At 33.6% G+C, this 69,859-nt stretch overlaps 9 protein-coding genes and 1 pseudogene across 14 annotated transcripts in view; 7 read left to right on the top strand and 3 right to left on the bottom strand.

Moving 5' to 3' along the window:
• Positions 1–5,929, top strand: part of LOC140962050 (WD repeat-containing protein DWA2-like) — a 5,979-nt gene extending 50 nt beyond the window's left edge. The window contains exons 1-13 of the mRNA XM_073420898.1: positions 1–105; positions 187–270; positions 360–492; positions 1,080–1,191; positions 1,970–2,069; positions 3,561–3,688; positions 4,102–4,171; positions 4,716–4,804; positions 5,071–5,116; positions 5,346–5,419; positions 5,504–5,577; positions 5,647–5,705; positions 5,884–5,929. The exon at positions 1–105 is cut by the window's left edge and continues 50 nt beyond it. Of these exons, the coding sequence (XP_073276999.1) occupies positions 61–105; positions 187–270; positions 360–492; positions 1,080–1,191; positions 1,970–2,069; positions 3,561–3,688; positions 4,102–4,171; positions 4,716–4,804; positions 5,071–5,116; positions 5,346–5,419; positions 5,504–5,577; positions 5,647–5,705; positions 5,884–5,925 (1,056 nt within the window). The 5' untranslated portion in view covers positions 1–60 and the 3' untranslated portion in view covers positions 5,926–5,929. The remainder of the gene's footprint in view (positions 106–186; positions 271–359; positions 493–1,079; positions 1,192–1,969; positions 2,070–3,560; positions 3,689–4,101; positions 4,172–4,715; positions 4,805–5,070; positions 5,117–5,345; positions 5,420–5,503; positions 5,578–5,646; positions 5,706–5,883) is intronic.
• A 2,707-nt stretch (positions 5,930–8,636) lies between these two features.
• Positions 8,637–13,701, top strand: LOC140961677 (protein EARLY STARVATION 1, chloroplastic-like). The gene is made up of 11 exons (XM_073420336.1): positions 8,637–9,269; positions 9,983–10,074; positions 10,232–10,425; positions 11,345–11,384; positions 11,531–11,612; positions 11,729–11,806; positions 11,900–12,025; positions 12,264–12,385; positions 12,844–12,883; positions 13,124–13,198; positions 13,302–13,701. Exons 1-11 carry the CDS (start codon positions 8,992–8,994, stop codon positions 13,459–13,461), a joined length of 1,287 nt encoding a protein of 428 aa, XP_073276437.1. The 5' UTR covers positions 8,637–8,991; the 3' UTR covers positions 13,462–13,701.
• An 11,945-nt stretch (positions 13,702–25,646) lies between these two features.
• Positions 25,647–27,111, top strand: LOC140961585 (uncharacterized). The gene is made up of 2 exons (XM_073420219.1): positions 25,647–26,116; positions 26,419–27,111. Exons 1-2 carry the CDS (start codon positions 25,775–25,777, stop codon positions 26,833–26,835), a joined length of 759 nt encoding a protein of 252 aa, XP_073276320.1. The 5' UTR covers positions 25,647–25,774; the 3' UTR covers positions 26,836–27,111.
• A 2,470-nt stretch (positions 27,112–29,581) lies between these two features.
• LOC140961546 (neutral ceramidase 2-like) lies at positions 29,582–32,996 on the top strand. The gene is made up of 9 exons (XM_073420131.1): positions 29,582–30,097; positions 30,284–30,492; positions 30,577–30,882; positions 30,971–31,220; positions 31,305–31,563; positions 31,643–31,768; positions 31,889–31,952; positions 32,039–32,208; positions 32,312–32,996. The coding sequence occupies exons 1-9, from the start codon at positions 29,775–29,777 to the stop codon at positions 32,861–32,863; spliced, it is 2,259 nt and encodes a 752-aa protein (XP_073276232.1). The 5' UTR covers positions 29,582–29,774; the 3' UTR covers positions 32,864–32,996.
• Positions 32,997–34,251: 1,255 nt separating this feature from the next.
• LOC140961544 (uncharacterized) lies at positions 34,252–35,573 on the top strand. The gene has a single exon (XM_073420130.1). It carries the CDS (start codon positions 34,519–34,521, stop codon positions 35,374–35,376), a length of 858 nt encoding a protein of 285 aa, XP_073276231.1. The 5' UTR covers positions 34,252–34,518; the 3' UTR covers positions 35,377–35,573.
• Positions 35,574–40,028: 4,455 nt separating this feature from the next.
• Positions 40,029–44,245, top strand: LOC140961543 (L-ascorbate oxidase homolog; annotated as a pseudogene).
• A 1,138-nt stretch (positions 44,246–45,383) lies between these two features.
• On the top strand, positions 45,384–49,012 carry LOC140961963 (enoyl-CoA hydratase 2, peroxisomal-like). Of its 2 annotated transcripts, XM_073420766.1 has the most exons (11): positions 45,385–45,581; positions 45,683–45,705; positions 45,791–45,896; positions 46,359–46,429; positions 46,540–46,612; positions 46,719–46,758; positions 47,053–47,125; positions 47,227–47,377; positions 47,791–47,861; positions 48,387–48,560; positions 48,663–49,012. In XM_073420766.1, the coding sequence occupies exons 1-11, from the start codon at positions 45,525–45,527 to the stop codon at positions 48,748–48,750; spliced, it is 927 nt and encodes a 308-aa protein (XP_073276867.1). In that variant the 5' UTR covers positions 45,385–45,524; the 3' UTR covers positions 48,751–49,012. The 2 variants fall into 2 exon arrangements, with proteins under 2 accessions (XP_073276868.1, XP_073276867.1); XM_073420767.1 differs by lacking the exons at positions 46,359–46,429; positions 46,540–46,612 and having other exon boundaries at positions 45,384–45,581.
• Positions 49,013–49,856: 844 nt separating this feature from the next.
• On the bottom strand, positions 49,857–51,212 carry LOC140961760 (uncharacterized). Its single transcript, XM_073420444.1, has 3 exons — positions 50,774–51,212; positions 50,399–50,675; positions 49,857–50,230 (listed from the first exon to the last, which is right to left on the bottom strand). Exons 1-3 carry the CDS (start codon positions 50,919–50,921, stop codon positions 49,999–50,001), a joined length of 657 nt encoding a protein of 218 aa, XP_073276545.1. The 5' UTR covers positions 50,922–51,212; the 3' UTR covers positions 49,857–49,998.
• An 8,655-nt stretch (positions 51,213–59,867) lies between these two features.
• On the bottom strand, positions 59,868–63,620 carry LOC140961266 (mechanosensitive ion channel protein 8-like). Its single transcript, XM_073419678.1, has 5 exons — positions 61,749–63,620; positions 61,309–61,432; positions 60,931–61,224; positions 60,650–60,852; positions 59,868–60,262 (listed from the first exon to the last, which is right to left on the bottom strand). Exons 1-5 carry the CDS (start codon positions 63,419–63,421, stop codon positions 59,974–59,976), a joined length of 2,583 nt encoding a protein of 860 aa, XP_073275779.1. The 5' UTR covers positions 63,422–63,620; the 3' UTR covers positions 59,868–59,973.
• Positions 63,621–66,255: 2,635 nt separating this feature from the next.
• Positions 66,256–69,859, bottom strand: part of LOC140961267 (serine/threonine-protein kinase STY46-like) — a 5,157-nt gene continuing 1,553 nt past the window's right edge. For 2 of the 5 annotated variants that reach the window (XM_073419683.1, XM_073419679.1), the window contains exons 4-16: positions 69,775–69,859; positions 69,567–69,621; positions 68,991–69,101; positions 68,694–68,744; positions 68,444–68,622; positions 68,257–68,364; positions 67,735–67,808; positions 67,472–67,647; positions 67,270–67,365; positions 66,930–67,010; positions 66,801–66,854; positions 66,576–66,710; positions 66,256–66,485 (exon numbers count right to left, since the gene is read on the bottom strand). The exon at positions 69,775–69,859 is cut by the window's right edge and continues 32 nt beyond it. In XM_073419683.1, the coding sequence (XP_073275784.1) occupies positions 66,417–66,485; positions 66,576–66,710; positions 66,801–66,854; positions 66,930–67,010; positions 67,270–67,365; positions 67,472–67,647; positions 67,735–67,808; positions 68,257–68,364; positions 68,444–68,622; positions 68,694–68,744; positions 68,991–69,101; positions 69,567–69,621; positions 69,775–69,859 (1,274 nt within the window). In that variant the 3' untranslated portion in view covers positions 66,256–66,416. The remainder of the gene's footprint in view (positions 66,486–66,575; positions 66,711–66,800; positions 66,855–66,929; positions 67,011–67,269; positions 67,366–67,471; positions 67,648–67,734; positions 67,809–68,256; positions 68,365–68,443; positions 68,623–68,693; positions 68,745–68,990; positions 69,102–69,566; positions 69,622–69,774) is intronic. The other 3 variants (XM_073419681.1, XM_073419680.1, XM_073419682.1) reach the window with 3 other exon arrangements.

Below are 69,859 nucleotides of genomic sequence, written 5' to 3'. Positions count from 1 at the left end.
TCAACACATCGCTCAAGTGTATTTTGGCAATTTTTTCCTGAATCGTGGAGTTGCTGTACAATGCAAGGAGGATCAACCGGCGTTGGATATGGACTCAAATATCAGGTCAATTCTAGATCTCCTGAATCTACTAAACATAACTTGGTGAAAAGATTTGAAACCTGGATGGAATTTTAATTTCTTTAGGCGAGGTGCATTTCCGATGTGAAAGCAGATGTAGATCACACCAGTTTCTTAACAGGAACTCTTAGCCTTAAAGAAGAAAACGAAGTATGTGTTGATCTTTACTCGAGCTCAGTTAGCGCCGTTTTAGTTTGGATTTCGGTAGATGTTGATCAAAATAATCTGTGAATTTGCAGGTACATTTGATAAGGCTTTCCTCTGGTGGCACAGAATTGATCTGCGAGGGTTTGTTCTCGCATCCGAATGAAATATGGGATCTGGCATCCTGTCCTTTCGATCAACGCATATTTTCTACTGTTTTCTCTTCTGGTAGTTGTTTACACTCACTTTCAGATTATTACAGAGCTTCATTAACCTAGCTTATGCAATTATTATATTTTTTCTGTAAAATCTTGTTATGAATGAAAATTAAGCAAGTTTTTGGGATTCCCGTCGTTTAAATTTATTTGAGCTTGAATCGTTAATGTAGCCTAGTCTTAACTGCATTTAAGCTCTTAATTTGAAACACTTACTGGACTCGAGAAGCTAAGAAATGGTAGAATGTTGATATAATTAGCAGGCTACTTGAGTTTGATTAGTTTTTGCCTCTCATCTTGAAATTGGTTTCAGTTAGTAACAAAAATAGGATATTTCCCAATCCCTAATGTTGTGCTGTTCACTTCCACCTGATTCATTTGCTCTTGTTTATGTGTTATCATTATTTTTTTGTTGTGTGAACTTTTATTTCATAGGCAGGAGAAAGTCATATTGACTAAATCTATCACATTGTTCACGAACAGTTTCTTAAACATAGATTCTTTAACAGCTGAATTCACTTTAAAAAAAAGTACAAGACTGTTTCATATGGTTTAATCTTGATCACTGTCTTAGCTGATGTTTGCTTTGTGTTTTTTAAGGGGAAACATATGAGGCAGTGGTCTGGCAAATTCCTGAGTTATACGGCCAGCTGAGTTCCCCTCAATTGGAACGCATTGCTTCTCTGGATTCTCATACTTGCAAGATTAGAAGGTGATCTTTCTTTGTGGATCAGCAATAGAATTGAGCTGGTCCAGGATTTGTAACAGTTATTAGCCTTTTGCCTAATTTCTCATTTCTTCTCCTCATATAATGTGAATATGACACTCTAGTGATTGAAAGTTTGTGTTGAGTACTTGAAATGCCTGCATATAATGAAGCTACTTATCTAAAGAAAGCTAAAATATTTTATTTCCCAGGAATTGATGATATATTTACTTTTCGGATTTTAGAAGCTTCCCGATGGTAATACCCGCTTTTCAATTCTTCAGGTGGTGTAAAATATCACTTTGGGAAAAAAAACTTTAGGTTCGTGGTAGCTGACTTTGTTGAGCTAATGAAAGTAGATATGGGTTTTACACTCTATCGGTCCACAAATGGCATCATCAATTGATACAATTTTAGATTAAGTTTCATGGTTTGGTAGAACATCCTGGTTGGCAATCTGTTTCTACATGGCCTATTAATTTCGAATCACAGATACTGCAATTGACGACTATGTCCCATGATTGAATGGAAGGACCATAAAGGAGAATGTTTTCCTTTTTGAACTTTGAGTACACTTATAGATTGTGAAATCACTAGATTTTGGCTTCTATGAAAGTGAGTTCCTTAGGACTTACTGCATTATTAACCTGAGCTTTTCCTCTTTGATGCTCTTTGGACTCACGCTGTAATTTGGACAAGACGGATCCTTTATTTTGCTGGAATTCCTCTGCTCTAGCAATTCAATTCTACTTTATATACTGAAAGATATTGCTACTATTTGCAGTGTACTTTGGTGGCCCACTGGAAAGCATGACAAGTTGGTTAGTATTGATGAGGAGAATCTCTTCTTGTGGAGCTTAGATATTTCGAAGAAGACTGCTCAGGTATGCATAACTCATCCTTACAATTGAGAGAGATGCTTTAGAATTGATTATTATAGACAACATAATATGGAATTAGCTCTGTTTTTAGTCAATTGTGCTTTTACTTCACTGCCCCTACTTTTGAAAATGGTTGACTTTATGTATGGTCCTTCTAGGTTGTTGGAAAATCTTATTTTAGACTATCCCACTTATATTTGGGCCCCTTCTCACATCTTCCCTAATGAAAGTTGAAGCTGCTAAGGGAAAAATAGCCTCGTTGAAAGAATTAGTAATGACAAGGGTTGACATACTGCCTGAAGTGATTTCAATGTTTCTCGAGCAACATGATCTAAATTCTATGCAGAAAGTCCCGCATTTTGAAAATGCATTGGTGCTATAGGCAAAGATATCAATATAATTATGGTTCTAGTCCCAATTGTATGGCCATTTTATTATTTATGAAGACCTATGCAAATTCAATTTGGTTGGTGATTCCTTAGTTTTGTTTTGTGAACAAAAGAAAGCAAAGAAATATTTAATTTATTTGAATCATCTCTCCATGTAGCCGACACCGCAACTAGCGAGAATGTGCTATGATGATGATGATTTGAATAATCTCCTCTCAGTATGTCATGTTTTGTGCTTATTGGTCCACATGAAGATGGTTTAATTTCTTTTTTGTAATTGTCAAAAATGGTTATTTGTTTTTCCTATTTGTAGTCGTGCTTTGTGTCATCTGTACAATTGATGCCTTCAGGTTATATGCTTCTGGATAAATAATGGCTGTGAATGCTTAGGTGAAATGTGTTTAAAACTTGTTTATGAATATTATCCTTAGGACTTGATTTTATGAGATAGCTTTGGTCTGAGTTTGTTTGTTTAGTCTACTGTTTTGCAATGCTCTCTCTTTAAGAGTCATTATCTTTTCATGATGAAATGTGAGTTGGAATGGATTTTTTGAGTTTTCTTAATCAACTGTTTTCATGGCTCTCACTCTTTCAGAGTCATTATCTCTTCATAATAAAATGTGATTTATACACTTATTTTAATGTATGGAATATCTATGTGAGATTCAAATGTGAATTTATTGTTGCCAATAATTTTTATTGAATTTTTCATTCTCAATTTTGAAAATTATAATGTTCATTCAATCTTTATATTGACCTACCTTGGTTTCGCTTATCACTATTTTTCTCACAAAAAAGTTAATTTATTCTTTATATGTTCATCTCATTTTCTGTTTACCTTGGTTTAAGTTCAATTATTGCTACACTTCTTGCAATCGAATAGATTGCAATGCTAGTTTTATTTGATAACTTGTTCTCCATTTTGATTTGTTCAGAAAATTTAGTCACGAGTTACCATAAGTTCTTTATCAACATCGATTTGTTTCCATGTTGCATCATGATGTGTTTCAACATGCATTTGATCGCAGAAATAGGGATCTTGAACCACTTAATGACCCCTTTATGTTCTGGATAATTCTTATCCATTGTCTATTGTGTAATCTAGGTACAATCACAAGCATCTGTGGGCATGCTTCATTATCTATCTGGTGGTGCCTGGGATCCTCATGACTTCAATTCTGTTTCATTGACAAGTGAATCATCGGTACAACTGTGGGATTTGAGGACGATGAAGTATGTTAACTTTGATTCAACTTTTTTGCATATTTCTAAGAAACAAATTAATGGGAACCTATTTTAGCTTAATATTCAAGTTATGCAGTGTGTGGATTGTTTGATTATTAATTTGGTTTCATGATTCTTTTATGCGTATAGTTACAGTTTGGTTTTATTCAGTGCTGTAATGCATAGTACAACCCTCTTTTTTCTTGCCTTGTTGCGGTTTTGTCATTTGCAATGAGAATGCTACTTTGGTACTTGCTGCTGATTCGAGTTTACCATGAATGATAGAAGTAAAATTTCAGTCCTGCCGCTACCACTTACTAATATTTGATATAGTAAATTTGTTACTGTTTAATTAGTTGACAACTTATTTTGAAAACAAACATTTTGATTGTGACCATTATTTATGATTCTCGTGCATGCAGGAAGACGGATTCCATTGAGCATTCTCATATCCGTAATGTAGACTACAACATGAAAAAGAGGTACATGCTTGTAAGTACCATGAAAACTTCACGAGTGCATTTCCAACCCATAGGTTGTCCAAGTCTCAAGTAGGTCCTTCGGCATAGTATACCGATGTCTAATATGTTCACGAGATTACATTAAACTGCCACTGCTCATCTTTTTCCTTGAATCTCATTTGACCATTTCAGCTGCGAGAATTTTCTAATAAATTTTACTCGATCTTTACTTCAGATGATCTTGTTTTTCACGGTAAAAAGGGAATAGTCAACTTTTAGACTCATCTAATCTTGAACCTACATTGCAATATTTAAACTCTTCGCTATTTGACAAATCAGTCTTGTGTGGCATGCGCACGTTTTTCTGTTTCGAATCACACACTTCCCATCATAGTTTTTTTGATTCTGTCTTTTGAGCCATGCCTAGAAATTATCGTTTGGTTGTAGAAATATCAGGGTTTGGTGATGAATGAAGCAGTCCCATTCTAGACTACTTTTAAGTGTTGCAATATGGCAAGTGGAAGAACATACACGTTGTCCATCTCTTACCCCATAAGACCCTTTTAATTTCACAGGTGACTGCAGAAGATGAGTCTGGCATACATATTTGGGACCTCAGGAAGCTGAAATTCCCAGTTTCAGAGCTCCCTGGACATTCGCACTGGTAAATTTTTTGCAGCATCAAATGTTGGTTTAGCTTATATTTTTAACATTTATGTGAGTTTCAAACATAGATTTCCTTTGGATACCTTTACTTCTGTTTATTCTAGTTATTTTTAGTTGTTTGTTCTTTAAAAATGATATATTTTCTTTCTTTTGCATTTGTTTGCTAATTTTATACCAGTACCTTTGTCACTTGAATAAGATTGTTTAATCATTTGCTATTTTCTCATAATTGATTTTAATGGTGATATTTGAATTTTTTCACAGGACCTGGACAGTAAAATGTAATCCTGAGTATGAAGGCCTAATTCTGGTACCTTCTTGCTCCTTATTTGTCTACAAATCCTTCACACCCACTCTCTTTATGCACGCAGGATGTTATACAGTCGTTGCCCCTGTGAAGATGCTTTTGACGGAGTTTTTATCGCCATATCATATGATTAAGCAAATCAATTTTTCCATATGAAATTGTGTTCCAGATCAGATGTGAGTTTCTTTTTTTATATACTGATGTTTTACTGATGATGCAAAGGCTTTTGTAGAGTGCTGGAACTGACTCAGCTGTCAATTTGTGGTTTGCCTCTCCTCCAAGCAGTGATGAGCTGACATCAGATAGGTCTGTGATCCATTTAATTACCAGAACTTTGTTCCATAACAGCGCTTCTTCGTGTTGCTCATAGGTAATGTCATTTTCTGGCAGCTTGGTGGGGCCGCCAAAGCGGAGTACAGATCCATTGCTCAATTCATACAGTGATTATGAAGACAGTGTCTATGGTAACTTGGCAAACTTGATTTGCTTTCGCCTTTAGTTCTGAATCTAATGAACAGCTCATTTTAATTCAGGTCTTGCTTGGAGTTCTCGAGCACCCTGGATATTTGCGTCTCTGTCTTATGATGGGAGGGTAAGATTGCTAATTTCCTAGATTACCTATCCAAATTTAAGATTTAAGTTATAAGCTCAAAGTTTTTTTTCCCCTTATTTGACGCATCGCTATATCTATTTTTTTGCTATGATTATACAATTTTCACAGAGTTTCTTCTTTGAGTGTTGGTTACTGTAATTTTGTTCTCTCTTTGCAGGTGGTCGTGGAATCCGTTAAACCTCATCTTCCTAAAATATGAAGTGGACGATATAGTGGGTGCGACATACGTAATCGAGTGGTTCATTTTCATTTTGTATCGAATATCGGATATATTCATTTGTTAAATCTAAATCTTACCGAGGTTTCTTGCGAAGTTCTGCTATTATTGACGACCATGAAATGTGTCGCATCGGTCCCATCTGCCATATGGTATGCTGATTTTTCTTTCCTTATCCCTTTACATTGTAAACTTGGTTTGGATAAGTTTTGAATTTTATTCAAGTGAGGAGCCATAGATTTTATCCATTGAATTTATGGACTAGCGAGATTTGTCTTGTTTGGATCGGAAAGCTCAGGATATGCAAAAGTTTCCGATCTTTTTTGTTTCTTTTCCCTTTTATTTCTAGACAAGCATTTTAGATACGTTACTTTAAGGAACAACTAATATACTTTTCATGGCTAGGATCAAATTGTGGTGCCAGATCAGTCAAAGACCAGAGGAAAAACCTAGAAAAACCGTTTAACATCATTGTAAATTTTGTCTCTTTGTTTCTCCAAATGGATTGGGCGACATGAAAAAATATATAGTGACGTAAAGCTTATCCTAATTCCCCATAAATGATGAGTCATTCTCGTCTCCCTCGGCATGTGTCCTTTTATTTCTAGACAAACATTTTAAATACGTCACTTTAAGGAGCAACTCATATAATTTTCATGGTTATTATCAAATTGTGGTGCCAGCACACTCAAAGACCAGAGGTCAGTGTCATCGAAAATTTTGTTCTTTGGATTGGACGACTTGCGAAAATATACAGTGGGGGAAAGCTTATCCTAATTCCCTCTAAACGATGAGTCATTCTCGTGTCATCGACACACGACTTTTAATCTTATCCATTTCAACATTTTATTTGGTTCTGACACGTGGAATACAAGTATTGATCAAGACGGAAGACATAGGATCTCCGACTCTCCGCCATCATTATCTCAAATAAATGACTAGAAATCTGGAATCTAATTCTAAAAGCCCGTCTTGTCGGAGGCCCACCAGAGCCCACTTCGCTCCCAGTAGCTCGCTAAGAAATATTTCTGTGGTTGAGGTTGATTAAAAAAAATCAAAATAAAAATAAAATTGGATATCATTTTGTTAAGGCTTGCGTGAGGAGGGTGTCTTTCTCGTGGGGAGAATTTAAAGTCAGATTTTGTATTTAGATCTTTCGACGGGGATATGATGGGGATTTCGAGAGCTCAAAGATTCACGTATTTGGAGGGTGATATTAAGATAGTGTTCGTAAATATTTAAAAATTATAATTCTGATGTTTTTTTTCATGAATTTGCAAGATTTTGTAAAGAAAAAATTCATAATAATTTTTAAAGTTTTTCTAACACTAAGTATTAACCAAAAATTGAGGTTTCACTTCCAATACTTTCTCTTTTGTAATTGTACAGGCTCATATAGCAATAATATATTTTGGTTCGGGCATTTGCTCATATAATCTCACTAAGGAGGGGGCCATCTTCATTCTTACTGTTCCGACTGTTAAAATTAGATCTGCTTGTTTAAGACTCGATCTTGGTACTAGTCCATAACGATCAAAGTCGAATCATGATCCTATCAGTGAAGCAAATTTAATAAAACAACAACTGGTGGTTTTTTTCAATTTCTTAGTAAGAATGAGTGACAGTAAGTATGATGGTCATAATGATATATATATATATATATATATATAGGTTGTTAGTTTATTCTTTTATTTTGGTAAAATGGTTGGAATCCAAGACCACATTAATAAAAAAGTCACCACTTAAAAACAAAGCTACGACATACAACTTGAAATACGGTTCAGATCTCCACCTACAAACTATTCTACACTTGGTGTTATATATATTAAATTTGTAAAAATTCAAAAAAACGAAAAACTTCTTGCGTAATATTAATTTAATTTAAAATCTTATGTTCTTGAAAATCAAGCATAAAATCACTTAAAATGATGTAAATATGTTGATTTTTTTAATACATGAGGTTAAATGTCCTTGCCTTTTGAAAAATGGATAATGTATCAGTCTTTATTTTTATGAAATTTTATTTATTTTAGATTTTTCATAGGATAGGATGCTATTAGCATATTCATGTACAAGTAGCATTAGGATTTCTATGCAACTGTCTCCTGGACGTATATATGTGAAATGGTTCTTATCAAATAATACTTAACGTGAAAAATAATATTTTTAACATAAAAATAATAAATATTTTATAAATCAAATCGATCAAATATATATATCATAAAATTGAATCGTGAGATGAACTCACATATTTTTTGTTATTTATTATTTTTATTACTATATATCTATTACTATATGTTAAACTTGATACAATTATACTAATCGATTTGATTCGTCATTGTGACACTAACATCAAATTACATATATAATCAAAAAAATACACATTCGTTTTCTTTGTTCAAAGACAAATCTTTCAAAATCATAATTTTTTAATCTTATTTTTTTAAAATCCATTTAAATTTTGTATTTACCAAATCCGTTAATTTAAACTCACTAAAAAATACTTTAAAAATAAAATTACATAAACTTAACCCATGCCAGTGTAATGGTCCAGGTAGAACTCGAAGTCACAATGACGAGTGAAATTATGACAGGTGGCTTATGAATTGTGGTGCTCGAGGGACCCACTTCCCCCTCGTGGATTCGCAGCCTCTCTGTTGCCGGATCCAACACCACCAATTCGTTCATTAATTTATCCTTTTACTGACCAAATTCAATCCGATTTCCGTACTTAACCCTACGCCAATTCAATTCACTCCTCGCTGCTGTTGGAAATTGGAATATATATAAGTATACCGCGGATCAAGGAAAACGCAGCATTACGATTCTATCCGGTTATCTCTGCACCAATGCCTGCGTTTCTCTTCCTTTCCCCGCCTCTCTCTCTCTCCATAAACCCAATTCTCAAGAATTGTGTGTGTTTCTAGGTTAAACAATCTGCATTTGATAAACCCTCTTTTTTTTTTCGGAAGCGAGGAGGATTGATCCTTCTCCAGCCAGATTTTGTTGCTGCTTAACGGCATTGATGTAAAATTTTGAAAGGCAGGCATGGCGGCTGCAAGGGGGTTTGCGACGCCGTTAAACGTGAGGTTATTGAGGAGAACTGACGTGGCGCTCGTCAATGGTAAGAATGGAGTGGTTCTGGAGGTGTGGGGGAAGAAGAGGAGGTCTCTGGCGGAGGGAATTGTCAAGTGCTGCTGTTCGGAGATTCGGAGGGTTAGTGGGTCGGGTAAGAGCGTGGAGAAGTTCGAGGACCGCCGGTTTGACCCGAATAAGAGCTCAAATTATCGTGGTATGGCTCCAGCCATGCCCTTTGCTTCTTCTCAGTAAGCCTTTTTTACTCGGCCTTTTCTTTTCTCAGTGCGTAAATGACAAGAAAAAGGTTCCATCTTTCTTTCTGCATGGAGTGGTGACTCTCATTGTTTTGGATTTTTTGGGCGTATAAGGCTGCTTAATATTTTCTTTGATTTGGTTTAATTCTGACAGTTTACGATTTGATTTGATGTGACTTGTTTGTTAGAATATAGCTTGAGGCTTTTAGGCAAATGAGATTAACCTGAGAATTGCCGTTTATGAATTCTACGTGGACTAGCGATGTCTTTCGTAGTCTGAGAAGTCGAAAACTTTATGATTTGGATCCTTGATTCATTTGGTATGTTCTTTCCGTCAGAGTTACAAGTGGATGTCTAAGAATAAGATAGGCTCTGGATAGACGTGCTTATTTAAAATTTCTGGAAATGTAGGATGCGTGAGAGATGCCCAACCGGTGATTATCTAGTATATGACAATAACTAGAAAATTAAATATCAGCTTTTCTCTTCCGAGCGTTATAATAATTATAGCATAGTTCAGCAAAATCACGCATATTTGGGCATGATGATGGTTTTAAATATTAGCAGAGATTAGAATAACTGTGATAGCATTAGTGTATATCTTTCACAGTTGGGTAAATTAAACATCCTCCTTCTCCAATTACGTGATGAAGGATAGATGTATTTGATTATTTGAAGTAAAAGTTATGTATCTTGGTATGTTGTAGATCTCGGTTTGTTTCAAAACAAGAGAAGTTCTTCTCCCGATGCACGCCAAGAAATTCAGGTCCTCAGTCCCGAGATTCCCCCCCCAAACGAGGTAAAACATTTGTAATTTCTAGCTCTGGCTTCGATAACAACTGTTAAATCGGAAGTGTCGAAGAATCTCGATCAACTGTCAACACATATTTGATTACAGTGTTCGATTATTTATGAACTGGCTTCATTTATCGTAAGTAATACTCTTTCTGCTGTAGATACTGGAATCGCTAATGAGAAAGACTGGGGTATAAGTTTGTTAAATGAAAATGTCAATGAATCTGGAACCAATGAGGACGGTAGTACTTGGTTCCGTGAAAGTGGAGAAGATCTTGGAGACAATGGTTACAGATGTAGATGGACACGGATGGGAGGTCAAAGCCATGATGGCACCTCAGAATGGAAAGAAACGGTATATGAATGCTGTAAATGTTATTTTAATGCATTGAACATGTGAAGCTATTTGATTATGTGAATTTTCTGTGTGAATTAAACCATGGAACATTGCTCCAGTATAATTCTTGTTTTTCTCTACAGAATTTTGTTTTTATATTACAGTCAAATCAAAACAAAGCCGTATTACTCAGAAAATGGTTCATCTCCGAAGTCTGGAAGATTTGTGGCTTTTATTGGTGAACATTTGTACACTTCGTCTCATGAAAACTCCTTTGCGGTGTTATAACCATAATATTCTAATCTAAAGTTTTCAGGATTCAGAATGACCAAATTATATTAAGGTTGTGCATTATAAGAGCATCTAATTCACAAAAGAAAGGTGAAAAGCACAACTGTAGTTGACTACATATCAATCTATGATTAACCCTGAGCTTAGAGTCACAATTTGTTTCAGCATATCTTCACAATTTGTCATTCGTATAATGTTTGTGAACAGTATTTGCTATTGGCTATCGTGTTAACTGGATTTGGGGAACAGTTAAAACTGTGGTTTCAAATATTTTATCCTGGAAAACAACAGAAGTTTGACTGTATAATAGGACTAGTATAAAGCATATCAACTATTCAATCACCTAACCAGGTAGCCCTGTTGTTCCTCAGGGGCGAACATGACGACCACTAAATTATTAAGCATTCTCAAAACTTTTCTTGATGTGAACACTCTATGTTTCAATGTCTCCGGAAATTTTTGAATGAATTCATGTGTTTAACTTCTGAGTTGTATTCTTGAACTTCGAAGCAACTGAAAACTTTATCAGTTCCTAATATTACCAGGTGCAAGATAGTCACATGCAAATATGCCTCTTTTTTTATGACCTTATTAAGTATCATCCCAGGTGGATGCATTTAATTGGATTTGTTGATCTCCTTGACAGTGGTGGGAGAAAAGTGATTGGACCGGATACAAAGAGCTAGGTATTGGCACTTGGTTCTTTATGAACTTTTTTCAACTGAACACGGATTGTTTTGGTTATTCAATAAACAGAGATTCTTTGTTAGGTTTGTTTCCCTCTGGATCTCATGCCATCTTGAAGTGCTTATTTTCAGTTGATCTGATACAGGTGTTGAGAAATCAGGAAGAAATGGAGAAGGAGACTCTTGGTGGGAAACCTGGCGAGAAGTTCTTCACCAAGATGAATGGAGGTTTGACTTTGAATTCACCTATGCAAATTTATATTTTAAAAACTATAAAAGAAGACATTTTTGCGGACTCTATGTACTTTTACCATCCTCACAGATACCAATTTATTTTACCGCAGTAATCTAGCTAGGATAGAACGGAGTGCACAGAAACAAGCGAAATCAGGGACTGAAAATGCTGGATGGTATGAAAATTGGTGAGATAAGTTATATCCAATTCTACTAATATCATTAACTAATTTGCATTTGATAATCAATTCTACATGAAATTTAATTGCTGTCCTATGCAGGTGGGAAAAGTATGATGCCAAAGGCTCGACTGAGAAAGGTGCCCAAAAATATGGTAGATTAAATGAACAATCATGGTGGGAGAAGTGGGGGGAGCATTATGATGGAAGGGGATCAGTCCTGAAATGGTATTTCTCCACCCTTTTCTTTTTCCTTCCTTAGGCCTGGCGTCTCTTTGCCTTGGATTATTCAAGGTTTTGATAACTTCCTAGGTGTCTCTGAATAATTTTTCAAGAAAAGCTCTGTTGTTAGGCTTCATCAGTTTAGTATCTGTTCATCTATTGTCTATTGTGAGTAGGAGTGCATGAAAATTTAAATCGGATTGAAACGGTATACCATGGGATGTTTCATTTTACTCATCTTCAGGACTGACAAGTGGGCAGAGACTGAACTCGGAACCAAATGGGGAGACAAGTGGGAAGAAAAATTTTTTACCGGCATAGGTTCACGTCAAGGAGAGACATGGCATGTATCACCTAGTGCTGAAAGTATGTCATCCACTCTTCTATGTATGGCAAAATAGAGTCTAGACGAACATTTGCTTGGTCATTTGTGTGCTGGAGTGTAGTCCCTTTAATTACCCAAGTTTTTGTCATATTTATATAATGAATGATTATGTAACTCGCTAGTTTCATGGATCATGATGCTACGTAAATGTGGAAAGATGAACACAATTATCTTGTGATTCATTTCGAGTAATCAAATAAAACAGAGTATTAATTATCCGAACCCTGGTTCTGCACATAGGTTCACCATCCTGAAACCAAGAACATGTTTTTGATACCCATATGATTAATTAATTGTACAAATCCTTTCTTAAAGTTCCATTAAATGAATTAATCTAATCATGATTCAGAATGCCAGAAAAATCGATTTACTTTTGATCAAGTGGACTTGCTCGGTGATGTTCTTTTTCCTTGTTTATTGATTTCTGTCCAAATTATAGGGTGGTCAAGGACATGGGGAGAAGAGCACTTTGGGAACGGGTAAGTGGTACACAACCAATCCTCTCTGCTAGTAAACTTAGCTTCCTTTACGATGATCAAGAATTCTTTGTTTGAAAATGTTTCTATTGAAACTTTCTTGCAACAATTCCGCTCGTAGCCAATTGCACCTCCATTGTCTCCTTTGTATCATATACCACGAGAGTCTAGAACAATTGCAGCAGCAAAGATGCAATATTACTCCTGAACATAGAAATTGACAATACATAATTTCTTTTACAGCAAAGTGCACAAGTATGGCAAAAGTACAACCGGAGAAAGCTGGGATATAGTTGTAGATGAAGAAACATACTACGAGTATGTCTTGTTCCCTATCATATTTAAGTCTTCCATCTTCTATACTTGATGTCTCTTGTGCTTCCTCGTGCATAAACTGACGTGTTTTAACTTGTAATCGAAGGGCCGAACCACATTATGGATGGGCTGATGTTGTGGGTGATTCAACACAGTTACTGTCCATCCAACCTCGTGAGAGACCTCCGGGAGTCTTTCCAAATATCGACTTTGGTACGGCTCCCCCGCCTGCAGAAGAGCCACCCGAGTCATCTTTTTCACAGTGATGAAATGGCACAAAGTCAAAATGAGTTGTGTGGTTTGGAAGTTCACTAAATTTATGTGTAAGGAGTTGTTTAAAACTTGATATGTTGCAGAGTAATTCTCCATTCATTCTCCATTTTATTTATTCTTTCAAGTATTGCTGCCTGCATATCATCAATGATTAGGATATTTTGGGCATTTGGTTGAACGAGTTTTGGAAATATATTGGTTTCAGACTTTTATTGACATTTGTGGAATTTAAAGTCTAAGGGTATTCAATCTAGATATTTATATACTCTATGCAAATTTAGTGGTATACAATGTATCTATATATTAATTAATTCGTTATTTTCTTTTCATATTAAAAATTCATATATATTTTTATATAAAATTTTAATTAAAATGAATGAAATTATTATAATTTTGATTATTTATTGATATTGAAAATTATTGTTAAGTATTTTTTAAAAAAATAATATTTAATTAAATAAACATGTTTAGTTGATTTGAATGAATATAGTTTAACATGAACAAATTTAGTAATAATTTATTTATTATTTTTTGCCCATAAGTAAAAAATATTTATATTGATAGATAATATTTTAAATAAATAAAAGTTATTCGTGTTCAACTACTATTTTAAATACATTAAAAAAATCAAAATAATAAGTTGTAAAATTCACAAAGTTTATGAAAAAATTTACAAATAAAAATAAAAATTTTATAAAATAAATCTAGAAGATTTTATGAAAATTTTATTGTAATCTGAAAAAATATATGAACTCCACAAAAATGGGATGTTTAAAAAATTAATAAATCTCTATAATAAATACATTTGTGAAGGTATTCTATTAAATTGTTGATATCATCGTTTTCAAATGGGTTTTCATATTTAATTTACATATATACGATAAGGCTCTCTTTTCGGATTTGTAGGACCGAAAATGAGATTGGGCGGCGGGTTTCGATGTAATAGTTAGATGTACATGTACAAATCTAATTAAAATGGGAGAAAATATAGTCAAAATTTGTTACTTTGGTAAATATTTGGTTTCCTTAGGTTGCATTTGGATTATTTTAAACTAAAGATTTTGAATTGATTATCATTGTTAAACAATTTAAATACAAAAAACTCAAATCTATCACTTATTGATTTACACTAAAATTACCTTAATTACAACAGATTTTAATATATTAAAGATTTTGGAAATTGTATTTTTGCTATTGATTTACATTATAATTATCCTATTTACAACATATTTTAATATTTTAGAGATTCGAGAACATTATATTTTTGATCTTGTATGTTTGTCTCTTTATGATTTTGGTCTTGTATATTGTCAAATTTCAATTTTAATATGAAATTATTGTTTTTTTTTTTTTTGCAATTTTAGTTTTTTCCGACGTGAAAATATTGTGATACCAATGCAACATCGATATGGCACCAACGTGTGCAGTGATATTAGCACTTTTAATGAAATAATTAAAATTACAAAAATTGGAAGATAGATGAATATGACTGAAATTTGACAATATAAATTGTGATGCCCGGTGCCAATGAGGGCGGGGGGTGATCACCGGTGATATGAGGTTGCACAGACAATGAACGGCTCCTAACGGGCTTCTAAGTGAAGGGAACATGAATGAATCGATCCCACACCGGAATGATAGAGATTCCAAAACTGTTTAGGTATGAGAATGTGTAATTTATGAGTGCTAAAAAAATTTGATAGGTACTGCTCATATAAAGAAGGTGCATATTCTTTTCGAGAGTTAATCACATAAGAACATCAAAATTAAGCGTGCTCGACTTGGGGCAATTCTGGGATGAGTGATCCCATGAGAAGTTTCTTAAGGTGCGTGTGAGTGAGGACATAAACACGTTAGAAAGACTCATTTTGGTACGATGAAGATAGTCAACGAATCTAAGACATTACAGTTGGTATCGGAATCGACTTCTTTTAGTACAGTGTGGTTCGAGGACGAATGGTGAGCATGTGAGGCACGAGCTCCAAGAGGGGGGTGATCGCCGGTACTAGGAGTTTTTACGGACATTGAGCGGCTCCTGACAAGTTTCTAGTTCTAGGCGAATGAAACATAAATGAACTGATCTCAAGTCGGAATGAGAGGGTTTTCAAAACTGTTCAAACATGAGATTGTGCAGTTGATGAGTGTTTAAAAAGATTTGATAGGTACTATTCATATCAAGAAAGTACGTCTTCTTTTCGGGAGCTCATCACATAAGAACTTCAAAGTTAAATGTGCTTAACTTGGAGAAATTCTAGGATGAGTAATCTTCTAGGAAGTTTCCTAAGATGCATGTGAGTGAGGACATAAGCACGCTGAAAAAACTCGTTTTGGAACAATGAGAACAATCATTGAATTTGGGGCATTACATAAATACTAAACTTACAAACAGACAAATATATCAGACTAAAAATACAATTTTTCATAAAGATTTAGAATCTATTGTGATAGCATAATTATAATTAGGGATGTCAATGAACTCTACCCCATATTAAACTCCCTTGTTCGAGATGGGTTACACCTGGTAAAACGGGTCAACAAGCATATCCCAATTTAAGTGAACTCGTCCCACCATTATATATATATATACTAGAAAAGTGCACGTGCGTTGCACGTGAGCAACTAAATTGCTGGAAATATAAGTACGAAATTTTGATAATATTTAAATGAATTAAAATATGGCTAATAGCATTTATTAATTGCAACAAATCAAACCACAAAATCAAAAATCATGACCATAGACGGTATATGAATCGGAGAAGTTATCTAATCCACATAACATACTTTTCAATATACTTCTTGGTTGATTTTGATAACTCTACAACTCTTTGTCGTAGTTTGTTATAATATACATATAACCATTTTGATATACTCAGCAAGTATATGATCGTCTTAAACATCTATTATGTTATTTAAAATCTTCATCTGGGATCTGACATGCTCGTAGTTTACTTCCCTATCAGGACGTTTTTTCGGTTTTCTACATTGTTTTTATCCAGTAATCTTATTTTCCAAATATTTATTTTATTGTTGAATGATTTTTCAGTTTTTGACAATCATCAACTATAACTCATAAGAATAAATGTTGTTTTTAGTCGNTTCGTAGTTTACTTCCCTATCAGGACGTTTTTTCGGTTTTCTACATTGTTTTTATCCAGTAATCTTATTTTCCAAATATTTATTTTATTGTTGAATGATTTTTCAGTTTTTGACAATCATCAACTATAACTCATAAGAATAAATGTTGTTTTTAGTCGTGATTGGTTTTTACTTGTGACTAAAAGTATGTATAACCTATATATTCTTCAACAACATAACCAATGAATGGTGCTGTAATTTCTTCAAACATCGGGATATTTGAAATATCATTTTTATATATTTAGTATAAATATTATCAACATATAGCTATAAGTTTAATAAATTTTTAACGATTATTTCTCAATCAGTGTGAGAAAAAAACTTGAAAATCTTTTCAAATGACTATATCTTAGAACTGTGTCATCGTTTAATTTGACGCAATTCAGGAAAGTCATTTCTTTCGTCATTTTTTAGAAGATTTGGAACAATGATTGCGTGCATCATATCATGGAGATGATATAGTTTCAATCTCATAAACAAAACAAATTTTATTCTATCGAGTTTACATTTTGTTTTATAATATTTTATATATTGTGGAACGACATACAAAATTAATTATTGTATTTTAAAAATCTTGAGAAGGACACGGATAACGTAATTAAGATATGTATATGAGATATCATTCAAATATATATATCAAAGTATTTGTCTTATTCAATATCTCATCTAATAATACAACTGTTTAGATTTCGTGAACATCTTATAATAGACAAAATTAATTTGATGAAATATTGTATAATTCAATTTGAATTTCACAATTCGACTAACTGAATTTATTTGGCGAGTAGTTCTCTATGTTACCATCATATATCTCATGAATTAGTTTGTTAGCCACTATAACTAAAAAAATAGACAAAAACAACCTCTTAGCCACCTCGAAATCTATCGATATAATATTGGAAGAAATAAAGTGCAACCGGCTCAATGTCTCAATTTATTAAAAATGCACAAAATTGATATATTGTGTCCACAAAGCTTTAGAATTGTTCTCAAACCATTAAAAATAGAATGAGAATTATACACAATTTTTTTTCATGTATTTCTTTTTCTGAATGAAGAATTTTTTCTTTTTGTTTATTCTTTGAGAAATATTGATATTTTATATGGTATCAATATGTTGCAAACCATGAAGTAGCAACATAATCACTATATAACCCTTAAAGGTTTACACATACAATTTTCCAATTTCTTCTTCATTGTGCTGCGTTGAAATTTAAATATGAATCATTCTTGATCTTAATATTTTGCTTTAAATACGCCTTCAAATATATATATGTATATGTTTTATGTCACTTAGTTAGACCTAATTTCAAATATCTAAAAAAATGTGTTTGAATTATATCATACAGAAATAGGGGCATAGTAATATGCAACATTATTTTTGTTAACATGTTTTTTTCATCCACTATGTTTGTCATAAATTTTTTGTTCAAAATTTGATTCATTTCTTAACTACATGTACGAAGAACCAATAAATTATAGAATTAACAGAAATCATATATTACCCTCTTCGTAGAACATAAGACCCAAAATATGTGGCTTTGATTGGTGTACTCTCATACATATTTTCATATAAACAACAAGACAAATAATAGAATATCATAAAAATCAATTGCCGCCAACAATACTAAAAAAAATGAATTAAAAAAATTCATGACACAAACAACCTCCATAAAAAAATGATAACTCAAAGTTCAAAAATAATTTATTTAATACAATAACAAATAAATTGAAGTATATACGAGCAACAAAAAACATAAATCACTCTCAAATTAAATATTAACTCATATTATTCAAAAATTTTATAAATTTTTCAATATTTTTTTCAAATAAAGAGAAGGCGCCTTACTAATGTCATGGTTTTATAAATATTTTATTTTTAAAAAAAACACACAAAGGAAAACATGGTGCCTCAAAATCATCATGAAAAATCCTTTAATAAAACCTTAAGAAATAAAAATATAATATGAAGTCACATAATTTTCCTTAAATCAAAGAAAAATATTAGACCGTTGACAAAATATATCTGACAACGACAAAACATACGTTAACTTCTGATCAATTAAAATTTAGAATCATGCATAATCATTTTAGTAGAACAAAATCGTATACAAAAAATCTACTTGATATTATCTCTTTTAACAATTTATCCATGTTTTTCGTCAACCAAAGGACTCATAGATCCACTAATTTTTTTAGTCCATCTATTAATTTCACAATAAATAATACTACAAAAAATAATATAATCAATCACATAAAAACTCAAATTCAAATACTTTCAATCAATTTAAATAAAAAAAATTTGAATAGAGAATATAATAATGTTGTAAAAATTTTGAATACTGATTTATAGACAGAAGTCTGGAAATACATTTGTCCCAATAAATAAAAAAATATTATCTCTTTATATTCTGATATATAAGCTAAAAACGAAGAAACATTTCATCATTTTAATATTTTGTAAGTCGCTTCAAACTAAGTAATCTAAGCAAACTGAAAACATGCATTATGTGTTTAAGAATTAACAAAATATATCAAAGAAAAAAAATTAAAAATAATCATTTATGTGGGATATATGATTTTGTTTTATATTTTCTTTCGGTGAACAAACAAATCACATAAGGAATCCAAACACAACATGATCAATACAAACGACATATAACACCAAAACATGTAATGATATGTTAAAAAACTCATCTCATTGCAAGAACTCAAAATGATCAAATGAAGCATATTATTTAGTAATATTTTTTTAGCAGCATATATAAAACATTGACTAAATAGCTTAAAAGCAGTGTTTGAAATAAATTACATACAAATATTTCTCTCAATCATGTATATCTATTGACACATAAAGAGTTTGAAAATATCTTTATTCTAAATAGGAGAAAGAAGTTTTATATAACCTTAATATTTATCAATTCTTTATTTTTATTATATCTGGCTCTTCTCATTTCTTCTTCTCATATTTATTTTTCATCGTTATACTAGATATTTTTCATGAATTTGACGGAAACATATAAATTTCGTAATTAAAATTAAATTTAAAAGTAAATTAAAATAATAAATAGCTTGATTGGGTTAAGTGCTCTATTAATACTCCTATTATACTAACGTAGAAAATAACTTAAAGAACATCATGAACATTACACAAATTATAAAACCAAAAAAAGGTAAAATGGTAAGGTTAAAAATAAAAATCATATATTTAAAAGAAAATATTTTTTTAACATCATATATCGAAAATTGACTAAATAACTTATATGTTTATATTGAAATCACCTACATACAAATATTTCTCTCAATCATGGATATCTATTGACACATAAAGAGTTTGGAAATATCTTTATTCTAAATGGGAGAAAGAAGTTTTATATAACCTTAATATTTATTAATAATTTATTTTTATTCAATCTGACTCATCTCCCTTCATCTGCCCATCATTATCTATCATCAATATGGTAGATATTTTACATGAATTTGACGGAAATATATAAATTTCGTAATTAAAATTAAATTTAAAAGTAAATTAAAATAATAAATAGCTTGATTGGGTTAAGTGCTCTATTAATAATCCTATTAAACTAACGTAGAAAATAACTTAAAGAACATCATGAACATTACACAAATTATAAAACCAAAAAAAGGTAAAATAGTAAGTTTACAATGTAAAATAAAAATAATAATTAATTTGATGGAGTTAAGTACACTATTAATTATCATAATAAACTAACATGAAAAATTACTTAAAAACCCCATGAACATGAAAAATATAAAACAGATGAAAGGGTAAAAAAGAAAACTCACAAATAAAAGTTAAGTACACTATTAATTATAATATTAACTAACATGAAAAATTACTTAAAAACCCCATGAACATGAAAAATATAAAACAAATGAAAGGATTAAAAAGAAAACTCACAAATGAAAGTTAAGTACACTATTAATTATCATATTAAACTAACATGAAAAATGACTTAAATAACTCCATTAACATGACAAAATATAAAACAAATGAAAGGATTAAAAAGAAAACTCACAAATAAAAGTTAAGTACACTATTAATTAACATATTAAACTAACATAGAAAATTAGTTTAAAGAACCAAATGAAGATGGTAAGCTAAAAACGAAGAAACATTTCATCCTTTTTAATATTTTGTAAGTCGCTTCAAACTAAGTAATCTAAGCAAACTGAAAACATGCATTATGTGTTTAAAATTAACAAAATATCTCAAGGAAAAAAATTAAAAATAATCATTTTTGTGGGATATATGGTTTTGTTTTATATTTTCTTTCAGTGAATAAACAAATCACATAAAGAATCCAAACACAACATGATCAATACAAACGACTTATAACACCAAAACATGCAATGATATGTTAAAAAACTCATCTCATTGCAAGAACACAAAATGATCAAATGAAGCATATTATTTAGTAATATTTTTTTAGCAGCATATATAAAACATTGAATAAATAGCTTAAAAACAATGTTTGAAATAACTTACATACAAACATTTCTCTCAATCATGTATCTCGATTGACACATAAAAGAGTTTGAAAATATCTTTATTCTAAATAGGAGAAAGAAGTTTTATATAACCTTAATATTTATTAATAATTTATTTTTATTCAATCTGACTTATCTCCATTCATCTGCCCATTATTACCTATCATCAATATAGTAGATATTTTTCTTGAATTTGACGGAAATATATAAATTTCGTAATTAAAATTAAATTTAAAAGTAANAAAATTAAAATAATAAATAGCTTGATTGGGTTAAGTGCTCTATTAATAATCCTATTAAACTAACGTAGAAAATAACTTAAAGAACATCATGAACATTACACAAATTATAAAACCAAAAAAAGGTAAAATAGTAAGTTTACAAAGTAAAATAAAAATAATAATTAATTTGATTGAGTTAAATACACTATTAATTATCATATTAAACTAATATGAAAAATGACAATAAACAAAACGATAAAATATGAAGTTTACAAATAAAAGTCACATATTTATAATAGTAATAGAAATAAAATAAAATAGATGTTAGTAATAGTAGCAATTTTTTTAAATGTATAACATTATGATAAATTTATAAGTAAATCAAAATAAATAATTAATTTGATTGAGTTAAGTACACTATTAATTATCATATTAACTAACATGAAAAATTACTTAAAAACCCCATGAACATGAAAAATATAAAACAAATGAAAGGGTAAAAAAGAAAACTCACAAATGAAAGTTAAGTACACTATTAATTAACATATTAAATTAACATAAAAAATTACTTAAATAACCAAATGAAGATGACAAATTATAAAATAAATAAAAGGGTAAAAAGGTAAGCTCACAATTCAAACTCATATATTTATAATAGTATTATGATATGTTTAATTGTGAAATATATCATTATAATTTTTTTAATTAAATATTTATTGAATAAATGATAGATTTTAAATTGTGGAAATTTATTTATTTTATTAAATATTATTAACATAAAATTGAAAATAAATTTAACAATTTTTTAATTTTTGCTTTTTAAATTTATATTGAATAAAATATTAAAGTAATATAATTTTGGTGGGTTTAATCGATTCGAACGGTTAGGTTCATGAAACGGGTCTAAAATGAGATAGAGTGGGTCTCGAGTTTGGTCAAATAGTCCCAAATCTACCTGTTGTAATCCCTAATTATAATGTAAACAGTTGAAGAGGAACTTGTGTTTTTTTCTTTCTATAAGTTATTTGAGGAATGAAATGCATTTAAAATATTTGAATTTCGAATAATTCAATCCAAATAAATCTTTACGGTATTATTATATTGAGTAAGATATGTATCTCATAAAACTAACTAGTAATATAATCTTAAAAGAATTTTTGTGCTCTTGTTTATATCTTGTGAAAATTAGTTTTTATATGATAAAAACACTATAATTATTTGTGTTCAAAACATGAATATATTTAATAAAAGACATTATTAGAAACTTGACACAAAATTAAAATAAATGCACTCATTCTAGCCAATTTTTTTAAAACGAAATATAATCTGTTTTAATATTTGAACTTTTAACAATAAAAAAAATCCCTTTTCAGAAGGAAATCGAAAATTCACACCTTTTCTTGTGGAATCTATATTAAATGATTTTATAAATAGAATCTAATTATGTTGCATGTTTAATACAAAATCGAACTATAATTTTAGAAATATATAGTCTGTTTAGCTATTTAAATCGAGAAGTGGATATAAATATATTCATTTTAAAAATTATTAAAAATAAAATAAAACACATATAAGAAGAAACAATACGAAAATCAAGAAAGTGAACTGGAATGTTGTTTGATCTCCCTAGTTTACTGAGAATGTGTTTGGTTGGAGTGATTAAGTGAGTTTATGATTTTTAAATCCACTTAATCCAATGCTTGGTACGATTTTTATTTAACCAACTCAATCTCTCCTATGAATGATTAGGTTGTATTGGTGTGATTAAATAATATCTCCTTCCCCCTTAGAATTATTTATCCTTCCTCTATCTCTATCCTATTTTCAATTTTACCCTTTCTCTTTCACCAACGCCGGATCACCTCCGCTGCGGGTCCGCTGTCGGACCGTCGACCGCTGCCGGCCGTCGGACCACCTCCCGCCGCGGGAACGCCTCTCGCCGCCGGCCGTCGGACCACCGCCGCTGACCTCCGCCGGACGTCGGACCACCTCCATGCGCCGACCAGCCGCCGACCGTCGTCGGACTGCCTCCCGCCGCCGGCCATTGGACCGCCTCCGTTGCCGGGCCGCCGCTGGAGTAAAGAAGAAAAAATAAAGAAAATGACAATTTTGTCATTTGATCATAAAATTCAAAATTATCTCACACTTAAAAATCATACCAAACATAATACTATTTTATATCATATATTACATTTCTATCACAATCATTTTTTTTTATCATTTACATACTAATTATTAGTTTATTTTTTTTCTCTTGTCAAACACAACCTAATCGTATTATTTTTATTTTGTTATTATACTAATCGACAAAAATACCATGATTCATTTTTAACTCTTAAAATAATATTAACCTAAACCTTTTTTAAAAAAAATATTTTTCGACTCTATTTTGACAAAAAAATATTTATATGAAAATTTTAAAAATATTCTTAAATAGATTGGATTTGATATTTTATTCCTAAAACTAATTGTTATTTGTGAAGCTTTTAATCAATATCGAGGCTTTATGTCAGAATATTTTTCACATAAAGAAAATGACCACATTTTATCCACTATAAATTTTTTTTATTTATTTATTTATTTATTATTATTATTTTAACTTTTTCGTTTATATTTTAAAAAAAATAAAAACTCGAACCTCTCTTGTAACTTGAGAGGTTGAGTTTATCATCAAGATAGAAAATAGAACATGTTTCATTACAAATATACAAATATTTAAGATTTTTTCTTTAATATAATATCGAACTCATGTTTTTCTTCTATTATTGAAATATATTATATCACACGATGTGTGTTGATGAATAACTTAAATTTTGTTTGAATCGATTAACTTGAGACGATGAAATTAAAATTTATTTTTTGAATGAACAAAATTCAAATGAGTTTGAAATTAACCTGAAAGATTATTACTTGACGTTATTATTCAAATCAAAAGGTTTCAATAACAAAACATTGAGCACAAATTAAAATGAAAATTATCCTTTGATCCATCGTAGCTAGACAGGTCACCTTGATGTAGGCCCCATATAACGCCGCTCCCACATGCTTTCGACCGCCCATTTCACCACACGGCCCCATTCCCATTGTTTTTATTCCAAGATCTCGAGAATCTTCTTGGCCCCTAATATCGTGCCACGTGGAGAATCTGAACTTTAGGCCACCGCCTCTCTGATGTCCTTTTCTTATTTAGCCGACAACTTGTACAACTCACAACGTACAACCCACGCTGCCCTTTCGCACGTGGCCGTATATGATTTGCTGTTGCTTTCTATGGTGGACTTCTTGCCTGCCCTCTCCATAGTTCTCCTTTCTTCTTTTCCATAATTGATGTGCTACTGTCTCAGTCACAGCTGGCCTTTTATGAATGGTGTTATTTTCTTTTTCTTTTTTAATTTAATGTAAAATAAGACGATTTCACGAATTTTTATACGTGAAACGGATCAATTTTACAAATATTCATAATAAAAAATAATACTTTTAGTATAAAAAATAATATTTTTTCATGGATAACTCAAATAAGAGACATTCTTAGCATAAAAAATAATGTATTTTTATGGATGACTCAAATAAGAGATCCGTCTCACAAAATATGACATGTGAGACCGTCTCACACAAGTTTTTGTTTTTAATGTAATTTTAATTTTTTTCTGAATAAACTTCCATTATACATTAGGCAATTCCAATATGCTTCAAAAATAATGATTCGAATCGATTTAATTCAACCATATGTCCAATTTCGACAATCCCAATCAAATTCAAAATAAAAAAGTGATTTGGTTCGAATCGATTTAAATGGTTCTGTACCAAATCGAACATCTCTAAATCCACAACGATAATCGCGATAATTGTTCATTAACCATACATTTTTTTTGATTTTCAAAAGGAAAAAAAAAAAAAACAACGTAACCGAAAAATTAAGGTACGTTTTGTCAAAAAGAAAAAAAGGAGGATTGAATCCAATAACTTTCAAATTATTTTAAACCAATAATACACCTCATATAACATAATTGTCCAATTGACAAGTATACGATGAGTCATCACTTTATTATTAAATTATTTATTTATATTATCTATCATCTTTCGATAAGCTTAATTTATTTTAATATAATACGTGCTAGATATACTTAATTATATAAATAAATTGGTAATTAAATAGCAAAAATTAAAAATAAAATTACGTGTACAGATGGAGCAGTTGATTTAGTTGGGGCCCACACATTAATACAAAAATTTTATTTATCATCATCAAAATTAAATCTTAATCGTGTCAATTCCGCGTCATAATTCTCCTATATAAACCCTGCCAGCTGCTTCTATTTATACATTCGAAATCAAAGCTTCCACTTTTACAGAGACTCGATACTGATCTCGATTATCATAAATCTGCGTTAGATTTCATTTTCTGGGTTTTTTTTAGTTAAGTTAAGGAGATCCAAGAATGGCCGATTACCAACATCATGAGCTGAAGAGCGAGGAGCCATACGCTCCCACGCCCGTTAAAATTGAGGAAATTGATCAGCCGGTGGAGGCATCCGATCGAGGGCTGTTTGATTTTATCGGTAAGAAAAAGGATGAGGAGGCAGAGAAGAAGTGTGATGACGATAAGATTGCATCTGAATTTGACGACAAAGTTCAGATTTGTGACGAGAAGAAGGAAGAGCCCAAATTTGAGGTTTATGAAGATCCTAAACTTGAGGTTTCTGAAGAGCCAAAGGAGGAGGAAAAGAAGCACGAAAGCCTGCTCGAAAAGCTACACCGAAGCAGCAGCTCCAGCAGTTCTGTAAGTGTTTAATTATGAGATTCGTATACGTGATTTTTGAACAAAAAATTGTTGATTTAATTGTGTTTTTCGAAGCCAACAGTTTTGCATGTCAGGCTGAAAGATACTTTAGTTGGTTGAATTAGCGAACCAATTAGCTAGGCAAGATCAGATCAAACACCTTAAAACATAAACGATACCTTGCAAAAATTGATTTTGAAAAAGCTAATTGATGTCGTGTCGGATCACGATCATTATGTACTGATTAAATCTCCTCTTGAGCTGGTAATTAATAGTTTTGCATTTTCTTGGTTAAAATGCAGTCTAGCGATGAAGAAGAAGTAGAGGAAGGAGGTGAAAAGAAGAAGAAAAAGAAGGGCTTAAAAGAAAAGGTCAAGGAAAAAATAACCGGTGACAAGAAAGAAGAAGCAGCAGAAACCAAGTGTGAAGAAACATTTGTACCAGTTGAGAAGTACGATGAAATTCATACCCCCGAGCCGGAGGAGAAGAAAGGGTTCTTAGATAAGATAAAGGAGAAGCTACCCGGCGGCAAGAAGACAGAGGAAGTGTCGGCACCGCCGCCGCCGAAGGAAGAGGTGGCCGAGTACTTCACCGCGCCGGAGGCTGAGGGCAAGGAAAAGAAAGGTTTCTTGGATAAGATCAAGGAGAAGCTTCCAGGCTACCATCCCAAGGGTGAGGAAGAAAAGGAGAAGGAAAAAAGAGAGGAAGCATGCCACTGAGAATCCAATTACTTTTATTTTATTATTTGTGGCTTTCTTCTTTAATATATTATAATAATACATATTATCATACAATATTTATTATTTTGTAATTTAAAGTGTTCTGGGTCATATGATTGTGTGTTGTTTGGGTGGCCCTTTTGATTTCTTTGCTTTATTTTTATTTCATTCTGGGGGATGTATTTATCTTTGGTTTGAAGTTTCTATGTATTGAATTTTTTTAATTAAAGTGCTTTTGTGTATGAAATATATATATATTTTGGTTTTATCATTGAATATGCTTTCGTCTTTTACATTTGTTTCATTTACACATCTTTATTTTTGCCTGATTGCTCAAGTCGATATAACTCATTATGTTATGTATATTATATATTTTTGTCTTGACTTATCATTCGAACCAAACGATCTGTTCTTTGGAATAAGTTAAACATGACCATCATATGAAAAAGTGATGTGCTTCTAAAATATTCTAGGCTTCTAATGAAATATAAGTATGAAAGATAAACAAGTTGTTAGTTCATTAAAATCTACAAATGTCGTGACTTAGACATTATTCAAGATAAGTCCGAGAAATGCTGATGGTGACATTGTTTATAGTACTAGTTTTTGTGATAACGATAAAGCTACTACTTTGTTATCGAAGAGGATGTGACGCATGTTTTTGAAAATGATAGATAATGAAACCTCAACCACTCTTGTTTACTTTTTTTTAAAATTTTTTTTAAAAAAGTTTTAAAAAAAGTAAACAAAGACATAATGCTATAGCACACAAATTTTAATTGATTGGGCGAAGCCACTATTGCAAGACGGGAATTCTCATACAATGACATAATTAAAGGTTTCCTTGACCATTAATTAACCAAAGAAAAAAGAACCAAGGAAAAATAGGCAATAGCACTACAATTATAATGGGAAATAAAGACGTTTAGGAAAAAAAAAAACTCTTTATATACACTAGAAATAAAATAAGAGGAGAATGTGAATGCTATTGTATGCAATTAAATGAATATACACAATAGGGAATGGGAGTTAAATTTCAATAGCGGGTAATTTGTGATATGGTTTTATGAATTTATATCCGTGTACGACCGAATATTTGTCGTTTTATCAAAAGTTATAACTGATTGTAACAGTACAAATCAAATCTTTTAAATTTTATAGCAGTCTAAGAGTTATGGTTTAAACGCTCTCCTAGTAAGGACAATTATTGCTCCCCAACAATCTCTCCTCAATAATTACACTCATTGCAATCAATGAGAATCGAACTCGTTACTTTGTCTCTGATGGCAATTGTAAGACCAAACGATTGTTGTTTTACAAAAAACTATATGCGATGGTAACATTGTAACTCAATTCTTTTAGATCATATAGCAGTTTAAGCGCCACAATTTTTAACGTCTTCCCAGCAAAGGCAGTTCTTACACCTCAAAATTCCGTGAAACGGGTCGACCCTATCCATATCTACAACGAAAAGTAATATTTTGATATAAAAAAATAATATTTTTTAATAAATCGAATCGAAATAAAGATCAATTTCATAACATTGACTTATAAAACTGTGTTACACTAGGTTTTGTGAAATTTTAAAGTTTCAATCATTGCATCAATTTATTATTGAATGGGACATATTGAACTTGATGTATTCTCCATCCTAATCTAGTAGGCCATTCACACTCATCCACGAAGGTCCAAAATATTTCAAGGTTACACTTTAATATGGATAGATATCATACATCCGATCATAATCCAATTATATTCACCAGTTTTCTTTGCTTACACTTGAAATAAATTAAGAGGAGAATATTTTTTGGATTCTTTGAATATGTTTTTCATAAGATGGTCCCACATATTTATATTCGTGAGACGGATCAATTTTGACCATAATTACAATAAAAATTAATATATTTGATATAAAAAGTAATACTTTTTCGTGGATGACCCATATAGAATATCCGTTTCATAAAATTGACCCGTGAGATCGTCTCACAGGAGTTTTTGTGTCTCCCAAATATATAATCTAATTTTTATATTTACCTGAATATATAATTTAGGTTTTACATTTAATAACATTACTTGCTACTTTTATTAATATACCTTTATTAACTAAAATTTGGAAAACGTAAAATTAGAAGTTTGTAAATTTTTTTTAAAAATAAATAAATTTATATATTTGAGCCATATGAATTAATACTTATTTTCAGATGAGAGATTGAGACTTTTCAGGTTCCCGAGTTTATTCGAGCTACGTACACTCATTATTAATTTTTCATTTACCTGAAAATCGAAATTCCGAGAAATTAGTATAAACTCTTTTCAAAAAAAATGTTGGTTAAAAATCGGTACGCAATTTTCAATCCCAATTTCGAATGTTGCGATTCATATTTTGATTGAAAACATTGATTGCATTAAAAAAAAATTCTACAAAAAATCACAATGTTTTCCCCTAGTCTCACTGCTATTATTTCATTAATTCATTATTTCTGTTTTTTTCTCTTGAAAAATTAATTCATTATTTCTATTCAACTACAAAAATATATAAGGCAAAAACTTGTGTAAGACGGTCTTACGGGTCGTATTTTGTGAGACAGATCTCTTATTTGGGTCATCTATGAAAAAATATTATTTTTTCTGCTAAGAGTATTATTTTTTATTGTGAATATCGATAAAGATTCGCGAGACCGTCTCACAAAAGACCTACTCAATATATGATCGATAGAAGAAAGAAAAACTCAGCCGGAGAAGCTGCAACTCTGACCATAAGAAGAGACAAAAGTAATCTTCCTTATCGGAGCAGCCTAGGCATATTTTCTTGTGCCAACTAAGAATATCACTGATTCCACCTCAAAATCATGACAAGAAACACTAAACCTTTTGCGTATATATATAGTTCTCCCTTATTTTACATGGTAAGATGCATGTATAGTTGAAATAGTGGCAAAATGTATGGCCATTCCAGACCTCGATATTCATTCATCTCCACACGCTTGTTCCTAGTTTACTCCTTATTGCTAGTTGCAGCCCATGCAGAGTACTTCATAGGATTGGGGAGTTATGACATGACCGGCCCGGCAGCCGGAGTAAACATGATGGGATATGCTAACCTGGAACAGGTGACCGGAGGCATACATTTTCGACTAAGGGCTCGAGCGTTTATCGTTGCCGAAGAAGATACACAGGGAAATAGGATTGCTTTTGTTAATCTTGATGCAGGAATGGCTTCTCAACTTGTTACTATTAAGGTGATGGAGAGACTAAAATCAAGGTACGATAATCGATATTAATGATGCACTTTGTACAAATATTTTCAGCTGTCTTACAATGAAAAACCCAACATTGAATGAGTTGAGCCTAACATGCATCGATAATATCAATTGATGTTCACATACTCAATTTTTAGCTTATATATAATATTTTGTTTGGTATGTAATGTGGATGTTGTAATTTGAAGGTATGGAAATCTTTACAACGAAAATAACGTTGCAATAAGTGGAACTCACACACATGCTGGTCCAGGGGGATATCTACAGTATATAACATACTCTGTCACTTCTCTTGGATTCGTTCCACAATCTTTCGATGCCATTGTTACTGCAATCGAGCTTAGCATTGTCCAAGCTCATGAAAATCTAAGGCCTGGTTCCATTTTTATCGACACAGGTTAAATTAAGGCAACGACCATTTAATTATCATATTTCATATGTACAAAAGATTTTATATTAATGGGTGAGTTATGGCTTGTAGGAGATGTAGAAAATGCTGGAATAAACAGGAGTCCAAGCGCGTATCTGTTAAATCCGCCTGAGGAAAGGGCTAAGTATCCAAGAAACGTGGATACAATAATGACCCTTTTGAAATTTGTTGATAAAAACAGTGGGAAAAGCATTGGTGCTTTCAGTTGGTTTGCAACACATGGAACTTCCATGAGCAGAGACAACAAGCTTGTAAGTGGCGACAACAAAGGAGCTGCTGCCCGGTTTTTCGAAGACTGGTTCACTTCCACGAGTAAAAATTCCTCTGTTTCTTCCTCGAGGAATGGAAGAGTTTCAAGTAAGTTTATTGTTAAAAAATTTGAAATGTCGAATCCGTATGATAGAGTTATTTTATGGTTGGTTTCTAAATGATGAAACTGGAAAAGGTGCATTGATGAAGGAAGCTTCAAGAATCAATGCGACAGGGGGGCAACCGTGCCAGAAAACGACTAGCCAAAGCTCGAAAGTGAGGAAACAGGATGGATCACGGTTTGTAGGAGCGTTTTGCCAATCAAATGTTGGAGATGTAAGCCCGAATGTGCTGGGAGCATTCTGCTTAGACAGTGGAAAGCCCTGTGATTTCAACCACTCATCATGCCACGGCAACGATCAGCTTTGTGTAGGCCGCGGACCAGGGTAATTTATCTTGGTTCAAATTTAGTTAATATGAACATCCAAATTAAGATATTTGATTTATTTATGAACAAATTTTTGTTATAGATATCCTGATGAGATTTTGAGCACTAAAATCATAGGGGAGAGGCAATTTCGAAAGGCTGTGGACTTACTTTCGGCTGCTAAAGAGGAAATCAATGGAAAGATCGATTACAGATTAGTGTTCCTGAATTTCACTAATATTGAAGTTGTATTAGATGGAAACCGGGTGGTGAAAACTTGCCCTGCTGCACTCGGACCTGGCTTTGCCGCAGGGACTACTGATGGACCCGGTGTTTTTGGTTTTCAGCAAGGGGATAGCCAGGCAAGTACATTTTCATAATCGACTATATTTGCGATTTTGTTATCGTTATGTTTCTGTCTGAATTTTTTGAATTCACTAGATTAATGAGTTCTGGAAGATGGTGAGAGATATCATCAAAGAACCAAGCCAATATCAAATTGACTGTCAAAAACCGAAGACTGTTCTGCTCGACACCGGAGAAATGTTTCGGCCTTATGCTTGGGCGGTACCATATATAGTTTGATTACCTTAAGAAGCACATTGTTTCCAAGAAAACGTGTATACAAAAAAAGAGATGGCCTTCAATTCCTGCCATTTATTTCATTTTACTTTCATAATCTTGCAGCCAGCAATTCTGCCAATTCAAATGCTGAGGTTGGGGCAACTGATCATTCTATCCGTACCAGGAGGTCTGTAAACTATCCAAATTTTAACAGTAAAACCAAATGAAATCCGGGAGCTAAGAATCAACTTTCTTGTAATGGCGAATCCACAGAATTTACGACAATGGCTGGAAGAAGACTAAGGGAGGCAGTGAAAGAAACACTAATAAGTTCTGGAAATGGAGAATTTAGCAATGATACCTACGTAGTCATAGCAGGCCTAACAAACACGTACTCTCAGTATATAGCCACTTCTGAAGAATATGAGCAGCAAAGGTATGAGGTAAGAAATACCCAAAAAGACCACATGCTTCCTGTAAAAGCATCCCATTTGAAAAGCACCCTTCTACCGAAATGTGATGTGTTATTGTAAAATGATTATGCAGGGTGCATCGACACTCTACGGCCCTTACACGTTAGCAGCGTATATCCAAGAATTTAAGAACCTTGCACAGGCAATGGCGAAAGGAGATAAAAACAATGGAACCGGTTTAATCCCTCCTGATCTCTCATCTGTTCAAATTAGTCTTCTGCAAGATCCATCCGGGGATGCTCCTCCAACGGGGATAAAGTTCGGAGATATAAAACTGGACGTGAATGGGGACTCTTTCGAAAAGGGAGACAAGATAAACGCGACGTTCTGGAGCGCAAATCCGAGGTATGATTTGCTGACAGAAGGGACATTCGCCGTGGTTGAAATGCTTCAAGGGGGACGATGGGTGCCTGCTTATGATGACGACGATTTCAGCCTATACTTCAAGTGGGACGGCCCGTTTTTCGGTCCCTCTCCCTATGGCCTCGCAACGATTGAGTGGCAAGTGCCACAAGAGGTCAGTCCCGGAGTGTATCGTTTGAGACACTACGGATCGTTTAAGACATCCAAAGAATCATCAGTTAACTATTTCACGGGGGCGTCAAGTGGATTCACGGTGTCTTAGAGGGGTTGGTTTAGCCTTAAAATCATCTTCATTTAGCAGAAACCAAATGGACAACTCAAGCAAATGTAGTGCATCTGTTTGTCATGAATAATGGCAGATCCAAATAAAGTTAATCGACATACCATTTGGGTGTTTATCTGATCATTAGACTCACCAAGTCAGAAGACTTCATTGCTTAAGTCGGTTGTTTTTCTTTAAGCACCATGATTGTGCTATCTTTGGCCTGTCTTAAAACCCATGCCTCTTATTCGATAGAGATGAAATACCTATCTTGGAGTAGATAAGCCACACAAATGTCGAGTCGATCCAGTACTTGGGGGTGAAAGAAGACTAAAAGTGCAAAAGAATGACAAATTAATGAATTAATTAAGACTTGTTTTTAACCAAATAGAAGGCCAAAATCTAATTTAGGCCAACATATTCCTCTCGACAATCCTTGTATTTTCTCTTAAAAAAATATCTCCTTTAAACATTTTGTTTGCTCATAGACGAACAAAAAAGAATCCAAACACGATCCGCGATAACGTGGATTTTCTCCCACTGAGGCGGGAGGGTGTACCGAATATGTATTCTAATTCTACATGTGCTCCGATCCTTCATTTAGAAGCAGATACTCTCCGGGATCGTAATGGTAAACACAACATTCGCATATTTTTCCCCCTAAAAATCCCATCTTTTCTACGGTTGTTTGGCGAGAATAATAAATATATATAGCTCATAGACTGATACGCCTGTAAAACCATTGTGATGTGCTGCGCTAATTGCAACATCCGCCGCACAATTCTGTGTTCTAATTAGTAATATATTCCAATCCTTCCTGTCTGTTATTTGCAAAAACCTTAGAATAAGATTATATTGATGTCTAAATATATAAGCATATATTCCAAGTGCTACCTTGTCTATCCATTTACGTACAAAATCTGCCATGCCAACCTTATTGGTAATCATAAATTTGAATCTTTGTGTAGTAAATACCAAAGGAAACCAACCATTCTTGCGTTTACCAACCCTATTAGATTACGAATAGGTGCAAAATCAATATGAATGAAAATTTTATTATTGTACAAATGGGAAAAATACATATATTTTAAGCCCACAAAAAGCTCTTTACGTGAATACATCGATCAAAATATACTTCAATCTTATAAAGATGAGTGCCCATAGCTATGTTTACTGTTTTTATTTATTTATCTTATTTTAATTTCGAATTATATTATAGTTCCAACCTTCCCGCTAACTACAATCGACATTATATTATGTATTGCGATCGAACAACCTATGTGAAGAAGCATGCATACATTGTACTGAAGGTAGATATATTTGAATAATTAATATTAATAAATGCAGTCAGAACATGGTTGAAATGAATCCCAATAAAGATTGGGGGGCAAGGAGACAACAAGGAATTATAATATAATCCATGATCAATATTCAATGCATTACACACCAACACATCAATGATTGCAGATTTGATGTTGGAAAATGAGACATTTACATTTAAAAAGTTAAGTGTACCCATATTGCAATCACATGCAATGCAAATCCCACGTAGAGCCATTGTCTCAGTTCTCACTATATATATACAATCACAAAACAAACAAGCAATTTCAAGCTGATGATCAGGAACAAACCAGAAGAAAGAATTAAGTCCAAAAATGGAGGTTTCGGTGCAAGTTCCCTTTAGGTCCATTAGCTTGCCTTCGAGGCTACAACCCGTTCATGCCACGAAGTTTGAATCCGAGTCAAGAAAGCTTAAATCTTGTTTTTCAAAAAATGTTCACGTTACCTCAGAAGCCATTCAATCTGGTCTATTGGGCTTAGCAGACTTGTATAATTCTGTTGAGGAACTAACACGTTTCCATGCTGCTCGACATGCACTTACCCGTCTATGGCAACAGGATGAATCAATCATGGGCTCGGTCGAGTTGCTGGATTCTTGCAACATTATAAAAGAGCTCGTTCAAATGATCAAAGAAAACGTTCGATCTCTTCAGTCAGCTCTGCGCCGAAAGGGCATGGAGAACTCCAGCATCCAACAAGATGTAGCCAGATATTTTTGTTGCAGAGAGAAAATGAAGAAAGATATTTCTAGGACCCTAAAAACACTAAAGAATTTGGAGAACAAGAATGGAGAAGGAAGCTTTGTCAGTGCTTTCGAAGAAGTGAGTGGGATCGCTATTGACATTTTCAAGTGTCTCCTAATGTTCTTGTCTTGGCCAATGGCTAAGCATGGGGGTTGGAATTTGGTTGCAAAGTTGATGACCACAAAAACAGCGGGCTCTAGCAGAGATTTTAACATGATTAGTGAAGTGGGCAGTGTGGATATCGCACTATATTCCCTGCAAGGAAGAATTGTAAATGGTGGGGATAGTGTTCTCGATCATGTACTAATAATGCATAGATTAAAAAATCTCGATTCTTGCCTTGAAGGGATTGAGGCAGGATTAGAAAGATTGTTTAGGCAATTGCTTACAAGTAGAGTCACGCTTCTCAACATTCTTACCGATCGGTAAAGTATAAGATCAAACTTTGGTGTTTAAGAACTACCAATTCTTGTAGCATGTGATTTTATGCAAGAAGATATGATCATATCAATCGGTACTATTTCATTGTTTCTCGCGAATTTCACTGACAATTTGTATATACAATGATGAATATAACCCCTAGTCGAAGATCGCAAATTCTATGTCCGAAAGTAATACCCAAATCACAACACAATTTAATATAACATTCTCGATATAATATAAACTAACCAGATCACAACACGATTTTGTGTTGGATTTTGTTCACGGAAATATAATGTAGAAGAACACTTATTTTATGAATAATAATTTGTGTTATTCATTCATCGTGAAACCATAAATATACAAGGCTAAGATGCCATCATTCTTGAATCTACCTTCATGCGGGAGACAAAACCAAGAGACAGTATTTCTTAAGTCGGGGGATAAGACAGACATGATTCATTTGATTGTTTTTAATTGTGAATAAGAGAATATTATAAAATTAATCATTCCAGCTCATGTACTCCACCCTCTGCGTAAAATGACAAATAAAAAAATAAAAAAAGATATTACAGAATGTGATGACAAAAATTTAATAATACCCCTCCAAACATATACCATTTCATCATAAATTTAATTACAAAATTATATTAACAACTTTGTACCAAACACAAATTTATCTTCAATTATGTACTTCATGTTTTACTACATATACTAAATTATTAGTTCTGTAATAATAATATTAATAATCCAAATACGCCATTTGTTATATGCAGATATTGAAAAGACACTGATCCGAGACCGGGCTTTAGCCCAATGGTCTCACCCGTCAGATTAGTTGGCNTAAATAAAAGAAAGGCAACAGGGCTCGCTATCAAACCAGTCCAAATTAATTTGGGCTGACTAAATGTACATATTGGTCTTAGTATTGAGGCCCACAATTTTCCCCGTTTCACCCCAATTTACTACCCGAGTCGACAGACGAGTGGATTCATCTCAGTTTAGTCATGGCATCGTCGGCGGCCGACAGCGGCGGTGGACCAAACCCTAGCGAGAGCAGGAAGTCCCTAGGGTTTTTCAAGTCCGCCATGGAGAGAAAGCAAAGCTTCATTCAATTCTTCGTGATGACAGGAATACTTCTGCTAAGCGCCAAGTCTCTAACGCAAAAGTATCGCATTCACGAACTCACGGAGCACATCGCCTCTCTAGAAGAAGAACAAAAGGGCCTCAAATCCCGTATGAATCAGATCAAGCGAAGCCTCCTCTCTGAAGCCGCTCTCGAGCCCACGGGCGCTTTCGCGGCGAGGCTTCGCCTCCTGTTCGGGGATGAAAGTAACTGATATAATTTTCATAACGAATTTTGTAGTACTACTGTCTTATTCACTCAGATGAGTGACTTTCTTGGATGAGAAATTGAGCCCTGAATTACATTTTATTGAGCTTGGGCAGGTCATTGCTGCAGCTGTGGTTTCAGGTTTAATCTTGTTTGTAATTTCACGATTTATTCGTCAAATTGGTGCTCCGTTAACAACTTCGGTATAGCAATGAGATTGGATTTTTTTTTCCTTTTGAGAGAAAATGGGATTGGATTTTTGATAATTTATTTGTGGGATTTCTTCGATGGAGATGGCTTAGAAATTGTGGTCGTAAGTTCATTTGAACTATGGAAATTTTGCATTTTGCGCATAGTTTTGGGAAGCTTGTGTAACAATTACTTATTAATCTACTGATAAAAGTAAATGCTGACGATCTTGTATCTTTTCTTGCATCTACTGTTCATAAACTTGAGGTGCATTTAAGAAACATCTCCAGCTTTTAATGTCATGAAAGTATTGAATTTTATATGTTTGATATATGCCGCTTCTTTGTTGAAGCTATTCATTCCAATTTCCATGTCATTGCTTTCTTTATGGTGTATTGCTTGTGCATTCAGTGTCCTAGGCTATTATGGGCTAAGGCACGGGTTGGGGGACATCCTCGAGCATTCCGATCGTATAAAATTTCATGGATCGATCTCGTTTTGATGCAATTTGTATCATTTGGCTGTGAGCCATGTTTCTCCTTTGTAGTCAAGAAGTTTTGAGTGGGCGACAATGCTCCCATCCAAGAACAACTAGGAAAAAGGTTTTCGAATGTGGAATTTGCTTCCCCTTGGACGGGATTAGCAAAACCTTCTTGTTTCTGGAAGCCTTTCTTGATGTTTATCATTATTATGTTTTATTGCAATGCTTGAGCGTTAGTTGGATTGAGTCGTTGTTTGGTAGGTTTCCAAATTATGAAGTGTTAATATAAACTTTATTAAAAAATAGCTATAATAAAGTGGTCTATGGAGTGGCAGTTATTGTATCATTCAATGATCTGTAATCACGGTACATGCACTCCCAAATGTACAAAATTATGATAATGATTTGGGAGTGGTAGTGGGAACATTTTTGCCCAAAATTCATTCACGTTTGCACAAATTCAAGTGGATTACGGCGCCTTTCATTGATCTGTTCCTTTGTAATACAAACTAGCGACCGGATGGGAAAGTCTGGTTTTGGACCTTTCATTGGGCATGGAACTCACACACCCAATGAAAGTTGGATGTTATACCAAGTGAAAGCATCAGTTGTAGCATATATTTTCTCCAAATGGATATGTATGGTAGTGGTTTTGAATCGAATATTGATTTGATTTCGATGTAGAGATTTGATTTGACAAAAGATTTGAGTATACAAGTTATAACAGTCGTGGAACCAGTTTTCTCCCCAAACTGGTTGATCCATTGAACTAATTTTATTCCCTCCTTCCATGTTAACATTTTTCCTCTGACCTAATAGCCTCGCACTACTTTCCACAAATCACTCTGTAAAAGAAGAGAGGATGCATTTAAGTTTTGGGGAATTGAATAAAAATAGATCAGGAGATCGACTAACTTGAGGGAAAAATGGCTTTAAATACGCTAATTAGAATCCATCGATCGTTTGAGATATTTATATGCTACATCAGGAGTGTTGTTCATGGTCGGAATGTTGGTTGAGCATAGACTAGTATGTTAGCCTCTAATGATGTGGTGAAATTTTATCCATTAGATCGTCAACACGTGATATCAATTTTCATTAAAATATAAAGGGCTTACATGATCTAAGCGTGTTGAGTTGTGGAGGGAATTACTCATGTGGATGATAGTTCGAGAGTAGCTTATCAAAAGTCAAAATCCTAAACTTATTACCTTCGTTGTTCTTCGAACGCTCGAAGTGAAATCCGAAATATTCAAAATAAAGGAATTGTTGGCGTCGTGGCTACCCGTATGTATAGCGTGGTGGGGACCCACCAAACTAGTAGATTATTGTAATCACCTTGAAATTTTATAGTTTGCATATTTCAAATTTATTTTTATGAAGTAAAACTATAAATTTCAAATTCATCTCTTATATTTTTATATAGTATTTTTATGTTGAATATGATGGATTTATTCGAATTTCATACCAAAAATTAGTCTCGCCAAAGATTTATTGGTACAGTGACAAAGACGAAATATTGCAAACTTAGTTATGTTTAATTAAAGCTTAAGTGTAAAATATATATTTAGTTTTTCGTATAAATTTAATTATCTCAGACAAAATATATGATAAAATAATTATATAGAAACATAATTAATTCAAGAATAATGTAGAATTTTCTTACGGAGGTGGCGGGATGAATAGTCCAAGATTTTTTAGATGAGGACTTACAGATTGTTTGAAAACAATCTAAAAGTTTAATATTTCATTTTATTAAAAAGTATTAAAATTTTATAATATTAATACTGAAACTAAAAGCTGGCACTTTTTTGTATATTAAAATTAAATGCACAGTAGGTCAATCATAATTTTGAACTTTTTTTTCCCATGTTTTGATTAAACTATCATTTTACTGAACTTGATCTCTTGATTAACTACTGTTTCATTTTGTTTTTGAGCACTGTCTTAAATTGTACGAGTTCCACACAAATAACTTAAGATCCATAGATTTCAAATCGATTGATTTCAAACGTATTCAAATATATTTTTGTAGTTTTAGATAATCAAAATCATAAACTTCAAATCCACACAATACATGTTTATATAATGTTTCGTGTTAATTAGGATGAATTTCAAGTATAATAAATAACACAGACATTTTAAATTCATTTTACTTTCTGAAACTAAAATATAAATAATTAAAATATTGACTTAAAATTACATTTTTATTTCATTGTTAACAATAAAATACAATCGAAATCCATATATTTGAAATTTATCGGTCCAAATACAACATAAAAAAAAGTTCATATCAGCACACCTACAACCCACTCATCCACAACAAATGACCCAACGATATCACATCCAAATTCGATCTGCTCGCTCCAAACTTGTTAATTCTCACGTTCGTTTTTCATGCGAGAATTCTATACTAGCATTGGGATAATGTCACAACACTTGATCAAATGACTGTAAAGAGGCACGCTTATTTTTCATGTGATGCAATGCATGATCTCACCATCGACCGATGTCGACTATCTTGAATCCAATTTACCCCCAAGTTTGTAAAAGCTTGGCTAGGACGCTCTTAATTTATCTCACTCACGGGATTGACTTTTACTCGAAGCCGCTACACATGTATCTGGACCGCACTTTACTTCAACATGTCACTTCCCATCTTCCACTTCTCTCATTTGTATATTTAAAACCAATCCAACAAGTAACCAACCACCTACAATACACTCTTCTTTCCATTTGCTTCTTCAACTATCTGCACCACAAATCTCTGCAGAAACCAAGAAAAATAATGCAGCTGAGATTAGCTCTCTTGTCTCTTATTTTCGCCACTGTTGCTGCAGAAAACCCCTACAGATTCTTCACATGGAATGTCACTTACGGCACCATTTATCCCCTTGGCGTCCCCCAACAGGTTCGAACTTTATGTTGCTTTATATGCATTGGATTCTTGAAGTGTACGTTTGCATCATGATGTTGACGTGTTAATCTTCGTGGGATTTCGATTTGTGTAGGCTATATTGATCAATGGGAAATTCCCAGGTCCTGAGATTTTCTGCGTCACCAATGATAATATAATTGTCAATGTGTTCAACAGTTTAGATGAGCCTTTTCTCATCCACTGGTATGAACCTTCTTTCTTGTTCTCTAATAATTTCTTTTCCCTTTTTTCTTTAATAATTTTTGAAAATCGATCGAACCAGTTGATCCTGTAGAGTGTAGAGAACTTCTTGTTTCAAAACCAACTATATCGTCATTGAATGAGACATAAACCTCTCGTATATTCAATAAGCCAAGATATGATTCAAGTTGTAGTGTAAATTTCTTTGCAATACACGCATAAAAAAAGTTAAAATAATAAACTTTGAAATCTGATATATATAAAAAATTGCGTAAATCTTCTAATAATATGGCAACGGGCATTGCTCCGTGTTTTCTTTTTCCCGTTAAAACGCGCCATACGGGCATTGCTCCGTGTTTTCTTTTTCCCGTTAAAACGCACTTGATGTAACTTTATGCAATAAATAAGTCCAAATGGTGAGTAGCAAAAATTGACACTCAATAAAAGTCCTGAATTTGATATTACGTGCAAAATTCAAAGGGTAATGACCGAGAAGGATAATATTGAAAATAAATTGTGAGCGCAAAAATCGACACTCAATAAGATTTTTTTTTATTTTATTAAATGCTTAATTGTACTTTTAATTTAATAATAAGTGATAGAAATCAGCGAGAGTCTCATAGTGCAATTTGAGAAGGATAATATTGAAAATAAATTGTGACAATTTTGAGAAAAATATTGGTGTAAGAGCAATTTGATAAACAAAAGATGGTGTACGTTTGACATATTCTTTATATAATAGTATAGATATATCATNTAGGAGATTATAAAGAGAGAAGGATGACCAAATTAAAAACTTGTGGCGGTGGGAAGTGAACTCACGTACGTACTTGAAATAAATAAAGAAGCCACACATGGGTTGTTATTACATCATAAAGTTTGTCAACTAACTCCACAGCCCTTCTCTTCTGTTACGTAAACATCATTTGTGCATTGTTTTGGATTTATCCTTAGAAGTTTTGGTAAAATAATTATTAACCTGAATTTGTCGATCATATATATTACTGTATATTGAAATGTATAATGTGTATTCCTAGAGAAGGGAAAATATAGCTAGAACATTAACGTTGTCGTATTTACTGGAGTGTACAGACGAAATCCTTTTGAATCTTATAGCATAAATTTACATTATCACCTAACAAATCACTTTGCACGTTGTCTAAAAGAATTTTTTGGGTAAAAAAATTCAGGAATGGGATCCAAAATAGGAGGAATTCATTCGAAGATGGAGTGTATGGAACAACTTGCCCAATTCCTCCGGGAAAGAACTTCACATACATTCTTCAAATGAAAGATCAAATCGGGAGTTTCTTTTACTTCCCATCACTAGCATTTCACAAGGCAGCCGGCGGATTCGGAGCCATTCGGATTGTAAGCCGGTCATTGATCCCCGTTCCTTTCGACCCTCCGGCAGACGATTACACTCTACTCATTGGAGATTGGTACAAGGCCAATCACACGGTAACTATAAACTCTATCAATCAAGTTTTTGAGAAAATCATCTACTTTTTGTCCATGATTCATCATAATTTTTATGCCTAATTTTTTCAAAAATATCATTACTTTTTGTTTGTTTACATTCAAAGTAGCTCCATTCCTTTTTTTATGTCAAAATTCCTACTTGTAGTGCATGTGCTTAGCAGTATTAATTGTTTTGATTAATGATTGGTCAGTGGTGGTGTGGGGGATTGTAGTAACTGTGTATTGGCCTATTGGGGTGATGAACTTTTCAGTTAATTGATGGGATTACTTCCTTTACAATTCGTTTGCACAGGCATTGAAGACAGTTCTTGACAAGGGCAAAAAACTACCTTTTCCGGATGGAATTCTTATCAATGGCCGTGGCCCAAATGTCACCTCTTTTACTGTTCAACAGGGTACATGAACTTATGACTAACAATACCATGTGAAATTTATTTGTATTTCTTGATCTAACAGTGATTATAAACTTCGAACCATCCCAGGGAAGACATACCGTCTTAGATTATGCAACGTTGGGTTGCAAAACTCGTTCAATTTCCGGATTCAAGGACACAAGATGAAGGTGGTCGAGGTAGAAGGAACACACACAATGCAAATTAGCTACTCCTCCCTTGATATTCATGTGGGACAATGCATGTCGGTTCTCTTCACGGCTGATAAGCCACCTCAGGTATACTACTTAGTCGCCTCGTCGCGTTTCACCACTCCTGTCCTCGTTACAACCGGATTTCTCCTATACGCAAGCTCGAATCGTCCTGCTTCTGGACCATTACCTGGTGGACCAACCACGGAGATCGATTGGTCCCTTAACCAGGCGCGTACCATCAGGTATGCTTAACTTTTCTTTTATGCCTGGACGTTGTTGTATATCTCGTTTCATTTTTTGGGGATGCCTGGAAATATAGTCTACAACACAAGCATTAATCATCATATGATCCTATCAAACATTTATCACAAGCTAGTGTCTATCGGCAGGCAACCTTGCACTTAAGAATTTATGTTGTCATGGAAAGAAGTCGCGGCATTTGGGACATTACATGTCTTTTTTTAAGTATGAAACTCAAATCTTATAATTGTTTCTGCAGGACTAATCTTACAGCGAGTGGACCAAGACCGAATCCACAAGGCTCATATCATTACGGCATGATACCTGTGGCGAGAACCATCAGGCTTGCAAGCTCTGCAGGCCAGGTAAATGGCAAGCAAAGATATGCAATCAACAGTGTGTCCTTCGTGCCGGCTGACACTCCTCTAAAACTGGCCGACTACTACCAAATAAGTGGAGTTTATCGAGTGGGATGCTCCCAATGGTGCAGGAATATATCTCGATACGTCTGTGTTGAACACAGATTATCGGTCATTCGTTGAAATCGTTTTTGAAAACTACGAAGATATCTTGCAGAGCTATCACCTCAATGGCTACTCCTTCTTTGTAGTAGGGTGAGCGCCTTAATATTGAGTGGACACACGCGCGCATTCTTTTTATGATACTGTCTTAGTATATGTATATGGTCACACTGATTTGATCTAAAAATCGACCAGAATGGATGGAGGGAAATGGAGCTCAGCTAGTAGGAACCAGTACAATCTCCATGATGCAGTCTCTCGTTGCACCATTCAGGTAAGAAGAAAATTCGGAGGCGGACTCAGGAAGTCGAGAGAGCCAACATCTGGATTTCTATGCAGTTCTAGAATTACTATATTTGAGATTTCTTTCTTCAGCTTTTTTGTTTTAAAGGGGTCCATTTGGGTCCAAAAACATATCCTAAACTTGATTAATTTGGGCTGTTGCAGGTATATCCTAACTCGTGGAAGGCCATTTACGTGGCACTGGACAATGTCGGAATGTGGAATCTGAGATCGGAGTTCTGGGCTCGGCAGTACTTGGGGCAACAGTTTTATCTTAGAGTCTACACCACGTCCACGTCGTTGAGAGACGAGTACCCGATCCCAAAGAATGCACTTCTTTGTGGCAGGGCTAGCGGCCGGCACACACGCCCCCTTACTATATATACCTAGTCCATATACCATTTTAAAGAACGAAAAATTTCCAGCCCGAGGTTTAATTTGCAACATGGATATTATAGAAGAGAGAAGAAGTAGAAGCATTTTCTTGGAAAATTGAAGCTATGGAAATGACATTTGTACAATTTATGTCAATGACCTCAACTCAAGGTCACATTCTTTTTGTTCATTGCCAAGGGATGATGTTATGTAATAAAAGATTGTGAGTTTGCATTCAAGATTTTCATGAAATTTGCAGTGTTGTTTGTGTCTTTAACAGTAGGTAAAATTGTATCAGATTCCCAAGTCTCCCCTCTCAATGCTACTCTCTAAATAAATGCACTAAATTCCAAAGATTTGGTTTTTTTTTTTAAAAAAAAAGGGAAAAAATGTATATTTTTGATATTAAAAATGATTATTATTACAAAGTAATAAGTCGGGAACAAGAACAACATTTTTGTACTAACACTATTCAGAAGAGCAATATTATCATTTAAGGCCGCGTTTGGTAAGGATGATTGAGTAAGATAATGGTAGTTTATCTAACATTAAGCATCCTTTGATTCATTTTTGCATAAACCCAATCAAGGACTAAATAACACTCCCTACCCAATACTAACAATCCTTTCCTTAGAATTTGGAAGCAGTATAAATAAATAACTTCGAGACTAAATACACCAATAACAAAGCCTCGTCCGTGTTTGTAAGAAGCTTTATAAGTTTAGAGAGGTCAACAAAATGCAAGGAGCTTTTAATTTGGAGTTTCGAGAGGTCATTTCATAACTAAATTATTTTCATTTGTTTTTAAAAGTTACTTTTATAAGAATTTCGATATTTTAAACTAAATAAGAAATTAATTATAGGTCATTACAAAATAAAAATAAGATGGTAAAATTTGGAGTTAAGGTTTTTTTTTAAAAAAAAATTAACAAAAACAAAACGTCGATATTTTCTCATAAGAAATAGAGTATTCGAGTTGATGGAATAGATTATCATAAAATCAAATATTCATGAGTTCAATTTATCCTACAATTTTTTTTTTTAAACTTAACTTACATGATTTGTCGTTGCTGGAGTTCATCTAATATGCGTCTAAAAGGTAGTAGTGGCGTCGTCACAAATAAAAAATAAAGAATAATATTAAAAATACAACAAAAATATTGTACAATAATATTTACAATAATTAAATTATGAGCTTTTGTTATTAAATTATGAGATTTTGTATTGAATTTATTATAAAATTTTGATAAATAAAATTTTGTATCGCTTTTTTAATATCATTAAATATTATAAAATTTGATTATATAAATAGAATCACTCATTTTTATTTTTATTTTTTTTAAAAAAAAAAAAAGTCGGTGGCCGCTTACATTGACGAAGCAAAAATATGAAACGGACACGCGACTCGAAGAACTTAACATTATCCATGGAACTGATCTCCAATGTAACCCATAACTTATCCGTAATTACTTTTTCTGCCCCTTCCGCTTCTTCTATTTCTAGCATAAAGTTTCGACTTTCATTGCATAATCCACCTCTGAAATTCCATCATGGCTGAAAATTCAGGGATCGATCCTCAGCGCATCATTTCTCACGAGTTTCCCCAGGTAATTGTTCCTAACTTATCCCCGTAAATTTTGGTCCAATTTTTCTGTGGCTCTGATGTTTAATTAATCTTTTCGTTGCTGCGCTGAATTGCGATCCTCAGACTACATTCACTTATACTGAAAGGTAAGAGTAAAGGATCAATAGTGTTGATTTTGTCGTTGTCCTAATTCGTCGGTAAGGTGAATTGATTGTTAGTTTTGAATTGAAGGGATGCTGCGCTATATGCACTTGGTGTTGGGGCATGTTCGAAAGATGCTGTGGATGATAAAGAACTCAAATATGTTTATCATCAAGATGGACAGCAAGCCATTGAGGTAAAGTATTACTTTGGGACTGATGAACTTGAACCAAATCTTTCGATTTGCTGATTTTCTTCAACTTAGTTTCAGTGTTCAGGCTGTTTATGTTTGTTTACTTTTAGTGGTGGTATTCAAAAGTTTGGTATCGTAAATTTATATTGATGATAAATTGATCTCTTTTGAACTAAGAAAAGAGAGGAATTATGTTTCAACTTGCACTCGTATTTGAAGTATGCTAGAAGTTGATCTTGACACCCGCCTGAATCTGAAATTTGAATCCTGAAAAAGCAATGATATTTATGCAGTAAATCGGTCGGCTAAAACTGTGTCATTGATGCTAATGGCTTTACCTCTCGTTAAGAAGTAATTAGATAAGTTGTAAATATTGGAAAGGAAAACATCTGAAGCTCCACATAAAACTGTGTCATGGATGCTACGGTGAGAAATTGCTGATTTATTCTTTTTGTACTCCCATAGGTTTTACCAACATTTTCGACTCTATTTTCTTTCGGACTTCAGTCACAGATAGCTCAAATACCAGGTTTACAGTGAGTACTATTGTTTTCTGAGCATGTATGCGTATTGAAAATGTAAACAAGCACTTGTATGAAATATTCTTTGTTGTGAATTTGTCTGTCTTGGTTGGCTTGTTCTTCAGATTTGATCAACGTCTTCTTTTGCATGGACAACAATACATAGAAATTTACAAACCCCTCCCATCTCATGGCTGTGTAAGTTTTTCAACTTTCGATTGTTATCTTGGTTCTCCATAACTCGGTTAATTTGTTTTTTTCATTTGCTAAGCTTATTAATTTGAGATGAATTTTGTTGATGCAGCTACTAAATAAGATGTCTGTCACTGGGTTGCACGATAAAGGTCTGCTTCTGATATTGGCCAGCTGTATTGATTGTCTATGATTGTAGTATGATCAAGAATAATTTTTTCAAAGTAAATGCAGATAATACAAAAATAAATAATTTTCCTTTTCATTCCTATCCTGTCGTAAAATAGGCTTCAATTTGTTAATATAAGTCATAAAATTAGGATTTGTGTACTACTGAAACTTAAGCTATACTTAAATGTTAGGTTATAGCATTTTGCTGATTGGAATTCAGTTTTTGTGGATGGATGCGATATTCATGAAGCAAGGTTTTTTTTCTTTCTTTGTAGGTAAGGCAGCAATCCTGGAGATGGAAATTTTGAGTTATGAAAAGGAGTCCAGCGAGTTGCTATGCATGAATCGGTATGAATCTCGAACTCAGAGATCTGTCATTGACGTGTCTCCTTTTCTCTTGCTCTCTCTTTTCTTTCATTCAGTAGATAAGTCCATATATCACCCAACAGGATGGCAATCTATCTAAGAGGTGCTGGAGGCTTCTCTAAGTCATCCCAACCTTACTCCTTCATCAAGTACCCGTCCAGCCAGAACTTGGCTTATCAAATTCCCAAAACTAAACCATTTGCTGTATTTGAAGAATGTACACAACCATCACAGGTATTTTAATTTGCTCTTTCATGAAATTAAGTATGATTTCCTCCTCCTCAATCCAAAAAATCACATTCTCCTCATGCTTTAAATTCGCGTAACATGAAACAAAAAAATCCATATTTTTCGCTTGTCTTTTCGGCTTCCATAATTGTAAAAGTAATAGTACTAGGGGGCTAATTTATATCAACTATATCTTATGATAACCGATGAATTTGGAACTGTTACTTGTTTAGTTTCCTTCTCGAAAATTGCATCTAAAGTTAACTTTTCCTTGAATGCTACTAATTCTTAATCTTCTTGATTACTTATTAGGTTACGTAGTTTAAGCTGTACATAATTCGACTGTCCTTTATTGAATTTAACTTCTTCTGAGAGCATACAGTTTCTTTTTTCTTTATTTCTGTACTTCCACAATGCAGGCTTTGCTTTACAGACTATCTGGTGACTATAATCCATTGCACTCAGATCCTATGGTTGCAGAAATTGCAGGGTAGTGTGTCTTCTAACTGATAAATCTTGATTTAGCCTTGAAATCTTTTCTAGTATTCTTGAACATTTGCGTCAGGTATTTATTCGAATTTGGGAAGAGAAAGGCAATTTCAGGTCTGCCTTGTGACTCCAGAAAAGAACAGAACTTGTGCAAAATTTTTTATGCCTTCTATTATTTCAGTAAGCCATGTATAAGGTCATAACTTTTGACAACTAAAAGTGTGCGCCAGATATAGCTGGGTTCATAACAATCTCCTACTTTTTCGAGACTCGCAATTTTTTGGGTAGGATTTTAAATATAGGACACCGTTCATTAGCTAATGTATATTTAACTTTATCATGGTAAGGGACACCTTTGATGGTTCTTACAACCAAATAGTAAATGCTAGATGCCGGAGAAATATTTTAGTCAAAATTAATGCATAAAACAGAAACATGCAAGCATTAATTCATGTTTGTTTTTTACTCCTTCGATACTGTGAATTCCACTTTTTTCTAATTCCTTTATATGTAATGCGTCCTATAGATTCTCTCGTCCAATATTGCATGGACTTTGCTCTCTTGGGTTCGCAGTCAGAGCCATCATCAAATGTATTTGTCGAGGTGATCAAAATATGATTAAGAACATATCAGGAAAATTTCTTCTGCACGTCTATCCTGGCGAAACTTTGATAACAGAAATGTGGCTTGATGGCTTGAGGTAACATTTTATCGAATCGTTTCTTTTCAAAAACCTGATCTCCTATTATTTATTTCCTTGATTGTGTACCATAAAAGCTGAAAATGTTAGTGAAATTTGCAGAGTTCTATATCAGGTGAATGTTAGAGAACGAAACAAGACCGTGCTTTCTGGTGCAGTAAGTCTTACTCATCTGAGTTCATCTCTTTGATTCCCCGTACCGCCAAAACCCTTATTAGAGATTTCCGTGTAGCTAATGGCCCCGTAAGAATTTAAAAAATGACCATTTTATTGATGCATACACGAATTTTCTTTCTTTCTTTTTCCTTTGTAATGTTGAATTATGGTGGCGATGTAAAAGCTTGTTGAGTTTTGTGAAGGCTTTTCATTTGTAGGAATAATGTTTCGGTTCTACCCCAAGAATTACACAAGGAAATGATGAAATAATAGAATAGTTTATGTTATAAGGTTTATATTGCAGCTTCGAGTCACCGTTTCTTTAGAGTCAATGGTAACATTAAAATACTCAAATATAATTGAGTTGTTACTTGTGAAAAACAAGGCAATTTCATGAAAATGATATTTGCAGTTTTGAACTAAAAAAAGGCTTACCACTCTTTGGTTTTTGAGCATCCCAAATCCCGACAAGGGTTACTCATGGACTGTGCATGTATTTTGAAAGGCCTAAAATTTAGTACATTCCACCAATTACAGAATTAAATGGAAGATGTACGTATTTCCTGCCATCATGCATTGTTTTTGCTAAAACCGTGGGTAATATCTTTCATGATTTGGGATCAATTTGTGGGTTAATTTGCATTCACGTACTTTATGTATTTGATTTGATAACTCATTTTAACATATTATAAATACTTAAAAGTAGGGATGCAAAATAAGTCAATAGTGTACGAGCCAAAAAAACCGTCACGCATCAATACTACTCTTCTCCACGCACAATCTCGTTTCGTGTCTCCATTTATTGCCCCTCTTTAAACGAATCACATTTGGGACATAATTTTTATTTTTGTCAATATTATTATATTAACTTATTTTATTTATTTATCGTTATTCATGTTATTAATATTAGTATTCTTAGTCTATTCTATTTGTTATGTGTATAAATTAAGAATAATTTTTTTCCTTAAAAAATTAGCTTTTGATAATTAAAAATTACCGATTTAGGCAATGAAAAAAATTGAAAGTGAGACCTCTACTCCTCGTTTAATTTTTCACTTTATTATAATTTTAAATTTTCCATTTTTTTATGTTTTGGTAATAATTTTTTTGTATTATTTAAAAAAACAAAAGAGTGATGATGTCTTTTAATTATTATTTTTCAAGGATCAGATTCTATCTAGGCAAAAACAACACGGCATTGCGCTTTGAATTACGTTAATTACCACACGGCCGAACTGGGCCTCACCAAACAGAAAATCTCGGACTAGGCTTAAAGTCATATCTAGGCGATGGACCTCATGGAATAGGTAGATATAGTCCAGTCCAAACTTGGGGCCCTGTAGGTCGATAGTCTTGGATGGTCACTCTCCAGCCCAAAATCCATCTTGGGACAATGCTCTTCTTCCTTCTCTTCGTCGTATTCGTACACAAATTCGGGCATCTCCAGTTTGTACCATCTTACGCTGTTTCTCAAGAGATTCAACGTCTTCACGTATCTCATCTTACCATAAAACCTGTCATCAATTCAACAACTTGGAAACTAAATTATGGGTAATTTTAATAATCAAATCAACTATAAGTAAATGAAAGAGAGAGAACAAAACCCCGATCGATGCTTATAAATGAAAGTGGTTTTTTCCCCATGAATTTGTAATTGGAAACTGATTAATCATGGTGATTACCCGGAGGCGGCGGCGCCAGAGAAGAGGATACGGCCAAAGGTGGCAAGAAAGAGGCGGCATTGAAGAGACGGGTGCAGGAAATAAACAGCTTCCACGTTCTGCCCAACTTCAGCAGGAACAGCATCGAACATGGATTTCATAGCCAAAATCCCAGGGGAATTTTCGCTTCTGTTAACTCCAGAGTGCACATACACAACCGAGAATCGCCTTCCATTCAAACTGGGGAATATCTCAGCTTCGAAGAATTTCTTCAACGTCTCCACACCAACCAGCTTCCCTGTATATAATAATAACGATACCCAAAATCATTACACACACAAAAACAAGATCTTGTAAAAATCAAAGATGGTGTTGTATTTGTATTTTAAACTTTACCAGGGAAGAGTTTCCCTACGATGCGGAGGATGGGGAGTCTTCGTTTGTCTGTGCCTTGAATCTTGAATACGCCCAGTTTCTTTATGAGCTTTTGTTGTTCGGATTGGGAGAGAAGAGAAGAGGAACCATTAGTGTTTGAAGTGGTCATTTTCACAGGGTGAATTTTGCTTATTCTTCAAGTTCTTGACAAGATCGTAGGGCACTGAGTGCTAATGTGATACATAGATACATAAAAGCCGAACCCCAAAAATATCCCATAGTTTCGAGAATAGGCTAGGCTGTTTTCTCGTATGGGAGTGTTATCTATCCGGGAGAGATTGCGATTGGGAACCAGGATAGAATATTCTCAGCATCTTCCCTTCGGCACCTATTGCTACCACTTTGGGGGGAAACTAAATTTTTGTCCCTTTCCGCAGAGCAAGAGGTGGGCCGTCAGTTATGGCCACACAAAACACCCTTCAATTAGTTATTCGGCAGAGCAAGAGGTGGGCCGTCAGTTATGACAACAGCTCACAGTTTGTGATACGTTAAAAACTGAACAATGTTTGAAAATGAGAAGTCGGTGGAAAGACATTATCAAGAAGAATAAGATTCTGAGTTTTCGGTGTATTCTTAGTTCGATTTGTGTTATAGATGTTATGTAGTAGGTGATTTTATGGTTATTGACTATAGCTGGGATGTCCAGAATATTTGTACTTGTACTATCTTTTTATAATTATTAATGAAAGTAATTTTATTTAAAAAAAAAATAGAGAACATCAGCCTTGTATCAAGGAAGAAGGAAGCTATTGGATCGTTGATCTAATGTTACGCTTATACGTGAATAATCCTATCATAACCTACCAAATAAGCTTAAGTTCAAACTCCTTTGAAGAATATAAACCAAGCTAAAGGATTCTCCATGGAAAATATCTAGATTTGGAAGAGAAACCGGTAAATTTAGAAGACTAATACATGACTTGAAAGAATTATCAATTACTACCGATTCAGGTACGCTTCGCTGATCATTTCCTGCTGATCCCACGTCAATGTTCTTCTACTTTGGGTAATGGTTTTCACCAAGAGGAAATTTTCTAACAAAAAAGACTCAACAAACTCGCTGAGGTATCTTAGGTGTTATTGAACAACCCCATGTTCGGATTACGGAAAAAGTCCGCAATCTAAGAGGAGCTAAGATCTCATCACGTTAACTTGGGAATGCTACTGATAAGTGTTGGCACATGTTACGTGCATCATCTTAATTAAAATCAAAACACAAAGAAGCTTTTATCATCTGCAAACATCATGGTGCAAATTTTATTTTTTAAAAAAATTGTAGTTGGATTTCATGCACATAAATGCTGCAATATTTCAGACAAAAATATGTGAGATTAAAAATGAAAAACCTGAGAATTGTTCCTTACGCCATAATCCTCGAGTGCAGAATCGTCGTTAAGTAACTTTTCAATGTGGTGCAGAAGGAAAAAGTTTGCCCACAAAGGTTTCCTGTCAATCCAAAGAAATGATCTTTGAATTTCTAAACTGATCAATTACGGGATTTCTAGCAAATCAACGGAGTGATGGCGGAGCATGAATTCATTCAAGATGGTTCCTGCGGTAGTTGAAACATACCAAGAAATGTGACGATGACCCATTCCTGAGTCCTCCATATCAGCTAGTTTCAAGTCATTCACAGTAGCAGAATTCACGACCGCTACATCTTCAAACCCAAACAGAACGACAAAAAGCAATTCTCCATAAGTGTGTGTCAAAATGTCAACTTGACCAAATCAAAAGTTGGCATACCTATAGAAGTGCCGTCCAATTTAGGGACAGAGATCAGCTCCAAGTTGAGGAGAGTGCCCACGTCGGGTAAAATAGGCTTCTTCGGACGACGGCGAGTACGGGATCATTGAAAAGTGCTGCAAACGTTGATTGTAATTTGGCTTTCCTGGCGCTGATGCTATTGTACTCCGGAGTTGCATTCATGGCGCTGGTGCTGGACGTGTCTGCTTTCGTTTCCTCCATTAATTTTGCACGAAAAAGATTGAAATTGAAGTCAATTCATCTATGATCAATTTGAAGTCAACTCAACTAAGATCTTACTGTTCGTTAATGTCACCGTCGGTGTTTATCTACGTGCTTACCATGAATAAAGTTCATTTATTGGATATGATAAAACATATTTAAATTATATGTTTAATAAATAAGTATCACATATCATTAATGTGCAAGGAATTAGAATTAAGCACGGTAAAGAGTAAGGGTAATATATCGTATCTTATTGTACCGAAAAACTTATATCGTATACTGTATCGAAAATTACGTATAAGAAAATTCATACCGATATCGTACCGAAAATTTTGATATACCGATTTTTGGTATACCGAAAATTTCGATACATATAACTAGCATACCGATTATATCGAAATTGTATGGTATACCGAGATTTCGGTACGGTATCGGTATATACCGTTTTATACCCAAAAAAACCTTACATTTTAAATTTTTTTTATAAATTTATTGTTTTAAATATTATATATTTTAAAATTTTTGTATATTTTTCGGTATGTCGGTATATACCGAAATTTTCAAATTGTATACAGTTATCGTACCGAAAAATTCGGTATTGTTACCGTACCGTACCGAAATATTCGGTATACCGAAAATTCGATATTTTTCCGTACGATAATCTCGGTATACCGAAAATTCGGTATTTTTTCCAACCCTTAGTGAAAAGCATTATATCAAAATTGTATATATATGTGTGTATTCATGTATGACTTATATTTATATTTATAATAAAAAAATAATATTTTTGACATAACATAAAGCTCCTTGTGAGACCGTATATCGAGTTAATTTTGTGAGATGAATATTCGATTCGGCTAAACTAATGAAAAAAATTATTTTTTATGTCAAAAATATTATTTTTAATTATAGATATGAATCAAATTAACAATCTCACAAAAGACCAAGTAATACTTTTTAATTGCTCTTCATGAGGGTGTTCGCAATGTTCGGTTTTGAAAACTTGAAACGTTGGACCCGATGAACCCAAGCTTTTCAAAAGCCAACACAATGAACCACCATCCAGTTCAAACATTTTTTTCCTTGTGCTCTTTAGCTTTTAAAATTTTACTTTTTTTCCCCCCGAACTAAAAAAATGTGTTTTACTTTTTTTTTCTACTTTTGTTTTCAACATATTTTTTTAAAAAAACTTTCAATTTTTTTTAAAGATTCACCAACGGTTTTTTTCATTTTTATCTTTTTCAAATTTATTAATTTTCAGTAATATTTTGATCATATATTATATTTTCGTAAACTACATATTAAGTAAAATTATAATTAAAAACAATAATTATATATTAATTATTAAATTTAAATATGTTATGAATTTATCTAATAAAACTACTATATATCATTAATAATTATATATTAATTATTAAAATTAAATATATTATGAATTTATCTAATAAAACTACTATATATCATTAATAGATTAATTGAAATGAGTATAAAAAATCTATATTTGTAATATTATATGAACGAAAATTATAAATAAAGATATTAAAAAATATAAAATTATGTATTAATTGGTGGTGCCTGACAAAAAGTTTTTTTTGTGGGTTTATGACAGTCGGGAGATTTTTCAAGAAGTTGACATTTTTTTTACTTTTGATCAGGCATGCTTATCGGTTCCACCGGACCGATTTCGGACCGGTTCCTACCGGTTATGGGTCCGGTGAGTTCGGAACCGGTCTGAACCGGTTAGGAACCGGTTCCGGTTCCAAGTTGAAATACTTGGAACCAATCCAAACCGGTCTGAANAACTAGCATACAAATCAAACAATTCTTGGAGAGAATGCATGATTGACNGGTCTGAACCGGTTCCGGTTCCAAGTTGAAATACTTGGAACCAATCCAAANCTTTGATCGTCAACATTATTCCCAAGAAATTTAGCATAATATTCAAAAAACACGTCTAATCCTCCTTGATTTTGAGTAGGATCAAGTAATGTTGCTAAACCATGCACAATTGGGATAGTTTCCCAATATTTTAAAATTTTGTTTTCCATATTTGAAACAAAATCACGCATAACAGAATCATCGCGATATTCAATAAATTTATAAAACATATTGAAAAGCAAATGTAGAAACATGGTTGAAGTATGGTAGTTAATGCCAGAAAATTTTTCGATTGCTTCTTTAAAAATTTCTAACAAAGAAACACATTTACTCAAAATATTCCAATCATTGTAAGTTAGCATTAAAGATTGTGTTGTAATATTATTATAATATGGAGTAACTAAATCTTGAAAACGTAATAAAGTATGAAGCAAGTGATATAAAGAATTCCATCTAGTTTCAATAGGAAGAGGAAATTTTTTAAATTTAATTCCAGTTGATTCGACTAGTGTTTTCCAGTCACGTCCATATCTTCTTTCACGTAATAATTTCCAACATAATTTGAAATTTTCTATTACATTGGACATTTGTTCATCGCAGGCACATTTAACACATAAGTTGATAATATGACACGCACATCTAACATGAAGCAAATTACCTTCTAAAATTGGTTTTAGTGAATCTTTAAGATATTTAATTGCAACAGTATTGACACTCGCATTATCTAACGTTATCGATATTATTTTATTTTGTATGCCATAAATCTTAACGACATTTAAAACATATCTAGCTATAGTGTATGCGTTGTGAGACGATTCTAAATGATCTAGCGCTAAAATTCTTTTTTACATTGTCCAAGTTTCGTCAATCCAATGACATGTAACAACAAGATATGATTCATATTTTAAATTTGTCCAAATATCAGTTGTCAAACTAAATCTACAAGAAATATTTGAAAGATGCGATTTTAGTTTTTCTTTATATTCTTTGTAAATATCAAAACAATATTTCTTAAGTATGTGCCCAGAAATATTGTGAAAACCAAGTTGAATAGTACTAGTAAATTCAACAAAACCTTCTTGTTCAGCTGTTATAAAAGGTTGACAACATTTGGTAACAAACTTTACGATGGCTTNACGAAGCAAAGTTTGGGATCACTTTGATATTGAACAACAAGGTACGGNATTCATCGCAGGCACATTTAACACATAAGTTGATAATATGACACGCACATCTAACATGAAGCAAATTACCTTCTAAAATTGGTTTTAGTGAATCTTTAAGATATTTAATTGCAAGAGTATTGGCACTCGCATTATCTAACGTTATCGACATTATTTTATTTTGTATGCCATAAATCTTAACAACATTTAAAACATATCTAGCTATAGTGTATGCGTTGTGAGACGATTCTAAATGATCTAGCGCTAAAATTCTTTTTTGCATAGTCCAAGTTTCGTCAATCCAATGACATGTAACAACAAGATATGATTCATATTTTAAATTAGTCCAAATATCAGTTGTCAAACTAACTCTACAAGAAATATTTGAAAGATGCGATTTTAGTGTTTCTTTATATTCTTTGTAAATATCAAAACAATATTTTTTAAGTGTGTGCCTAGAAATATTATGAAAACCAGGTTGAATAGTACTAGTAAATTCAACAAAACCTTCTTGTTCAGCTATTATAAAAGGTTGACAACATTTGGTAACAAACTTTACGATAGCTTTCCGAGAAATTTCTTTTGTAATTGTAAAAGCTTTACCACTAAAAGGATTAATTTGTTGTTGTATTGGTTCCCTACCAAATGGTTGTAGCGTATCAGGGTCAAGTTTATGTACCTTAACTAAATGTTTTTTCAAAGTACCGGTACCACCGGAACCACCACCCGTTTTGTAAGAATACCTCGTTTTGCAAATTTTACAAACGGCAAAAGAGTTATTCGTACCTTGTTGTTCAATATCAAAGTGATCCCAAACTTTGCTTCGCTTTGCACGGGCTGTCGTCGTGCTCGTTGACATTGTGTTGCTTGCTCGAGTAGACGATGGCGTCCCTACATCTTTGTTGGGGAGTTCCATGGCTTCTTCATCCTCCTGGCCAGGTTCGACTTCATCAAAGTCGGGGATGTAGCCAAAATGTTCACCAAAGTCGGGAGCNACCATAAATCTTAACAACATTTAAAACATATCTAGCTATAGTGTATGCGTTGTGAGACGATTCTAAATGATCTAGCGCTAAAATTCTTTTTTGCATTGTCCAAGTTTCGTCAATCCAATGACATGTAACAACAAGATATGATTCATATTTTAAATTAGTCCAAATATCAGTTGTCAAACTAACTCTACAAGAAATATTTGAAAGATGCGATTTTAGTGTTTCTTTATATTCTTTGTAAATATCAAAACAATATTTTTTAAGTGTGTGCCTAGAAATATTATGAAAACCAGGTTGAATAGTACTAGTAAATTCAACAAAACCTTCTTGTTCAGCTATTATAAAAGGTTGACAACATTTGGTAACAAACTTTACGATAGCTTTCCGAGAAATTTCTTTTGTAATTGTAAAAGCTTTACCACTAAAAGGATTAATTTGTTGTTGTATTGGTTCCCTACCAAATGGTTGTAGCGTATCAGGGTCAAGTTTATGTACCTTAACTAAATGTTTTTTCAAAGTACCGGTACCACCGGAACCACCACCCGTTTTGTAAGAATACCTCGTTTTGCAAATTTTACAAACGGCAAAAGAGTTATTCGTACCTTGTTGTTCAATATCAAAGTGATCCCAAACTTTGCTTCGCTTTGCACGGGCTGTCGTCGTGCTCGTTGACATTGTGTTGCTTGCTCGAGTAGACGATGACGTCCCTACATCTTTGTTGGGGAGTTCCATGGCTTCTTCATCCTCCTGGCCAGGTTCGACTTCATCAAAGTCGGGGATGTAGCCAAAATGTTCACCAAAATCGGGAGCGTATTCGCCACCACCACCACGACGGTTTGAAGATGATGCCATTGAAATTCAAAATATTTATATGAGTAAATTGCGAAATATTGAAAGTCAAATTGTAGAGAAATGAGAAGTTGAGAGAAAATTGATATGTGAAATATAAAAAATGACTTGTATTTATAGATGATTTTGAGGGTTAAAAAAAATAATATTTACAATTTGGCCCCCAATTTTAAAAAAAAAAAATAGCACATTTCAGTAGCAGTTGAAGGGCTACTGAAATGTGAAAGAAATGTGCAGCAGCCGGACTTTGGGCCAATGCAGTCGTTGGCCCAAAGGCCATTTTTTTATTTTTATTTTTTAAAAAATCGAATTATGGGTTTCGGGTCCGGTTCCGGATACGGACCGGAACCGATTTGGAACCGGACCCAGAACCGGTTCAGAAAAGACTGAACCGATTCAACCCACAAAACAACGGATTGTACACGGTTTCGTGTCCGGTTCTACCATACCGGTTCCCGTTCCGGGCTTAACGGGCCGGTTCCGGGTCGAATCGGCCCGTTAAGCATGCCTACTTTTGATATAACATTGATGTTATGATCGAGTTATAGTCTAGAGAAGTGGAAAATAAATTCTTTAAAAGATTTTGCGATTAAAAGAGCTACAATAGCTCATTTTTAAAATGTTCAAAAAATAATCTAGCACTAAGAAATTAAATCGAGTTTGGTTATAAAACAAGCGGAAAAAATCCAAATAATCTCTTTAGAAACCGATTAAACATTTTGAAAAGTATTTAAAAGGTATATAAGTTTAAATAATAAGAATGATTTTGGTTAAGGATTTTTTCAAATACTTTGTATGAAATATTTTAGTATTTGAAAAACACATAAAATGTTTCAACTATACCCACCAAAAACATCAACAAAAGTAAGTAAATGCGATAAATAAATATGCATGTATGTTTTTATAGATGTTTGGAGATTATCAACTTTTACATCACATTCTTCTAATTAAAAGGATTATTAGAAAACTCCGAATTATACAATCATTTGTACAAACTAATTTCAACTTACGACTTATCTCTTGTCTAATCGAAACTCTTAGCACACGCTTAAGTACAGATCACAATCTACATGATATTTAACGTTTTTTATGCCCAGACTACAAACATAAATTTTAATTTCTTTGTGTGAACACTATTTACTCCACTAAACTTTGAAAATCATCTCTCATGTATATGTGAGTTATTGTGTGTAGGAAATTAATCAATTACATTGTATATACTCTTAAACGTATCCTCACATACAAGGGAAAAAATATCACTAAGCTAATATCTCTATTTAGATTCGCTTTCTTGGGCTTGCTCTCATTTTACCTAATTTTTTCATGTAAGTTTTCCATGCTTTTAATCATGTTCAAAAGCTTGTATTTGATGTTCAAGATATTGTTTATATACCTTCCAAGAGTGGTATATAATTTCATTTAAGGTCCAATTTGTCAATCTATCAACTTTATATATTGCAACTAAGCAATTGAATAAATATGTTAAAAATATAACAATAAGTTTTGTTATTTTCAAAATCAAGATTGTTAATATTTCTATAACATGACATATGTGAAGTAATCGGATACATAATAAAGTTGGGTTTACAAGTACCTTTATCAAACCATTGTTCCACGTTTACATATCTTTTTTTAAATAAAAAAAACAAATAAAAATATTTTAAAAAACATATGAAATGGACAGAGGGCCGATTACGGCTACAGATTCGGCGCGGTGAACCAGATCAACGGGTAAACGGCCCATTGACTCTATTACGGTTTTGGGTCGGATTTGGCTAAAATTAAATCTGGGTCATACTGGGTATATACAAATTCTATATTTTGGATGGTTGATTGATATATGTTAAAATATAAACAAAATGTATAGTTCCAAGAAAATAGATTTGTACAAAAAACTTTAGGACAACTCTGACAAATTTTTTCGCACAAAAGAAACATTATATCAAGTGGAAATTAAAATGCTTTTGCCATTTTATCTATCTATCATATGAAACATCTTCCAAAATATTTATGAAAACGTTGAATTTTGACTTAGTTTATGAGGCCATATATCTATTTTCCTTTGTATAAAACAATATATGAACATTAAAATTTATNATAAAATTAATCAGTTTAATATTTACATTGACATTAAATTCATAGAAAATCATTATCATAATGTTATAAATTTAAATAAATTGTTGATATTATAAACANCATAAGCTAATACTGCATGTATTATCAAGAAACTGAAGGTTTCTGGATACACCTTTATATGATTATATTTCCATCTGTTTCAGTATAGTTTATCCACCGCAAACAACTGAGCTCATGTAGTAGAAACATCCCAATTTGATGGAAGCCTAGCCGAACTCAAAGGCGGCATGTTCCGTACATTCACATCGAGAGGCAGCAACCGGTATTCGATATCGAGCTCTCGGAAGATTTTGATCATCTCCTCAACCAGAAGTGCTCTTCTTGCCCATCTCTCCCCCATGTCTTGATGATTCATCTTGTGAGAAAGCCATACCGACCACTTCAATCGGTTCAAGTCCTCGATGTCTCTCATCACTACTGATGGCGCAGGGTTCCAGTGGTCGCTCTTGTTCTCAATGTACCTGAAAATGTCCAGTCGTCATGTAAAGAGAACAATACATACATGTATTTTTCAGGTGGAGTCTGTGATCAAATCGAGTGACGAATGTTGAATTTCGAAAAGAGTTATTTCTCATCAGCGTATCAAAATTACGAGGTCAAAAGTTCAAGATACCTAATATGTTTTCTCCACTATATGTCATTTGAGTTCTACTTCACTGTTTTTTATGGGTCTCTTTTGAACAAATCCGACCAACTTATGTTTATGTTTATGCTTGTGATATGAATTTTAGGATACATATTCTTCAGTCCTCGGCTTACACATAGGCACGTAATAAAAACATAAAGCTATTGTTGATCACCTTTCTTAATCTCAAGATTTTGGAAAAACAAATAAGCTATATTCGCACCTTATGATTCTCTCCTTCATTGTCGCGATCTTCTCCACAGGGGTCGAGATATGTATACAGAAGTCAATTGCGTCGCCCATATCCGGGCTGCGGTAGTAGTTGTTGATCGGCTTTGTGGATAAGACACTGTTTGGGTAATAGATCTTGAGGCTATCATATCTTAGAAAGACAGTCGTCAATATGTTCATCTCTTCGACTATCATCTGAAAATAACAGTTGAAATCAAATATGGATTGAATATGATTGAATCTTGCATGTTACGTGGAAAACAACTAGCATACCTGAACTCCATCAACTTCAACACGGTCACCCACATCAAAAGGGTGCATCACAAATAAAAAGATGATCGCCTCAAATGTTGTCTTGCAAGTATTTCCGAACATGAACACAACTAAAAGAAGTTGGGAGCTTAAGAAGATAAAGAAATGTGTAGTTGCGACTTTGAGTATGAGGAGCCAGATTACGATGACGATAACCCCAACAAGGGCATCCATCATTTGATGTAGTTTGTTGACGGCAGTTTTTGTGTCGTTTAGGGATAAAGCAAGAGCCCTCCGTTCCCTAAACGCATTGACCTGTGGCATAGAAGATTCGTAGTTCATATCACACACAAATACACGGTATCAAAAAAAAACAAGCTTCTTTTACATATTACTCACCAACCAATTTTTTAGATCACGCTTGCTGATTCCCTTTTGTTCACATCCTCCTTCAAAGAGACGCATTGCCTTTAAAGCTTCATCTTCTCGAAGAAAGCGCATTAAATCCTCCTGGTAAATGCGTCTGCACACGAAAAGGACATCCTAGCAAGTAAGCGTTTTTACATAACCAACAAAATTCAAAAAATATGCTGATATAAATTTGGTGCTTAGATTTTTCCATAAGCTGACTATAGGCTTCTTTTGGTTGCCACTCTCAAACGAGAAGCTTTAATCTAACAGTAAAGGTAGATACAGATACATACAGAATTTAATGCGATTGTTGAAGGAAATAACACAACTTGAGTCACTTGACGTGAAAATTTAATGTAATCGGCTAGGTACAAATCAATGATAGAAATATGTAAATATCATAAATTAGGAAACAAGTAGAAAATTACTTAGCTCCTGGCCTGGCCACATTGATAAAAATCTTTTTGGCGGCAGCTTTGGCCTGGTTTTCACTCGTGATCTGCACCATCGATTCATCTTCAGCAGTCGATCCCTGTATGCGTTCATCCAGAGTTGAGATCACCCCTTTCCTCACAATGTTCATCAACCTCTTCATATTCCAAGCCGATATATTCTTCTGATTCAGCCTATGCAAATGATCGACCGTAATACCATTCCGTTCTTCCTTCTTCGACATCATTTTCGAAAGCCTGGGACTTTTAGCATCCATGGAAACAGTACTCCTCCTTGGAGTCCCGATCATTCTTCCACTTTTTGGGAAAACATTGGCCTTAAGGTCAGCAGGAATAGTCGCCCCCGCACTTTGAAGCTTCTGAACCTCAACCATCACCCTCTCCTCGTCTTCCTGCACCAGTTGAATCTCGATTAGTGGCGGCCCGGAAAGAGTCTCGATCACATACTGAGTGAACAACGCCTCCTGAATCCGATCAAAAAACGTGCTAACATGAAATGATGAAGCTAAAACCTTAACAATCAAAGTTTTTAGCAGCCAAATCAAAGTTCCCACCAAAAGGCAAACCCAAATCTTGGTCACATAAGGTAAAATCTTCCCATCTGTCACCCTCTCAACCCTCTTGTCGAAAATGCATTGCCAAGCTATCAAAACCAGAGTCAACCACACACAGTTCTGCACTGCTTTTCGCAACCCGTACACGAAATACAGAACCCTTTTCCGTAAGAGAAAATTCCTCTCGATGAAGAAAACCACAATCCGAATTGCCCAACCGGAAACCAATCTCCCAGAAATCAATACCAGAACCATTAACACCCATTTCCAAAGATCTAATTCAAACAGGGTTCTTTTTCTGAAGAAGTTAATAGTTAAACTACAAACTAAAGCACCAACGATCAAAATTAGACCCAGTAATTGCATTACTGAGAGAGCACTACACTTCATTTTCTTGTAATCCTCGGGAAAATCTTCGTCAAGGAAAGGGTCGTCTTCGTCAAAATCACTAGCCCCTTTTCCTAAAACTTGGGATTTGAGCATTCTTTGAGTCTGGGATTTCTGATTATTCTCCTCCGGTGGGTCCAGTAATCTCGACTTACTTTTCGCTCTCAGTAAACTAGATCTTCTCCGAAAAGAATTGTTGGAGCTGCAGACTACAACTTCAGCAGGTTCAGCATTTGACACGCGGTTCGCCGATAGCGGTTCGGCCGTATTCTTGTGAAATGAAACGCGGACCTCTCTCGGGGTCAGCTGCCCGTAGTTGTTATCGCCGGGGCTCTCGGATATTTTAGGTAAAGGTGATCTCGGGTCCACCGGAGATTCCGTCACTAAATCGAAGTCCTGCGACGCCGCGGCGGCTCTCATGACGGCGTCGTTTGAGAAATCGTAACTGGAGTCCCTCCACATTCTGCTGGCGTTGCTCTCATTCATGCCAGCACTACTGACACTGTCTCCATTGGGTGAATCTTGGACGTTACTCTTCGTTCTGACGTTCTTGGGCGGTGGAGGCGAAGGGGAGGACGTGTCGGAGGAGGAGGGAGATGACGTCATCCTCGCGGGGTGGGACGTGGGGTTTTTGCACTGGGTTAAGATAAAATGGCCTTCTTCTTCTTGCAATTGTGAGGATTTCAAGGATTTGCGGAAAGTTTCCATGTGAGGTGTTGAAGTAAAAGTTGAATTTCAAAAAACAAAACGGGATTTTTCAACTCAAAAAGAAAACAAAACCCATTTAAAATCACAACATTGGTCAGATGATTCGGGAAAAAAGAGTATTTAATGTTGAATTGAGATTTATATAATCAGAGAGCGATGAGGTGTTGGGCGTAGATTTCAGCAAATACGAAAAGGTGGTTTGGTTGCATGAAGAAACTGTTTCGTAATGTGTGAATTTTTAAACTAAAAGGAAGTGTGACAGTGGTTGCAAGACACGTGGTGGAGATATACCGCGTCGTAATTTTATTTCTCGCATCGATCTCTGTGTCTCAAATAAAGACAAAAAAAGTTTATAATTTGATTTGTATTTGATTCATTTTAAATATATTATCATTGGGATAATTTTGATATATTTCATCATATTTAATAAGTGAATGATATCTCAATCGTTAACATGATGGATATATATGTAAAATATATTACTTATTTAATAAAATGTAATCTTGTTAAAATAAAACATGTAATCTTGTTGTTTTATTAGAATTTCAATTCATAATTGGAATAATTTTTATTTCTTTCGTTGGGTTAAGTATCTCTATTTTTATAATGAAAAATTTTAAAAGTACAATAAATATATGATACGGTGATATTAATAATAATTATATCGTACGATCTTACTATTATATCATGAGATTTTGTATTGAATTTATAACGAAATTTTGATAAATGAAATTTTTATATTGAATTTTTTGTGTTTTACAAATTTGGTTGTCATACAATTAAAAAAAATCTGAAAATGAAATTAATTTAATAATCACATTTAATATCTGTAATTCTATTTGTAATATTATGATTTGGATTTTGTACATAATAGCATAATATTGAAATATAATCACAACTTTCAAATGTAATATGTGACATGACCATGCTATGAATTATGATTTTCTTCTTCAAAATCTTTAAATATATATCTAAACAATCAATAGTAAGTATTTTGTGAGACAGTCTCACTGAATTTTATTTGTGAGATGTTTCAACTCAGCTCATATTTTCAATAAAAAATAATATTTTTTTCACGAGTGATCCAGATAGAATATCAGTGTCGCAAAATTGATCCGAGTTTATGTGAACACTTAAATCACCGAATAAAAGATTAAAAGTTGCGTTTAGAATCTTCATATATGCATTAATGTGGGGTGGCTTGGCCGTTGGAGTTTTGTTTTTATACTGAGAGATGTTCAATTAAATCACGCGTGTTTCCGATTTAGCAATTAATAGTTATGGGCACCAATTTCAGTTTTTTATGCTGCCATGTATTTTTCTTTAACTTATTTTACGCAAATTCAAATGATAATAATTAATAATGTCCGAATATATATGTACTAAAATCAAATAATATGGCTAAAATATTATAAAACAATCACTGAAACACTACCCATTTAATATTTCTTCGAATAAAATTGGTCAGAGATAAGTCTCGACAACTTCAACTCGATTTTTCTTTTGGACATACGTTGATATTGAGTTGAAGTTCGATTGATTTACAACTCTCCTTAACCAAATATTCACTCCAACACATTCTCGATTATGATTCACAAGTAATGCTTCATCACGTTACATAAGCTCGTATCTGAATAATAACTTAGCCGAATTAGATAAGTTATGTGTTTGCAACTATCGTTTGATTTGATTTGGAGAAAAATTCGAAAACAAAAACATCAAATTTTACGAGTTTACAAAATTTCAATCTAAACCATGAAATATTAATAACCAAATCAAGAATTGTTTGGTCTAGCTTACATTCTCATTTTTAAGTTTCAAGTTTTATAGTTAATTTAAAAAAATATCAATTAATACTATATAGAAATAGAGTAACATTTATTTGATTATAGACTAAAACATTATAAATAAAATATCATAAATTAAGATGCATTATTTATGCATGTTACAAATTTGTACCATTTTAAATTAACAAAAATTAAATAAAATATTTTTATATCCAAAAAAAGCTCAATTCAAATTAACAAAATTAAGTATGTATTTTTATATATTAATAATGAAATCAATTTGATTCAATTTTGTTTTATCTAAAATTTGAGTAAAATCAATTTTTAGTAGGGATGTCAAAATCAGACACGGCCTACCAACATGACACGGTTCAATCCGAAAAAAATCAGGTTTAGGTTTGGGGTTTACGGGTTCTAGTCAGATCAGGTTGGATCCGATAGATGATTCGAAAAAAATGATCGGGTTGGATTCGGGTCAACCCGAGTAATTTTTCGTGTCAAAATTTTAAATTTTTTAAAAAAAATATAATTAATAAATACTGCCTACATTTATATATATTGTATATTTGAAAAAATATTTATTGCATATCATAAATTTTCATGATTTAATATTTATTTTGAACATTTTTTTTATTTTTTAATCAATTGTTTATTTGATTTAGTAAATATATTTTATTTTTCTACAATTACACTTTCAAATTTAAATCATATATATAAAAAAAAATTTGTTATCATGTCTTCAAATTAAAATATTTTTTTTGAATTTTATTTAATTTTCTTTTAAAAAAAAATTCAAAATCGAGTTGATTTGAGTTCAGGTTGAGAGTTTTCGGGTTGACTCAGGTTCAGGTTGAATAATTTTTGAATAATATTATTGCTCAACTCGATTCTACCCACCGAAACCACCCAAATTGACATCCTTAAGTTTTGAGTGTTTTTACTGTCTGCAATTGCCATTTACACTCCACTCCTCTTTTCTTACCAGGCCAGACCCGTGTTGGTATCATTCTATTTTTATGCGAAATTTCATCATACAAAACGTAGGTGGATTCCGAAAATGCTGTACATTTGTTTGACATGAATGAATAACGTTCATTTCTCTGTACCATCCAACAAGTCAGGTCTCTTGATCATCCAGCCATTTCAGCCTAATTCACTAATAAGTCGCATAGTGATGATAATGGTCAAAGCAACAAATCTCGCACTTCCTAGGCATTCATGAGCTGACATGATTCTCCCAGATTTCTTTTCTTGCTAGCCCTCTCTTCATCGGAAACCTGTTTCGAACGATCCATCATGCTTGAATCAAGAAACTCGTAAAAGAAAGACAGGAAAAGCCCCGGCAGACATCGCTGCATGTAGCTTACCTTTTCGGCCATGAATTGCAAAATTCCTATCAGTTCAGAGAACTCAGGTCTTAAAGATGGTTCCTGCTGCCAACACTTTTCAAGCAATTCAACTATTAGGGGATGAGTGTGCCTTGGTATTGTTGGTCTCAAGCCCTGAAAAACATTTTCGTATTAGGAAAACCCGAATGTCTCTTTTAAGACCATTCGACGAAGAGACGATATGGTAGTTGATATGTGGTGTACCTTCTGGACGACGCCAACTGCTGCCTGTAACGGAGTCAAGTTTGCATATGGTAACTGGTTTCAAGTTAAATAAAGTGATTATTTCATCTACAGAAGTTCAAGAGATTGAAATAACTAAATGACACAAACCTTTCCGGTTAGAAGTTCCCAAAGCACAATTCCAAAGCTGAAAACATCAGCTTTATGATTGTATGGCTTGTGTTCAATAACCTTTCAACATGAAAAAATACGCATGTGAAGCATGTCTAGCCCTCATTTCGATGTAACCGTGGTTCAGTTGAAAAATACACATGCATAGACAGACCAATTTCTCCTAAAGTTCAAACTCCTTGGAGATATGTTATAATAGGTTTATAATTGAACAATCAGTGGCACCCTTGTAAATGCAAATCCAGAATCAAGATTACCCGAGAAATGTATTTATAAATTAATTTACGCTCGTGTGCAGTAAATGAAAAAATTAATGAACCTCTGGAGCCATCCAGCGATATGTTCCCGTCTCGGCAGTCATGACCCCGGACTGAAGTTGCACTCGAGCAACACCAAAATCAGCAATTTTAACCACCTGCGTATCATCAATGATTGTTGATGCGGGGCACACATGCTCCAATAAATGTTTATGAATGCTACAAACAAATAAATGTTTTTTTTGAGATCTATTAGTTTCTTACATCATTTTCATCCATCAAGAGATTGGCCGCCTTTAAGTCCCTGTGAATTATGTTATTATGATGCAAGTAGCTCATTCCTTTAGACACGTCAATCGCGACCTTTAATAAGGCAGGAAGCTTGAAAATGCCCTTTTGTTTGTGCAGGAAGTCATATACACTTCCACCAGGCATGAATTCTGAATAGAGAATCAGAGGTTTAAAATAAGCAGATGCACACGTCTTGGCGCACCCGTTGAAATCACAAAGATGGTGAGTTGTATTACCAGTGACAACACACAAGAGTGGAGGTCTCGTACATGCTCCAATAAATTGAATGACATTTTTGTGCCGGACTTTCCTGAATTAAAAAGATATCAAAAGCTTTAGTTGGTAATATAAATGAAACTATGCATTTTATTTATCAAAAAAATCCCAGGAGGAGAAGCTACTTCTTTTTCTAGTCTAGCCTTCCATAGATTTGGCAGATGAAAAAAAGACCAAATTTACCAAAATTCAATCAACAGCTACGGTTTGAATTAGATTATGTAAACAAAAGAAGTGCCTTGATAGCAAAGACAGGCTCCAGAACTCCCAAGCAAAAAAAAAAGTAGAATTTCTAGGCAGGCGGGTGATGGATGTAGAGAAAATTCTTTCAAAATTATAATTCAATGCTGACTCTTTGATATGTTAAGCTTTTGCATCTGTAAAATAATTCACAGATGATGAAAAAAATATGTGCAACAGTTTCCTTACATGAATTGGTATTGATCTAGTTCATCGACATTTTTTTCTGCGACTGGGGTTACCTCAATATATAGACTTCTTGGGAAAATTCCCGTTGCATGTCTCCATTAATGAACTCAGTCTTGAAAACTTTGATCGCCACATCTTGACTTCGAAACGACCCTTTGTATCTGTGTTGATTTTCACAGTTATATATATTGGTCTAAATAAAATTGCCAACTCCATGACAGCTAGAGAGATTAAACTCACAAGTCTCCGTTCGACCCCGAGGCAATCTTATATTCAAAATCCAGTAACTTGGTGTTGATTTCCCAGACGTCAATGCCATCAAAAGGAATTTCCACATTATTTGGTGGAAATGTATTACTTCTCTGCCCTTGTCCTCCAGCAGGAGACACCAGCTCTTGTTTAACGCCCACCGATTGCTTCTGCGATATGTTTTGTAATCAAATCCAAATAAACAACACTAGCTTGGGCATGATTTCATGTCTTATCGTACCTCAATATTTGGAATTTCTTTCACTAAAGTGTTTCTGAGATGCTCAATTCCCTAAGAATTTGAAGTAGGCATCAATCAATTGCAGCATACTGGATGAGTGAGGATAAATAAAATGCAGCCAAAGTCCGACACGCTTGAACATAAAATACATTGAATTCAATCAATTCATTAAGATGTGCCCTATTTTATATATCATTTGTTTTAAACTAAAATGCCATTCTTAAGGCTCCCAGCCTTCCAAGAATGACAAGATGCTGATACTTACGGTGATCCAAATTTACGAAATAAAAAAGGTACCTTGTGTTCCCAACCATCAACAACAAAGACGTCCAAAGAATAACCGTCTATCGTGCAAAAGGCATGTGCTTCTTGAATGTTCAGCCCAATCTCAGACATCAGGGAAGTCAACTGAAAGTTTCAATCAAACGAGGACCTCAGTTATCATCAAAGGAAAGTATATATTAACACCACAATCATCATCAAAAGAAACTATACATTAGGATCTCGGTTATCACAACAAAAAAACTTTACATGACTGCATAAGATACATAAAAAGAACTCAAAAGGAAGAATCCCCCAGTTCGCTCTTTTACAGAACTAGTTCGAAGAGCTGAACCACTTATGAAATAACAAAATGACAAATACATGTCATATGCAAATATACATCGAGATTACAGAATGATTGGATTAATCTAACCAGTCATCTCATCAAATTCATATTCATTTTTATTGAGAAAAACGAAATATGCAACCAAGTCAATAATTTAAGGCTGACAATATTTCTATGTTTTACATGCGGCATGGTAATGAAAAACATACGAAAGAAATTTTCAAGAAGTGTTTCATTAACTTGACAAAATGCAGAGGCATTACCCCACTGAGGAGCTTTGGCTTGTCTTTTGTGGAAATTGTGATTTCATGGAGTGGCCTGATAGAATCAGCACGACACCACGTCAGTTTGAATATGTATGTCTTACTACTCATTGATATTGCACCAAAAATCCCCATGCCCAGAACAACATTCTCAGTCCCGAAAAAGAAAACAAAAGCTCATTCTCGCTCAAACCTTTTAGAATATTACCACAATGGGAGTGATTTCCTACTCATAGAGTCGTCCCGTTTAGTAGCATCAGATTCATTGACAACAAATGCAAGTTCGTGATTTG

This window comes from Primulina huaijiensis, chromosome 16 (genome assembly GCF_012295235.1).
Source record: "Primulina huaijiensis isolate GDHJ02 chromosome 16, ASM1229523v2, whole genome shotgun sequence".
NCBI classification, from domain to species: Eukaryota; Viridiplantae; Streptophyta; class Magnoliopsida; order Lamiales; family Gesneriaceae; genus Primulina; species Primulina huaijiensis.
The sequence above is the reverse complement of the archived record's forward strand: the minus strand, read 5'-3'. Positions and strand labels throughout refer to the sequence as shown.

Coding starts and splice junctions, on each gene's coding strand:
- LOC140961585 (XM_073420219.1), top strand. CDS start 25,775: ATGGCCGATTACCAACATCATGAGCTGAAGAGCGAGGAGCCATACGCT. Junction 26,117..26,418: donor GCAGCAGCTCCAGCAGTTCT/GTAAGTGTTTAA, acceptor GTTAAAATGCAG/TCTAGCGATGAAGAAGAAGT.
- LOC140961266 (XM_073419678.1), bottom strand. CDS start 63,421: ATGGAAACTTTCCGCAAATCCTTGAAATCCTCACAATTGCAAGAAGAA. Junction 61,225..61,308: donor GTGATCTAAAAAATTGGTTG/GTGAGTAATATG, acceptor TCTATGCCACAG/GTCAATGCGTTTAGGGAACG. Junction 60,853..60,930: donor TTGAAGTTGATGGAGTTCAG/GTATGCTAGTTG, acceptor TGTTATTTTCAG/ATGATAGTCGAAGAGATGAA.
- LOC140961544 (XM_073420130.1), top strand. CDS start 34,519: ATGGAGGTTTCGGTGCAAGTTCCCTTTAGGTCCATTAGCTTGCCTTCG.
- LOC140961963 (XM_073420766.1), top strand. CDS start 45,525: ATGGCTGAAAATTCAGGGATCGATCCTCAGCGCATCATTTCTCACGAG. Junction 45,897..46,358: donor ATGGACAGCAAGCCATTGAG/GTAAAGTATTAC, acceptor GTACTCCCATAG/GTTTTACCAACATTTTCGAC. Junction 46,759..47,052: donor CACTGGGTTGCACGATAAAG/GTCTGCTTCTGA, acceptor CTTTCTTTGTAG/GTAAGGCAGCAATCCTGGAG.
- LOC140961546 (XM_073420131.1), top strand. CDS start 29,775: ATGTATGGCCATTCCAGACCTCGATATTCATTCATCTCCACACGCTTG. Junction 31,221..31,304: donor TGTGTAGGCCGCGGACCAGG/GTAATTTATCTT, acceptor TTTTTGTTATAG/ATATCCTGATGAGATTTTGA. Junction 31,769..31,888: donor TTCGGCCTTATGCTTGGGCG/GTACCATATATA, acceptor ATAATCTTGCAG/CCAGCAATTCTGCCAATTCA.
- LOC140961760 (XM_073420444.1), bottom strand. CDS start 50,921: ATGACCACTTCAAACACTAATGGTTCCTCTTCTCTTCTCTCCCAATCC. Junction 50,676..50,773: donor CGTAGGGAAACTCTTCCCTG/GTAAAGTTTAAA, acceptor TATTATATACAG/GGAAGCTGGTTGGTGTGGAG. Junction 50,231..50,398: donor TCTGGCGCCGCCGCCTCCGG/GTAATCACCATG, acceptor AATTGATGACAG/GTTTTATGGTAAGATGAGAT.
- LOC140961677 (XM_073420336.1), top strand. CDS start 8,992: ATGGCGGCTGCAAGGGGGTTTGCGACGCCGTTAAACGTGAGGTTATTG. Junction 9,270..9,982: donor ATGCCCTTTGCTTCTTCTCA/GTAAGCCTTTTT, acceptor GGTATGTTGTAG/ATCTCGGTTTGTTTCAAAAC. Junction 12,386..12,843: donor TGTATCACCTAGTGCTGAAA/GTATGTCATCCA, acceptor TCCAAATTATAG/GGTGGTCAAGGACATGGGGA.